The following is a 57,308-nucleotide window of genomic DNA, read 5'->3' as shown; positions in this document are numbered from 1 at the left end:
CTGCTGTTATGTGCTGGATTGTCTCTGGGGCATCTTTACACAGCCTGCACCTGGGGTCTTGCCTGGTGTGATAGACCCCAGCCTCTATGGATCTTGTGCTCAGAGCTTGTTCTTGTGCTGCCATGATTAGTGCCTCTGTGCTGTCTTTCAGTCCAGCTTTGTCCAGCCACTGGTAGGATTTCTGGATATCAGCCACCTCCTCTATCTGCCGGTGGTACATACCGTGCAGTGGCCTGTCCTTCCATGATGGTTCCTCGTCTCCCGCCTCTTTCTTGGGTTTCTGCTGCCTGAGGTATTCACTGACCACGCTGTCAATTGGGGCCATCTTCCCAATGTATTCTTGGATGTTCGTTGTCTCATCCTGGACTATGGTGCTGACACTCACCAGTCCCCGGCTCCCTTCCTTCCGCTTAGCGTACAGCCTCAGGGTGCTGGACTTGGGGTGAAACCCTCCATGCATGGTAAGGAGCTTTCTTGTCTTTATGTCAGTGGCTTCTATCTCCTCCTTTGGCCAGCCTATTACCCCAGCAGGGTACCTGATCACGGGCAGGGCGTAGGTGTTGATGGCCCGGATCTTGTTCTTACCATTCAGCTGACTCCTCAGGACTTGCCTGACCCTCTGCAGGTACTTGGTGGTTGCAGCTTTTCTAGCGGCCTCTTCATGGTTCCCATTCGCCTGCGGGATCCCCAGGTACTTGTAACTGTCCTCTATGTCTGCAATGTTGCCTTCTGGTAGTTCAATCCCCTCAGTTCTGACTACCTTCCCTCTCAAATTCAAATTCAAATTCAAATTTTATTTGTCATGTACACAGTCATACACAGTACGATATGCAGTGAAATGCTTGGACAACTGCTCGTGACCTAAAGAAAACAAAAAAAGGAAAAGGCTATGAATAAGATAGGAAATAAATATGAAAAATTAAAAAGGGTAAATTTTACTAGGAAGGAATAAAATATAAATTAAGGTTAAAAAGGAAATAACTGTACAACACAAATTAGAATGAAGGGTAAATTTAACTGGGAAAGAATAAGATAAAATATATAAATTAAAGTTGAAAATAAAATAACTGTACAACAAAATACACAATATAGAACTATATAAGAATGTATAAAGAAATATAAATAAATATATACACAATAACAGCAGCTGTACAAGTATTAACTGGAAATGAAGAATATAATGTCCAGTGTTGTGCAATCCACATTATGTCTTCTGCAGTGCAAATATGCTTAAAGTGATTTAAGTGATGAAGTGAAAACAATGTCCAGAATGTCCAGTGTGTGTGTAAGAACTATATGTGTGGGTCAGTACTGTGTGGTGGTGTGATTGAGAGACCGTATCGCCTGCGGGAAGAAGCTCCTCCTCAGTCTCTCTGTGTTGGTCTTCAGGGAGCGGAATCGCTTTCCTGACCTCAACAGAGAGAACAGGCTGTTGTTGGGATGGCTGAGGTCCTTCACGATCTTCCTGGCCTTGGTCCAGCACTGCCTGCTGTAGATTGAGTGCAGGTCAGGGAGCTCGGAGCGGATGGTGCGCTCAGCTGACCGCACAACCCTCTGTAGAGCTCGTCTGTCCTGCATGGTGCTGTTTCCGAACCAGGTTAAGATGTTTCCCGCCAGGATGCTCTCTATGGTGCAGGAGTAAAAGTTCCTGAGCACCTTGGAGGGCAGTTGGAAGTCTCTCAAGCGTCTGAGGTGGTAGAGACGCTGACGGGCCTTTTTCACCATGGTGTTGATGTGACAGGACCATGACAGGTCCTGCGTGATGTGAACTCCGAGGTATTTGAAGCTGTCCACTCTCTCCACTGGGCACTCGTTGATGACAGGGGTCTGGTAGTTCCTCTCCTGCTTAGTGCTGAAGTCCACTATCAGCTCCTTTGTCTTACTGACGTTTAGAAGGAGGTTGTTCCTCTCTTTGTTACCATCCGACTACACTTCTCCAGTCCGAACGACATTCCAATATCATTGCTGTATAGCCTGGTAGTGTGGATCAGTGAATCGATGTCTCGTTCACTCTTGGCATACAGCTTGATGTCATCCATGTACAGGAGGTGGCTGACAACTGCTCCGTTCTGTAGTCGGTATCCGTAGCCAGTCTTGTTAATGATCTCACTGAGGGGGTTCAGGCCTATGCAGAACAGCAGTGGGGACAGAGCATCTCCTTGGTAGATCCCGCACTTGATGGTGACTTGTGCTATGGGCTTGGAGTTGGCCTCTAGTGTTGTACGCCACATCCCCATTGAGTTCCTGATGAAGGCCCATTGATCTTGTACAATTCTAGGCATTCCAGTATCCAGCTGTGGGGCATTGAGTCATAGGCCTTCTTGTAATCAATCCAGGCCGTGCACAGGTTGGTCAGTCTGGTCTTGTAGTCTTGGCTGACTGTTCTGTCTACCAGTAGCTGGTGTTTTGCGCCTCTGGTATTCTTGCCAATTCCTTTCTGTGTCCCGCTCATGTATTGACCCATGTGCCTGTTCATCTTAGCCGATATGATGCCTGACAGGAGCTTCCATGTAGTACTGAGGCAGGTTATTGGTCGGTAGTTGGAGGGGACCGGTCCCTTCTTGGGGTCCTTGGGGATCAGGACCGTCTGGCCTTCGGTTAGCCATTCCGGGTGTCTCTCGTTAACTAGCAGCTGGTTCATTTGTGCTGCCAGACGCTCGTGGAGTGCAGTCAGCTTCTTCAGCCAGTAGGCGTGAACCATGTCGGGCCCTGGTGCTGTCCAACTCTTCATACTGGAGACCCTTTCTTGGATATCTGCCACTGTGATGGTTACTGGACCCTGTTCAGGGAGGTCACTGTGGTCTGCCCTCAGATCCCCTAGCCACTGAGCATTGCTGTTATGGGTTGCATCCTTCTCCCATATGCTCTTCCAGTATTGCTCCGTCTCCAGCCTTGGTGGTGCTGTTCTCTTATTGTTCCCTTGCCACTGAGAGTACACCTTTGCTGGTTCTGTGGAGAACAGCTGGTTTATTCTCCTGCCTTCTATCTCTCTGGTGTACCTCCTCAAGCGGCTGGCCAAGGCTGTGAGTCTTTGCTTGGCAGTTTCCAAGGCCTCAGGTATGGACAGCTTGCTGTATTTCTTAGGCACCTTATTTGTCGCACCTTTCTGCAACTCCGTTAGTTGGCTAACCTCCCTCCGTGCTACTTTGATCTTGCCCTCTAGCCTCCTTCTCCATGGAGGGTACTGCCCCTTGTCGCTGTTCAACTTGTAGCCAAGCATCTCACTGATCACTGCTGCCGTATTGTAGATCAGCTTGTTAGTGTCGGTAATCGTGGTTGTAGGTATCGTCCGTAGTGCTGCATTAACATCATCTAGCAGACCTTCTGAGGGTACTTCACGTAATCTTGGTAACCGGCTACGGGGGATCCAGGTTTCAAGCTTGGCCATGATCCTATTTTTCAGGTCAGTTCCTCTCGCACTCAACGATCCTTCTCCTATCGCACTTGGGGCTATGTACCCAATCTCGGGTGGGGGTGATGATATCTCCCCCCTGACCTGGCGTCCTGACTCCTCCTTGCCGTAGCATTTGTGTTGTACCTCGTCAATCTCTAGCTGTGAGAGCAGTCCCTTCTTTCGAATGTTGGAACACTGAGCTACTAGTTGTTTCACCGTCATTGTGGATGTTAGGTATCGAAGAATCTGGATAGCGTAGTGTTTAGGCTACACGCCTTTGGAACAGAGGATCGCAAGTTCGATTCCTGCCTGGGGCGTCTGTATCCAGTAAGGGTCCTAAGGCTAGACCCCCTATGCTAAGCAAGCCTACCGCAGACATGAGCGAGACAGATAAATATGAAGGCAGGTGTTGAGGAACCAGGGCACCCTGACGAAAAGTGGGCTACTGGAACAAGAAGGCATTGGTGGGCAAGAGACGAAAACAGGGCGTTGTTGGAATGCTAATACACAAGTAACCCCGGCGGAAGGTGCTACATGAATAGGATGAGGGGCCTATGGATTCTTCGACATATATATATATATATATATATATATATATATATATATATATATATATATATATATATATGTACATATACAGTGGGGCAAAAAAGCATTTAGTCAGCTACTGATTGTGCAAGTTCCCCCACTTAAAATAATGACAGAGGTCAGTAATTTGCACCAGAGGTACACTTCAACTGTGAGAGACAGAATGTGAAAAAAAAAATCCATGAATTCACATGGTAGGATTTGTAAAGAATTTATTCGTAAATCAGGGTGGAAAATAAGTATTTGGTCACCTCAAACAAGGAAAATCTCTGGCTCTCACAGACCTGTAATGTCTTCTGTAAGAAGCTTTTCTGTCCCCCACTCGTTACCTGTATGAATGGCACCTGTTTGAACTCATCATCTGTATAAAAGACACCTGTCCACAGCCTCAAACAGTCAGACTCCAAACTCCGCCATGGCCAAGACCAAAGAGCTTTCGAAGGACACCAGGAAAAGTATTGTAGACCTGCACCAGACTGGGAAGAGTGAATCTACAATAGGCAAGCAGCTTGGTGTGAAAAAATCAACTGTGGGAGCAATCATCAGAAAATGGAAGACATACAAGACCACTGATAATCTCCCTCGATCTGGGGCTCCACGCAAGATCTCATCCCGTGGGGTCAAAATGATCATGAGAACGGTGAGCAAAGATCCCAGAACCACACGGGGGGACCTGGTGAATGACCTGCAGAGAGCTGGGACCAAAGTAACAAAGGTCACCATCAGTAACACACTACAACGGCAGGGAATCAAATCCCGCAGTGCCAGACGTGTTCCGCTGCTGAAGCCAGTGCATGTCCAGGCCCGTCTGAAGTTTGCCAGAGAGCACATGGATGATACAGCAGAGGATTGGGAGAATGTCATGTGGTCAGATGAAACCAAAGTAGAACTTTTTGGTATAAACTCAAATCGTCGTGTTTGGAGGAAGAAGAATACCGAGTTGCATCCCAAGAACACCATACCTACTGTGAAGCATGGGGGTGGAAACATCATGCTATGGGGCTGTTTTTCTGCCAAGGGGACAGGACGACTGATCCGTGTTAAGGACAGAATGAATGGGGCCATGTATCGTGAGATTTTGAGCCAAAACCTCCTTCCATCAGTGAGAACTTTGAAGATGAAACGAGGCTGGGTCTTCCAACATGACAATGATCCAAAACACACCGCCCGGGCAACAAAGGAGTGGCTCCGTAAGAAGCATTTGAAAGTCCTGGAGTGGCCTAGCCAGTCTCCAGACCTCAACCCCATAGAAAATCTGTGGCGGGAGTTGAAAGTCCGTGTTGCTCGGCGACAGCCCCAAAACATCACTGCTCTCGAGAAGATCTGCATGGAGGAATGGGCCAAAATACCAGCTACTGTTTGTGCAAACCTGGTAAAGACCTATAGTAAACGTTTGACCTCTGTTATTGCCAACAAAGGTTATGTTACAAAGTATTGAGTTGTATTTTTGTTATTGACCAAATACTTATTTTCCACCCTGATTTACGAATAAATTCTTTACAAATCCTACCATGTGGATTCATGGATTTTTTTTTTTCACATTCTGTCTCTCACAGTTGAAGTGTACCTCTGGTGCAAATTACTGACCTCTGTCATCATTTTAGGTGGGGGAACTTGCACAATCGGTGGCTGACTAAATACTTTTTTGCCCCACTGAATATGTATGTATGTATGTATGTATGTATGTATAAATTCCAGAACGGGCAGGTGGGTCAAAAAACACGCCGAGTTGTTATCTGAGTGCACAGGACAGAATTAGCGCTAGTCAGACAGATGAGTTTTCACAATCGCTTTCCCGCAGGTGTACGTTACCGCTGTGAGACGACTACGGACTGGCGTGGAGCAGCAGGCTGGGCTGGATCAAATAGTCCACCTGATGATCGCCTGGGATGGGGTGCAGGTGTGGAGTTAACAGCCACGCCGAGTGGGCGTGGGCATCCCATCAGCACCTCGGACGCCGGGCCGCGGACCATGACAGATGTCAATTTGAGGTCACACTTTTGTCATAGTGTCATGTAAACATACAAGGATCCAAACTTCAAGTATTGGTGTTTATTCACACTCATCAAAACCAAGACAAAGTCAGAACACAAAATAGGAATTTCACGAAAAAAAGGAAAAAAAAAAGACAATCAGCCTACATCATGTCGTCTTTCTGCGTCCGGCCACAAAATTTCGTCCACATCGCATGCGATATCCTCCAGTCCAAGGCACCGGGGAAAATATTTCCTTGAATGCCGTATCCAGGCCTGACATAATGCCTGGTCAATATCTCCACATGCCTCCTCCATTGCCTGTAAAAGGGCTACCTGTTGATGAGGATGACGGTCGTACACTTTCCAGCGCCAGTCAGAGAAGAACTCCTCGATGGGATTTAAGAATGGAGAGTATGGAGGGAGGTTGAGTGCCATGAAGGATGGGTGGTCTGTAAACCAGTTGCGGACCAAAGCAGCCCTATGGAAACTAACATTGTCCCATATGATGACATATTGGGTCTGCTCTGGTCTCTGAACAGTGAGCATGTCATGCAAGGTGTCCAGGAATGCAATAAGGTGTGCAGTGTTGTATGGGCCTATGGTTGCATGATGGTGAACAACACCATTTTGGCTTATAGCTGCACACATGGTTATGTTACCACCACATTGTCCTGGGACATTGATGATGGCACGGTGTCCAATAATGTTCCTGGTTTTACTGAGGTTAAAACCGGCCTCATCTACAAAAAGTAGCTCATGTCCCATTGCATCTGCTTCTAGTTCCATCACTCTCTGGACAAGACAAAACAAATGCAACACATCAGGCCCATGCACAGCACTACAGTATGCACTTCCAAATTCAGAACCAATGACACTAGCTTACCTGCACATAGTCATATCGCAGTTGCTTTACACGTTCTGTGTTTCTCTCGAAAGGAACTCTGTAAATTTGCTTCATTCTTATTCTGTGGCGCGCAAGTACACGACTTAGTGCAGAAATGCTTGCACTGTGTATATTTTGAAAGATGGTGTCATTATCAATTATGCGCTGCTGTATTTCGCGCAGTCTTATTGCATTATTGGCAATCACCATGTTCATTATATGGGTCTCTTACTCTGGAGTGAACATTCTGCCTCTGCCCCCAACATCTGGATGTCTAGCAATTCTGTAAAGTAACAATTTCAGTATTTTTGCATGTATGGTACTGTTGTGTTTCTCATTAGAGTATGGCAGTGCTACAAAGTACTTACCGATTCTCATTTCGAAATGTCCTAATGATGCTTGCCACAGTGTAGCGGCTCAGTTTAGGCTGAACCCGTTGGCCAGCTTCCCTCAGGGTCATTCCATGGTTGATGACATGGTCCACTATTGTAGCTCTGATGTCATCAGTTATTCTGTTTCTTACTCTTCTTACCCTTCCTCTTTCCCCTCCTCGTCCTCTTCTTGCTCCTTCTTGTCCTCTTCCTCTAACTTCCTCTAACCCTCTTGCTTCTTCACCTCCACGTCCTCTTCCTCCAACTTCACCTCCACGTCCTCTCCCTCGGCCTCCTCTGATTCTCACTCTTCTCACTCTTACTAATTTTGCTAGGAGTGTGTTGGAAATTTGGTAATTGAGTGTAAGCAGTGAGTTGTGTTTAAAGTTGTGCAAAAAGAGTGTTGTGCAGTGAATTGTGCCTACAGTTTTGCAAAGTGTGTGTTACAAAATTGCAAACTGAGTGCAAAGCAGTGTTTGTGCTTTTAGTTTTGCAAACTCAGTGAGTGGTTTTGCTATAAGTATTAATAGTTTTAGGAATTGTGCTATAAGAATCACAGTTAGGGTTAAAGCTAGCTTATGTGGTTGCAAATCTACTGGGATTTAAAAATAGTTATGCAAAACAGAGCGTGCCAACTCTGACCGGCTTTAAAGGGTTAATGTTGTATTCAATATCACTTGAAATGAGTGACTGAGCCCACAAACTAATCAGGAAACTATTGAAACAATGTTATTAATATATACAAAGCAGAAGCCTTCTCAGCTAAACCCTACATGGCAAAGTCTCAAGTTTAAACAGATTATATCTTTGCAGAATTCAGCGGGCTTCCAGATGCGCCTCTTGGATATTGCTGGAGGCTTTCCTGGGACAGAAGACTTCATTTAAGTGAAATTTGAGGAGGTATTATTAATAAAAACACTGTACAATACAGAGGGAACGTGCTTAGGACATTCAAACATAACATTGGTTGGCAGAATTTTAACTTACATGAGTTGTTCCTTTTAATTGTGATAATATCTGGAATAAATAAGCATATGCACATTTAGTTATGTGTTAGAGCCCTGACTGCCCTGGTGAAGAAACAGACATCATTCTGTTCAGATGCTGGTCACGTTATTGCTTTCCTTCATCTTTTCTCTTGTTTGCGAAGGGGACCTTGTTGGTTTGGCCTAAAATTAATCATTTTAATGTAAAACTACGTGTTACTGTCTTAAGAAGAGAGGTGAGTTTCCAAGGAAAAGTAATTCATCAGCAGCATAAAGACGACATATTTTGTATATGCATTTGGGTTTTTTTTTGTTGTCTAGAATATCACACAAACTCTATCCTTAGTATTTTTCATTCTGAATGTTTATCTACCACAATTTAGAATCACCATTCTCTTGTACCTCATAGAAGCACAGGTAGAGACCTCAAAGGCAGAGGTACTGATCGCTACAGAACATCTTAAAGTGTCAAGAAAATGTCAGAAGTATTAATAGCTCAGCAATATCCATTAACCTAATGTGTTTTGCATTCTTAGTTTTAAGAAGTCATTAATAAAGCACTGGATGAATTATTCCCACCTGCCAATGGGTTGGAGATCATTGCAGAACCAGGCCGATTCTATTTCGACTCAGCCTTTACACTGGCAGTAAATGTCATTTCCAAAAGAGTTGAAGACACAGATGAACGCAGTGGTAAATATACAGATATGCAGTTTAAAGCAAGTTAAATACTCCATAATGATGTGCCTTTGTATTTGAAATTAAGTTCAATTTAAATACAAAGGTAAATGCTTATCAGATCGGAAGGACTACAGCTCTGAGAAGATGATGATGTACTACATTAGTGATGGAGTATACGGATCATTGAGCTGCCTCATCAATGATCCTTTCTACGCCAAGGTTGAACCATGGCCTCTTAGGGTAAATAATATAAAATCACCATACTTTTGAGTGTGTGTTTATATCCAGTTTCTTGTGGTCAAGTTGGTAAGATTGTGGTTATAGCATACCATGTACATTGAAGTCATGGTTACAGTTAGGCAATTAATATATGTTTATGTTACTGACATTTAAGATGTGCTGTTGATCAATACTGATGAACAGCACAACTTACTATGAGACCTCCATAAGCTTCCTTTTTAATCTTAAGTCACAAAGGCCTTAAAAACTGGTTGGTGGTTGCCTGGCAACCACGATCACTAGGAAAGATTGAGTGTACCTCAACAGGTTTCAAATAGCTACTGGAGTTTGCTGGGAAATTGATTACTTAAGCTCTAGTCATGCCTAGGCCAAGAGATGCTTAGTGTCCCACTTTTAGCCACCAACTGCAATGGAAAAAGTTGTATTCCCTGATGGTTGGGAAGTGGTTGTGGGAGGTTGCTGTCCCAGGGACAGGTCAGTAGCAGTTGCCATAGCGGCCCTTCGTTTATACAGAAGACACAAATTTTTCTGCAAACCATACAGTTGATGTTAAACTGTGAACAATGTGATGCAAACTAAAAATGGAAGACTGTTTGCATTCAAAGTAAGTGTTGCACTGTATCACTGTAACCAACAAGTTGTGAAAGGCAAACTGTTTGTATTTACATCTTTACAACATTTCACTACCACTCACTGTTGAGTGTGTGTTTGCAGACAAGTTTGCATCATCATTGTAATCCTCGACTGACTGCAGCATCCAACACAATCACAGGGAATTTTTTGGTGCATCATCAGCTCTGCAAATGAATTGACTTGGTTATACTGAACAACAACTTGTGAATCAGTCAGATATCACGCATTTTTCTTTTGTTACTCAATGGGACTAAGGTCTTACTACATCTTGAATTGTTAAATTTAAATCTCATTGCTTGGAAAAAAAGATAAACCTAGACTTTTCACTTATAGCTTTCTGTTATCTGGGGTCACCGAAAGCTGCTGGATTCCTGAGTTGCACGTGGGGGACTGGCTTCTTATTGATAACATGGGGGCTTATTCTCTCAGTACATCCACTGACTTCAACGGCTTTGAAAGGGCACACATTTACCCTGTTGTGACAGCTAAGACCTGGCTCGCCATACATCAGTCTTGCTTAAAAAACACTATCAATTAATGATCAGATAATAACTGAGAAAAGAATAAGAAAATGTAACTTAAAGGGGAGTTTTTCCTTCCCACTGTCGCCAAAGTGCTTGCTCATAGGGGGTCATATGATTGTTGGGTTTTTCTCTTATGAAGCGCCTTGAGGCGACTTTTGTTGTGATTTGGCGCTATATAAATAAAACTGAATTGAATTGAAAGTTTAGAGTTAAAAAAACCGTTCATTTCAAAGTTAAAAGTTAATTTAAGCTAGCAAACACATAAAATCAAAACTGGAGTCTTATCCAATTGCTAAAAATGTTCCCACACTGAAAATGCCACATCGAGATGAACAGAATATACTTTTTGGGACATGATCATTATTGTTACTTTGTGGTTCCAAATAGGCATTGTGTCACACAAATATAGCTATTCAAAGCTCGTTTTCAATAGGCAAACCAATGGCACAACAACATCTTGAAATGACACACTGATCAACAGGACACTGGCTCTTCTGTGAAAGTAAAACAAACTCCAACAAAGAAGACAGCCTACTTGAGTAGTGGGAGCAGAAGATTTTTTGCATGATGTGGCCTCTAGTTGTTAGCCTGAGCTAAAGGGGATGTAGCATCGCAGAAGGAAAACATCTGTGTGACTCGGCCCGGTTTCAGTAAATCATATAATGTTGATGACACCATTAATAGATCAGACTTTATGTCCTACACAGGATTAAGAGATCAGTGTGGCTTGCAGTGAACTCATACACGGAGTATGCACCTTAACTTTTAAAATTCTGCAAAAACATCAGTAAACTATAATTAGTTGTAATATAATTCGCCTCTTAGGTATTTTGTCCTGCACACACTTTGCTTTTGACAGTTTATTGTTTTGTTTTGTACTACTGACTTCCGTTTTGTATGTCCTGAAGTAAAATTGATTTAATTACCAAAATAATTATACTTTTATTTTTTTTAACACTGGCAGACTTACTATGCATCTTTATAAAATTAGACTTGGATGTACTAAAGCAGCACAGTAAGAACAAATTGTATTATGACTGACAAAGTAACTTTTAAATATTACTAATTTTACTTATTTGTGTGTTAAAACTTCAAGCAACTAGTGAAGTTAGATAATAAATGCCTTTCTCACCTAAACAAATGACACCAGTGTCTTCACTATGTCCACAGTCATGTGTCCCAAATCCATTGTGCTGACACTCAGTGAGATAATGCTCACTTCCTGAACAGCCCACATTATCAAGCCAGATTTGTCCACTGCCTTGACCAAAGTGAGCAGATGAAGTGACCTCCACTGCTGCCCCACAGCCCAGCTGTCTGCAGGCCACCTGAGCATCATTAATGTCCCAGTCATCATCACAGACTGTTCCCCATGAGCCACTGTGATAGATTTCAACTCTTCCAGAGCATGACTTAGATGATCCAGTTAATCTGATCTGACCATCTGGTAGAGATATATCACACACCCTCACACCCTCTAGCAGATCATTACATGAAGGAACCTTTTAAAAAAACAAGCGCGTCCATGCTCACAGGTGTACACACGGGTGATCACACCCACAAACTACACCCTTTTTGGCTCCTACCTCAAAGCACACTGTGTTCTGTTGATCTTATGTGCTGCACAATAATGTTTAATATTTAGTATTTACTGTCATATTCCCATATATCATTGTGATGTTGTTTATTCTATTACTCTTGTTCTCTTCTGCTTGTTTTCTTTTTTCTTTCTCAGCAGGTGATCCAGGTGATTGATATATGCATTTTTTTTTTCTCTGCCCGTTCTGTTGGTTTTTGTCTTTTGCCCTTCTCCCCCGTCCCTCTTCTCAGCTGTTTCTCTTTCCCTCTTTCTTTCTCCCCTTCTTTCCCCCAGTCAAGTCTGTCCCATATTCAGTAAGTGAAAATAAAATAAACAATAAAAGGTGAATCAAATGGACCATTACGGCAAGGCTGGGATGGTCAGTTTGGTAAAGTAAATCCGTTGGGCATCTTTCTTTGCCTTTAGACAACAATTCTGAGGGCAAAAGAGCCAAACGGGACAGGCAAAAAAAAAAAAAAAAAAAAAGAGAGATATCACACAGTATCCAAAATTTGAATATTTCACAAGGATTAAGTACAGAAATAGTGCTTGTTAGGTAGGAGAATAAACCAACCTGCAGCAGGTGAAGATGACATCAAGAAAAAAGAGACTAGAGGACAGAACAAAGAAATGTCATTGCATACATGTCAAATGTATTGAAACTGAAAAGAATTACATACTGTATTCTGCACCTATACAATGCTGTAGTATTTATATTAATTGCAAAATTATTTTACGCTTTGAATTGAAAGAACAGAAAATAGAGATACAATAGATATCTTGATTTATTTTTTTTATTACATAAATGGCTGTGCTCGCAGCTGAACTGTTTGGACTTCAGCACCAATACTGGAAACATAAGCAGAACTCTAACAGACTGATAACAGACTTACTTTTAAATTATGATATGTGGATATGAGAATGAACACAGAGTTGCAGCATTTTGACCCTTTTACACACAAACACACATGTCTAACTCACCTAAAAGCAGCTTCTCTACATCACTGCACATCCTGGTGAAAATGCCCAGAAGAGTCAGACACAGACACTGTAAGACAGCAACAGGTGTACTGCTTTTCTGTTAATGACAAAATCTTTCACATAAACCCATTTTTGATACATTTACAGTAAGTACTGCCGGAAGTGGGTTATCATCACACAAGTTAACATTTACTTCTGACAGTTTTTCTGAAGCTATATGCGCAGTGATGCACATATAAGAAAAAAGGAAGTGACTATCTGAATGTGTTTGTAGATTATAACAATTACAGCATATTAACGGGTTTGTATCTCATACTGAGATGCAGAGTTTTACTAACTCGTTCTCTAAGGACATTATGTAGGCTGTATCATCAGCTGATGCTGTACCATCATGTAAATCAAGCTAATAGAAAAAAGACACTTTAAGATAAGATAAGATAAGATAACCTTTATTAGTCCCACACGTGGGAAATTTGTTTTGTCACAGCAGGAAGTGGACAGTGCAAAAGTTATGATGCAAAAATTAGAATACAATAAGAATAAATACAGTACACAGCTGTACAGAATAGAATAAAATAATATACTATATACAGTAGAATAAAATAGAATAAAAATATACAATAAGATAAAAATAGAATACGAATGCTATATACAACTGAGTAAAAATACAACGATGCCAGAAAAGATTATTGCACTTAGTGTTATTGCACATGTGTGGATGTGTGTGTTTGTTCAGTTAAAGTCTTTGTTGTGGAGTCTGACAGCAGTGGGGAGGAAAGACCTGCGAAATCTCTCCGTCCCACACCGTGGGTGCCGCAGTCTCCCACTGAAGGAGCTGCTCAGTGCTGTCACAGTCTGCTGCATGGGGTGGGAGACGTTGTCCATCAGGGATGACAGCTTAGCCGCCATTCTCCTGTCACTCACCACCTCCACTGGGTCCAGAGGGCATCCTAGAACAGAGCTGGCCCTTCGGATCACCCTGTTCAGTCTCTTCCTGTCCCCAGCAGAGATGCTGCCGCCCCAGCAGACCACACCATAAAAGATAGCAGAAGCCACCACAGAGTCATAGAAGGTCTTCAGGAGTGGGCCCTCCACCCCAAACGACCTGAGTCTCCGCAGCAGGTACAACCTGCTCTGCCCTTTCCTGTAGAGGGCGTCTGAGTTATGAGTCCAGTCCAGTCTATTGTTCAGATGAACACCAAGGTACCTGTAGCTGTCCACAGCCTCAATGTCCATACCCTGGATGTTCAGTGGTTGCAGTGGAGAATGCTTGTGCCTGCGGAAGTCTACCACCAGTTCCTTGGTTTTACTGGCGTTGATCTGGAGGTAGTTCAGCTGGCACCAGTCCACAAAGTCTTGAGTCAGTCCTCTGTACTCCTTGTCGTCCCCATCAGTGATGAGGCCGACTATTGCAGAGTCATCAGAGAACTTCTGCAGGAAGCACTGGGTGGAATTGTGGGAGAAGTCTGCAGTGTAGATGGTGAAGAGGAACCTGAAACATGGGAGATTTTTTCTTAGTGTGAAACTGTGGAAATGTGGGATTAGTTTCTGTATTTAGTTGTGTGCTGCAAACACCCACATGGAAAAGATATATATAAATCTTATAAAGTTTGTATCTGTCTTGTGTGAAACTTGTATGAAAAGCATACAAGAGTGAAAACAGATATAAGATCCCTTGAGAAATTATATAAATGAAACTTGTATGTTTTGGATACTTACTAAAACAATATATGAAAGTAATGAGAAGTGGCCACTTTCATGAGTAAATCATATAAGTTTTTACTATTTCTTTTCCATATGGGCAGGAACTGACAATAGCTATGGTTCCGATTTGTCACAATCGGCACAACACAGAAGAGCCACCTCCACAGGACAAGACTCAGCAGTCCATCTGCATCTTAAGGATAAAGGACACTCTTTCGAGGATGCCAATGTTCACATTTTGGACAGAGAGGACAGATGGTTTGAAAGAGGAGTGAAAGAAGCCATTTACGTCCACTGTGAGCGACCATCTTTGAACAGAGGCGGTGGCTTACGACACCAACTCTCTGCCATCTATAATCCAGTTCTGAGATCCCTTCCCAGACGCCTTAACGCCCACTCACATCCTGGGCCATCTGACCTCAGGAATTCGCATGATAAGGTGGGGCCAGGTTTCACAATGAACTAGAGATGGACCGATCCGATATTACGTATCGGTATCGGTCCGATACTGACCTAAATGACTGGATCGGATATCGGAGAAAAATAAAAAATGTAATCCGATCCATTAAATATCACGAAAGCACCTCACAAAACTTGCAACACGCCGTAACTCGCCTCAGAACGTTAGCATGTCGGAGCAGTATGCATCACGTGATAGAGCGGCTGTGGCATGCGGGACCTGTGGTCTGGATAGCATTTGGAGCTTCGCTAGCAACCTGGCATTTCATCTCCGACAAAGTTATCCCCGAGAGAAGTAAAGCAAGTGTGTAAGTCCATCTCTGAATGTTTGTAAAGCATTCCTGCGTTAAGCTTAACGAGCGACTGCCTCTCGCTCTCCGGCTGCTACTTCAATCGTGAAACTGCTTAAATGATCAGCTGATCGGCTTTTCTGTCGCGAGTCCGTCTTTGTTTTTGGCCCACTTTGCACCAGAAAGAGGAAACCAGCGGCTGAACAACAGCAGCACGTTTAAGCTTGATCAGCTGTTGTTAGAATTTATTTAATATTACTTTCTACTCGAGGATCTTTTTCTACGTAGCTGACGCTGGTAACTGTGCAGGGGCGGATCTAGCAAAGTTTAGCCAGGGGGGCCGATAGGGCATTAACAGGGAAAAGGGGGCACAAAGACATACTTTTCTTTCTTATTCTCATTTAAAATGTCTAGCTTTTAATAAATAATTATCCGAATCTTACACCCAAAGTTTTAATTTGATGTAAAATGAATAGAAGTCAATTACTGTATATAGTAACTATTAAGTCTAATATACCCTAGTAAGCTATAGTACTTTTTCCTTTGGGAAGGTACCATCTGTGCAGTCTGCAATTTTGTTGAAGAAAGATGTTGAATCTATTTAATATTTCTTGAAAAATAATTGATTTCTGTGCATTTTTTTCACACTGCATCAAATTAAGGTTGATTACGTCGATTAAGCATCATGAGGTGGAGCGTGAGGGGTGGTTCCCTATTTTTTATTTATTTATTTTTGTTGTTGCTGGGAGTTGGAACCCTATTAGTTAGGTTGCTTAATATTTACGCTAAGTACTCTTTAAAATACCAGAATAGGGAGGATGGTGTAGGTCTAAGTTTATTAGATTGATCAGTATTGCTGAACTATGAAATATTTTTTTTGTATACAGGTATAACAGAATAGCTTTAGTGTAGTTGTTGTTTTAAACTTGAGTATGAACTTGCAGACTTGCAAAATGCAGCAAGATATTTTAAAAAACAGTTTTGTTGATTAAAAAACACTATATCGGATTCATATCGGTATCGGCAGATATCCAAATTTATGATATCGGTATCGGACATAAAAAAGTGGTATCGTGCCATCTCTACAATGAACACACCCGAAACTCTGGCTGATTGTGATCCACACCCATTTTCACAACTTGGCTCATGTGATTAGTGTGATGGCATCAGCCACACAGGGGTAAATTAGTCCATTTTTCACTTTATTAGTTTGCTTTGCAGTTTTCTTCATTAATCATTTGGTTAAACCTAACACTGGTATTATGAGGCGCGCACATAGTAGCATTGTATGGTTTTTCTAAAATGTTTTGTTATATTAATTATGTTTCTCTTTCTTTGAGTTACCTGGGTTTGGGCGGTGGCTGTTTCCTGTCTGGGCAAAAGGCGTGGCTGAGGACTCTGGGGACAAAATGCCTGCTCAGCAGGACCAACCATGGGCTTACCAGGAGCAGGGGTGTTTTAGGTTTAGTTGGGTTATTCTGTGCTTAGTTAATATTAGTGTGTGTTTTTGTTTTCCCCCCTATTGTGTTCAAATGGTTTGGCCAAATCATTATAAAAGCTACCCTCATGTGTCTTTGTAATTAGGTCAGTTTGTGAGTTAAGTTGTGTCTCACTTTGTTGTTTAAGTTTTTGGAAATTACTTTTTGTAGAGTTATATTTAGTTGACCTGTTTTATGGGCCTGTTAAGTATGGTTTTGAATTTTGTTAATTTTGGACTTTTTGAGGGTTAAAATAAAGAAAACCCTTTTTGAAGATATTTTTTGCTTGTGTCCTCTTTGCTTTGGCTGCTTGGTCCCTCACAATTGGTGGCAGCAGTGGGATCTGCCAGTTGAGGACACAGTATTTTTTTCTTTGAGGCTTTTTCACCCCCAGAAAAAAAAAAGAAAAATGCATCGTGGAGGAAAGGTGGAAAAGAAGAAAGGAGTAACTGTTCAGAAGGAAGCTGATGCTGAGGAGGAAATTGGAGTCTCTGAAATGGTGGAGAGCACTGAGGTTGAAGAAAGGGAGCCATCTCTGTCAGATCTGATGTCAATATTGCAAGCTCATATGGGTCAACAGGAGGCTCGGGAAGCAAGGCAAGAAGAGGTAACTGCACGACAAGAACAAAAATTCAAAGCATTGCAACATCAGTTTCAGCTTTTACAGTTAGAGGTGCAGTCCCGGACATCACCAGTACCAGAGCTACCATTACCTACCACAGAGTCACCAGAGTCAAGGGAGCTACCTCACATTCCTAGTTCTCCTCAAGCTCAAGCTCAAGCTGAATCCAGTCAGTCATTATCAGGTCAGTTTTCATTGCATGAACCCAGACTGGAAAAGTTGACTGATAGTGATGATATTGAGCATTTTTTGACTACATTTGAACGCATTGCCTTAGCATATCGTTGGGAAAAAACAGACTGGGTTTTTCGATTAATACCACTGCTAACGGGCAAGGCAAGAGGGGCATACGTTCATATGGATATTGATGACTCTCTCAGCTATGACAAAGTTAAAGCTGCAATTTTGTCCAAGTATGATGTTAACCCGGAGACCTACAGGCAGCGATTCCGTTCACTGGAAGTCAGGCTTGATGAGAACCCTAAGGAGTTGTATGCTCGACTTAAAGATCTGTACGGGAAATGGATTCAGCCAAAAGGTAAAACGAACCAAGAAATTGGTGAAATAATCATCCTTGAACAATATTTGAGAATGTTGTCCCCTGAGCTACAGGTTTGGATTCGAGAGCACAATCCGTCTTCTGCAGCGAAGGCAGCTGAGCTGGCAGAAGTGTTTGTAGCTGCCAGGAGGAAAGGGCAACCTTGGACCTGTAATGCAAATAAAATGCCAAAGGAAGGCCCCAAATCAGCCCAGATGTATCATCAAAGGCCATTGTCAGCAGAAAAAACTCCTGTGGGTGAGAACCAGTTTGCTGGCAGACCATTAAAAAATTCAAAAAAGATTGTTTGTTACCTCTGTGGGTTAGAGGGCCACACAAAGCCAATGTGCCCAAAAACCTCAGCTAAGATGGTTCAAATGTGTTTCATGCCACGTTCACATGCTGAACATGGGCTCCAGTGTGACCAGACTGTTAAAATGATAAAAATTGAAGCTAATGGAACAACTTTAAGAGCTTTGCTTGATTCTGGCAGTTCTCGTACACTGATACACAGAGATTTTGTGCCCCCCAATATTGTCCGTGTCAGTGATACCATCCCCATTTGTTGTGTGCACGGAGATGAGAAGATGTACTCAACAGCTGACATGTACATTAAAGTGAATGGACAGACTTACCTTTTAAATGTTGGGGTGGTTGATAACCTGCCTTATTCAGCTATTCTGGGACGAGATTTTCCAGTGCTTTTTGATTTGTTGGAGTCAGACCAGAATCATCAATGCAATGTGGCTGTTACTAGAGCCCAAGCTCAAAAATCTAGTGAAACCTCAGAAGTTTTCAGTGCCTTGCCATTTTTTGATGAGGAATGGGAAGTTGCACTTGTGAAGCCTCGGAAAAGTCGCAGACAGAGGAGACAGGAGAAGTTCCAGCATACTATAGTACACCCAGAAATGCATACTGACCCAGACTTGCCTTTGGGACTTCAAATTCCTGGCAATATAATAGAGTTGCAAAAAACTGATCCTAGTTTAGCTTCCTGTTTTCAGCGAGCAATAGACAAGGACCAAGTAGAGGAGGCAGGCATTAACAAAAGTGACTATGTCTTGCAAAATGGCATACTTTACCATCAGATGGGCTCACTTCTGAAGCTAGTGGTCCCCCAAGAGGTTAGAGAAACTGTGCTTAATTTGGGACACTCTATTCCCTGGTCTGGTCACCTTGGTAAGCACAAAACCACAGCTCGTATTAAACAACATTTTTTCTGGCCTGGCCTCCATGGAGATGTAGCCTACTTCTGTAAGAGCTGTCCTCAGTGCCAGATGACATCCTCCAAAGTCCCTTCCAAAGCTCCACTCCAACCACTGCCTATTATTGGTACCCCATTTGAGCGCCTCGGAATGGATATTGTTGGACCTGTTGAGAAGAGTAAGTCAGGGAATCGCTATATGCTTGTAATCACTGATTACGCAACTAAATATCCAGAGGTCTTCCCACTGAAATCCATCAAGGCAAAATCAGTAGCTTTCTGCCTTGTACAGCTCTTCGCAAGAGTAGGGTTCCCACAGGAAATACTGACTGATCAGGGGAGTAACTTTATGTCCAACTTACTAAAACAGGTGTACAAGCTGCTGGGCATTAGAAGCCTGAGGACCACCCCATACCATCCTCAGACTGATGGGCTAACAGAACGGTTCAATCAGACTCTGAAGCAGATGCTCCGGAAGGTGGTAGATAAGAATGGTGCTGATTGGGATCAGTGGCTTCCTTATCTTCTCTTTGCCTACAGGGAAGTGCCACAAGCCTCCACTGGTTTCTCTCCGTTCGAACTTTTGTATGGGTATGAGGTACAAGGACCTCTAGCCCTCCTAAGAAACATCTGGGAGGGAGGCAAGGAAAAGATGGACTCTGTTAACATTGTTTCCTATGTTGTGCAGATGAGGGAGCGACTGCAGAAAATGAGTGAGCTTGCTCAGTCAAATATGACCAAAATCCAGCAGAAGTTTTGGTATGACCGAGCAGCTCATCAGAGGTCTTTTAGTCCTGGACAAAAGGTGTTGGTGCTCCTCCCCACTGACAACAACAAGCTATTGGCTAAGTGGCAAGGGCCCTTTGAGGTTCAGAAGAAATTGGGGTCCACTACTTACCAAGTGTTCATCCCTGGAAAGCCACGCTCCAGCAGGGTTCTGCACATAAATCTATTGAAGGAATGGGCGCAGCGCCCTGAAAAGACAGCAGAGGTGATGCTCATAAGGGGTGTGCCAGAGGAAGAAGAGGTTGGTGAGCAATACTTGCCTTCTGCTGATGTGGTAGATTTTGACCTTAGTCATCTGCCAGATGATAAACAGCTTCAGGTGAGAGCTGCATGCAACTCTGAGGTGCTTCAAGTGAATCCTGGCCGAACAGATATTGTTGAGCATGACATTGTCATTAAAGAGGGCGTCGCAGTAAAGCGTTTGAGCTACAGGATCCCTGAACGTCTGCTAATATCCCTGAAGAAGGAAGTCGACCTCATGTTGTCCTTGGGGATCATTGAGCCATCAAAGAGTGAGTGGTGTAATCCAGTGGTCCTGGTGCCAAAGAAGGATGAAAGCATGAGGTTCTGTATAGACTTCAGGTACCTAAACTCAATATCACTGTTTGATTCATACCCCACACCACGCATTGATGATTTGCTGGAACGGCTGGGGAAGGCAAAGTACTTGACCACACTTGACCTGTGCAAGGGATATTGGCAGGTGCCACTCACGGCGCGATCAAAGAAGTTGACTGCCTTTCGAACACCTTGGGGTCTCTTCCAATTTACAGTGATGCCATTCGGGCTGCATGGGGCTCCAGCAACCTTTCAGAGATTAATGGACCAAGTACTATGTGGTTTCTCAGATTTTGCATCTGCATATCTTGATGATATTGTCATCTACAGCACCACATGGGAGGAACACTTGGAACATCTGCATGCTGTCTTCGACCGTCTTGGCACTGCTGGGTTGACGGTGAACCCCTCTAAGTGTGTTTTTGCCTCTGCTGAGACTGCGTACCTGGGCCATGTGATCGGGAATGGGGTGATCAAGCCTCAGGTCAGTAAGATCCAAGCCATTGAGTCTTGTCCTCTCCCACAGACAAGGAAGCAACTAAGATCCTTTTTGGGCATGGCAGGCTTTTATCGTCGGTTCATACCACGATTCTCCACCAGGGCAGCTCTACTAACGGACTTGATAGGCATCAAGTGTCCTAATCAGATTAACTGGACAGAGGAGGCTATAGCAGCTTTCAAGGACATCAGTCAATCACTGAGTAGCGAACCAGTTTTGTACAGTCCAGACTTTAATGAGCACTTTTTCCTTCAAACGGATGCATCTCATAGGGGTCTGGGAGCAGTGCTACTTCAAGGTTTGGAAGGAGAACGTCATCCTGTTGCTTATATCAGCCGAAAGCTGTTCCCGAGAGAGGTTCGATATTCAACAGTGGAAAAGGAGGCCCTTGCAATCAAGTGGGCCCTTGATTCCTTCAGGTACTACCTTCTTGGAAGAGAATTCACCCTGGAGACGGATCACAGTGCACTTCAGTGGATGGAAAAGATGAAGGATAAGAACGGAAGGATCACAAGATGGTACCTTGCTCTGCAACCTTTCCGGTTTGTCATCAAGCACATTCCTGGGAAGAACAACGTTACCGCCGACTTCCTCTCTCGCTGTACCAGCGAGAGTCCTGAAGAGGGGGGGTGTGTGATGGCATCAGCCACACAGGGGTAAATTAGTCCATTTTTCACTTTATTAGTTTGCTTTGCAGTTTTCTTCATTAATCATTTGGTTAAACCTAACACTGGTATTATGAGGCGCGCACATAGTAGCATTGTATGGTTTTTCTAAAATGTTTTGTTATATTAATTATGTTTCTCTTTCTTTGAGTTACCTGGGTTTGGGCGGTGGCTGTTTCCTGTCTGGGCAAAAGGCGTGGCTGAGGACTCTGGGGACAAAATGCCTGCTCAGCAGGACCAACCATGGGCTTACCAGGAGCAGGGGTGTTTTAGGTTTAGTTGGGTTATTCTGTGCTTAGTTAATATTAGTGTGTGTTTTTGTTTTCCCCCCTATTGTGTTCAAATGGTTTGGCCAAATCATTATAAAAGCTACCCTCATGTGTCTTTGTAATTAGGTCAGTTTGTGAGTTAAGTTGTGTCTCACTTTGTTGTTTAAGTTTTTGGAAATTACTTTTTGTAGAGTTATATTTAGTTGACCTGTTTTATGGGCCTGTTAAGTATGGTTTTGAATTTTGTTAATTTTGGACTTTTTGAGGGTTAAAATAAAGAAAACCCTTTTTGAAGATATTTTTTGCTTGTGTCCTCTTTGCTTTGGCTGCTTGGTCCCTCACAATTAGGTAGAGGATCATTTTGTCCCTCTTTGCGGGGAAAACTCCCACTGGATTTAAATCTGGGACTCTCCACCATTTGACCTTAGAACTGAAGAAGCTTCTCGGATGAGAGGTGAAACGTCTTCAAGCAACTTAAAGAAGTCCAGACGCTTTTCTTTACAAGCTCCTTTGACTACGATGACCTGGATGACTGAGAACCTTCACAGACAGCCTTGCCACAATGTGAAAAGAGCTTGAAACTGAGCTTAAAACAGAATATTAGTATCTACTAGTAACAGCCTTAGATGAGTTTTCATGTGGTCTTGCTGTCCTGATGGATTACTTTTTCTATCCTTTGATTTGCATTCACCTATGTCTGTTTGCTGATGTTGACATATCTATATTAAAAATGTAGGTATTTTTTCATGCATCCCGTTGTGGAGAATCTAACAATAACCTGCAACACACCCAGTGAGCTTGAGTTGAAGTGGGTTTAATAAACACATTGCAATGTGGAGAGCTGACTGTAGCTGACTCAGCCAGTGTTGTTCTTTATACATCAATATTACCAAAGTTTACCATAAGGCAGCACTTACACTACACTGTGCAGTCTAGCTAATTTCTCTCATTACTTATCCTATCTGCCAGCTCCATGCTATGAACAGAGTGTAAATCACCCCATGAAACGGCTGTGCCATGTTCAATGCAGGGATGTGCAGTTCTGGTTCTCAAGGCTCCTGTCCTCCCAGTTTCAGATGTTTCCATACTTCAACACAGCTGATTTAAAGAATCATTCACAGACTTTTTTGTGCGTGCATTAGCAGTTGCATGCACACAGTACACCCGAGCAGCTTATAGTTCCACATAACATTCACTACAAATTGGACAATAATAACTACAATCCTACAGAGATCTGGCACCTGCACAAGAGAGAAGGTTTCATCATCCCCTTACTGAGATTAGGAGGAGGTCACAAGTAAAGCTAGAAGCTAAGCAGGCCATCGCAAGTTTTATCTTCACCAAAACCTGGTTATCAACATGAATGAGCTACAAATGTGAACGACTCGCAACATTACGAAAAACAGTAGCATAAGAGTCCAAAACAAAAAACTAGCAGTTCAGGGGGCTGCTGTGTGGCCAGCAGTCTAGATGGAGGAGTTCAGACGAAGACTCTGACAGGACTGGAGGCTGACACCAGTGGAAATGGGGACCCTTGAACAGAACAGGACCAGGCGGTGCAGAAACCTGGTGCTGGTGGAACAGGACTAGGAGGTGCAGAGATCTGTGGCGGAGAAGGAGCAGGACCAGGCTGTGCAGGGCTCACACAGAATACATATATAAACAGAGGGATAACAACTATAAACCAAAACTAGGAACAAAATCCTGACCTCAGAATTTCAAACAAACTAGAATCAAAAGTCCAAACTAGGGCTGTAAACATTAATGCGATTAACACAATTAAAATTCTTAGTACATTTAACCCATCTGGAGCGCAGAATGAACAAACTGCCCGATATGCTTTGACAGAGACATTTCAGTGATTTTGAGTCATTCTGCACTCCAGATGGGTTAACTGCGTTTAAAATTTAAATCATGTAAATCGTGATGACGGATTAATCCACGTCAATGAGTTAACATTGACAGCCCTAGTCCAAACACAAATGCTGGGTTAAACACCCAGGACCGTGACACTGTGCCAGAATAATAACATTGTGGATGTGGCTGTTGAGCTAGCTCCTCAGAGAGGATAGGACTGTTCACAAGAAAAGAGGAGGGGGACTCTGTATTTAAACAACAGCTATTGCACACTAGATAAGATAAGATGACCTTTATTAGTCCCACAGGTGGGAAATTTGTTTTGTTACAGCAAAAGTGCAAAGTTATGTAGAAGAAATTAGAAAACACTGGAATGCAATAAAATAAAATAAAATAAAATACTATATACAATAGAATAAAATAGAAATACAAATGCTATATACAACTGAGTAAGAAAATACAAAAGTACAACTTCGTCAGAAGAAGAGTTGTACAAGAATTGCACATATAGCAGTCTTATTGCACGTGTGAGGGTTTGATCAGCTGCAAAGTCTTTATTATGGAGTCTGACAGCAGTGGGGAGAAAAGACCTGTGAAATCTCTCCGTCCCACACCGTGGGTGCCGCAGTCTCCCACTGAAGGAGCTGCTCAGTGCTGTCAGAGTCTCCTGCATGAGGCAGGAGATGTTGTCCAACAGGGATGACAGCTTAGCCGCCATTCTCCTGTCACTCACCACCTCCACTGGGTCCAGAGGGCATCCTAGATGACCAGATATACATATTAATGTCTGCTAACTTCTCCTTTCTTAAAAATGAAAACATGACACGTCCCCACACACAGACACATACAAACATATGCACGCACACACGACCTGTTGTGTGTTACTCGAATGTGTAATTATGTGTAATTAAAATGATTAGTAAGGTTAGAATCTTCGGGTTGCTTTCTAGCCGGTTTGGGTAAAGTGACCCTTTAAATGCAGTTTACACTTATTTAGAGCAAAAAAAGTCCAACGTGAAAATAATACCCCCCACCCCGTCTTTAAAAAAGCTATCAGCCAAAAAGAAATCTAAACACAATTGTTTCATTAGTTTATTAATAATTTCCTAAATAGTTGAAATTCTTTATGTGTGTAATGAGATTTAAGCATTTCGATATTTTGGCAGCAGCCTTTATTTGAATTTGGAGTAAAGCTGAACAACATCCATGTGCACAGTAATGACACAATGATTAAAACCACAAATGATGAGGTTACATTTAAATTTAGCAACAACGATGATGATGATGATGAAAATGATTATTATTTGCTATAATAAGTGCATCAACTTACACATCACTTGTTATTAGAATACAGTATAAAATAGATCATAGCTACGTGGAGCTCAGCACTCTTCAACCTGAGGATAGCTACCGAGTGTAAGTAATGTAACTGTGTGTGACCACTCACCTCACTTAGTTATATAAAAGTAAAGTGTGATTTGCTGGAACTATCCTCTGTGTTTTGACTGGAATAACTGAATAATTAATAAATTTAGCGTTACTGTGTTACATACCAAAATGTACACAGCTCTTTGATTATTTGTAAGTTTATTTTTATAGTTGTTCACTTTTTGCCTAAAATTCAGAATTTGTATTTTTGATAATTCTATCAATATTCGGTACACATGTCTCATTAGCATTTTCCTTTAGAAAGAATAATCAAATATCATTACATTTAAACACTGAGTCCTATGATAGAACAGTGGCCTATGACCTTGACCTGCGATAATGATTAATAATGCAAATACTGAGACTTTAAGTCTCAGTATTTGCTGAGTGTTTCATAATTATTTATAAACTAAGAAATCTTTTTCTAAGCAACACAGAGAGCACATTTGGGCTGATAATGACTGAATTATTAAAAGTATTATCGTGCTGTGGTATTTATTCTGTTTTTGAACAGGTCAGGTTTCACTTCTACTCCAACTGAAAATAAAAAGTTGGCTGCCCTTTCATTTTCTTTTTCACTCATGATCATGATCCTCTTCACACACAACTGTCTTCATACACTGTCCTTGATCCACCTTCTTCGTTGTGTCGTTCTGCTTAAAACTGATATAATGCGGCTCTTCCTCACCATCAATGGTGTAATTGTTTGAAATAACTGCAACACAAACATTAGAATATCATACGTCAGCAAATTGAAATACTTTCTCAGTTCATCTGTTATTGTAATGTACTGTAACTCTGTGCGCACACACTTTGAAAATGGACAAGGTCTTCAGACTTCTCAGCTTGTTTCCTTCTCCTGCAGACCAGGAAGACCACAGTCAGGACCAGCAGAAGCAGCAATAGGGGCGCTGAGACTGAGATGATCGTGATCATACTCACTACAACAGAAAAACATGAGAAAAACATGAAATTTGTGTTATTTAACATACAGTAGAAATGTTTTTCTCAGATATTAAATGTTTTATATTGCCACTGTCTGAGTGGAGTGTATCCTAACTTCTCTTGTCTTCCCCGACAGCAGTTGCCTCTCACAGTCTCTACACTGATTTCTATGTGAAGGATTGGTCAGGCCACAGGATATGATTTAAAACACTTCCTCCCATTTGCCTTGCCTAAGTGACTCTCTTGTAGTTTCAGGGTCAACAATGAGTAACCATAGTACACAGAACACAAACAACTGGCTGTTAGCACAAAACAAATGACAAAGCAAAAAAAAGCAAAAAACACAATTATTGACTGAGACAGGTTTTTTTCGCTAGTGACCAAAAAAAAGTAAATAACAACATTAAGGTAAGTAAACCAAGGCCATGAACAGATAAGTCAGTACTAGCCAGAAGAAAGACGGTCCAACAAAGATTGGTCTGGTAACTTAACTGGCCATTTTCAATTCATTTTAGCAGATGGAGTAACAACTAAGCAGATTTTTGTGGTGCTGATGAGTTGGCCAGCTAATCACATTTTTGCTAACTTTATCATCACCAAAAGGTTAGCTTAGCTACCTCAATTTTACTGAGATATGCAGCATGTATATAGCATTAGCTGGTTCGTAACATCCAAGTTAACTTTTCTTTTTATTACCCTATGTTTAACTGTTACTAACCAATACAGTCAATCCCACCGGTTCGTATAACATCAAGTACATGTCACCAAGCAATATAATAGTGAGGAATGCCTTGTGTATGTCTCATCCCTGTTTTGGGAGTTCTCATAAAAATGCATGTTAGGTGGCACTTCACCGAACAGCCACCAGTGTCATTAATAATAATGGTTTTCTGAGGATGCCCTGAGCTCAACGGACACCCAGAGAATATATTTGTTTTTTAGGGTAATTTTCAAATCAATTATAGGTCTTACTTAAGTACAGCTTCAATCCAGCCTTCTTAATGGTGACACTCATTGCTGTGAAGGTTGAGGTGAATTTCCTCGAGACAACTACGACCTCATACACACAGCTGTAGTTGCCCTGGTGTTCATAGTCAGCTTCAGGAAAAGTAAAGGAGGCTGAGTTATTGACAGCTGGCTTGGTCTCTGTGATGTTGGAGCCCGAGAAGATGAGGGAGAAAACCCCTCCAGGAAAGTGGGAGGAAATGGAGCAGGTGAAGACAAAGTCATCACCTCTGATGACCTCTACACCTTCAGGACCCCAGACCAGCCCAGTGTTAGGAGATGTCAGGCAGATGCTGGGCTGCTGCAGTGTCACTGGGTAAAAGTGAGACAGAGTAAACACAATTTAGGGTCGATTAAGGATTCTGAAGATGCATTGAAACTATTAAACAAGCTGAAGTGAAGCTGATATTTCTGGGTTATATTCTGTAGGAAAAACTAATTGAAAAGTTCCACTGCCATTTGTAATCGATATGCTGTTGGATTAGAGTGCTGTAACAAAATGTACAGACTTTGCAAGGTGAGATTGTCCAGCAGGGAACAGGGGTTATTGTAGCTGGAGCTATAAAAACATAAAAGTCCACTTTTAAGCACTGCTCTCAAAATAGTCTACCATGGAATTCTGCTTGAGTATTTAATTTTCTGGCAACTTTTTACTTTTCATCCTTACATTTTCAAAACACATATTATATTCAACAGTGTCTTTTATAGTGTTTATACTTGGGGGTTAAAGTGGGCTGGAATGAGTGCAGGTGCCTGTAAATTACACAAGTTAAGTCACGGTACTTCAGCAGCTAGTCCTGAAGAAGAGGAGCAAGCACTTTGGAAGTAATGTTTTTTAATTGGCAGGTAATTCCAAATGTAACATTTCTATCAGCTCAAGATCAACAGAGACACAAAAGGTAAGGACTGTGACACTAAATTAACTGCAAATTTAAGATTACATTTAATATCATAAGTCGAATTACATATGGGATTTGTACATGATGTGTTTTGATTAAAAAAAACGTTTTATTGTGAAACATCCTGCAAAATAAATTAAGCTCTACTAACTTTGTGTTATTTCAATGTTGCATAAAAATATTGGGTAGTTTTGTCCGGGATAAACAGGTCAGCTTGTTGTACTGTCTTGGGCTTGTGCACAGTGGCTGTGGTGCTCATGGTTAGTGTTAGGTTACATGAAGTAAAGGAAATTAATCTGCATTAAAGCTGATGATGCATAGATCAATTCACTAAATTCGACCTTTGCACCAATTGTATACAGTATACGGTTAGTTTAGGAAAGAGATTGTATTCAATTTCAATTTTCATTTTCAATTTATTTATACAGCACCAAATCACAACAACAAGGCGCTTTATATTGTAAGGTAGATGTGAAAGATCTGCTCAAATCTTTTTGAATGCAGTTGTGCAAATCCACAAAGAGCTGCCTCCACATTAAGAAAATCTACTGGACCTCACGTTAATTATTATTCAGTTATTATGAGTTATGATTCTTTTCCTCACGCTGAGCCACTACAACTGATCTTAGGGTTTCGCCACCATTTGCACTGGCGAATCCTGCTTTAACCCTTCACTCTACTGATTTTCCTGTTTAGTTGTGGAGGAAAAGTTACCCTCTACATTATAGACAACAGAAAATAGAGCTTTTTAAAAATGCTTTTATTATCATATTAGTATAGCACTACCATATTTTTTATGCAAACGTACTGGAGGATTTTTAACCCTAACCCTGTTTTGTCAGGAGAGATGACATCCATCCCACTTCGAATGGAGCAGCTCTCTCATCTCATGGAAATTTGGCCGATTTGTTTGGCCAAACCCCACAAAATGTGACTATCCAGAGAAGCAGAGTTGCAGTTAAATATGCCTCTGCAACTTCTCTCCTCCTGTTGTCTCCCTAAAATCATCCCGGCGGCCATCCCCTTAGAGACTGTGTCTTAAAACAAACTAAAAATCGGGAAAAAAATCACTTAAACATGAAAAATCACAAAGAAAGAATAATGCAATATCCACTTTCACACCAAAGAGTAGAATAGTGAAATGCAGATTATTAAAAATTAGGTCTCTCTCATCCAAGTCCTTGTTGGTAAAGGAATGAATAATTGATCAACAAATCACTTTAGACTGCTTACAGAAACCTGGTTGCAGCAGATTGATTACGTTAGCTTAAATGAATCAATGCCTCCTTCAGAATCCTCGAAGCACAGGCTGAGGGGCGGTATGGCAGCAATTTTCCACACCAGCTTATCAATCAACCAAAGACCCAGAGAGTATTTGAATTCATTTGAAAGCGTGATGCTTAGCCTTGTCCACCCTAATTGGAAAACTCAAAAACCAGTCTTATTTGTTATCATCTATCGTCCACCTGGACCTTACACAGACGTCAGACGTTTTATCTGATTTATTGCTCAATTCAGATAAAAAAAGGATTGTGGCTGATTTTAACATCCATGTACAGGCTAAAAATGACAGCCTCAACATGGCATTTATTCTTTTATTAGGCTTTGCTCAAAATCTAAAAGAACCCACTCACCGCTTTAGTAACACTTTAGATCTTGTTCTAACATATAGCATAGAAACTGTGATGATTAGACGTCATCACAGTAGACGTCTTTCTGAAAGTGCTGTAACTGACTTTAACCCTCTGCACAGCAAATTCAAAAGTGTTAAATGTTTTGGTGTTAATAGTCTTCTTGCAAAAGTAGAGTTAATTTTACTCTAAGCAGAGTCACATTCTTTTAATGTAACTCTGAGGTGTAAAATGATAGTAGTTAAAATCGAATGTTAAAAATGAGTATTTCTATGTCAAATCTGGAGGTGTTACAATGGAAACATTAACTCTTGACCTCTTAACTCTGAACTCCTAGAGGGGCTATGACACCAATAGAGTGAATTCACAGACTCCGCCCCCAGCACGGCTCCAATCGAAGCTGAAGTGAAGCCGTTTCAGAACATTTTGCTCTACATATTTGAGTTGTTTGCCATGCTTGGCAAGTCATTTTTTCAAAGATTGTTTCAATTATTATTATGAGCTTTTACTTCTGTGGCTCTTTGGAGTTGAGACAAAGCTGTGTGAAAGGCATTAGCCATGTTGCTCGCTGATAGCATAATATTCTGTTTTAGCTAGCTGAAAGGTATTGTTTGCGGGCAAATACCACAGCCTTGAAAAAAAGCTTGCATGTGAATTTTCAGTCAAACTTTTGGTCAAATACACCTAAAACAATGTCTAGAGTGTGAAATGTTGGTATAATGGTGCTACTTGAAGCCTGAAAACGATCGCCCATAAAAATAAAAAAAAAAAACGAGCAAACAGCAGTAGCAGACGTCCTGACTGGATTCTACGGTAGCATTTAGATCCCTCCAGAGTTTTGTGCACACGGTTTAGGTAAAAATGAAAAAGGTTGAGGTTTTACATTTAGTTCAGTATTACCTGTTGCCTGTGTCCTTGTCTTTTGGGAAAATACTTTACACAAGTAATGGCTCAAAGAGGATTCCTTTTTTTTTTTTTTACTGTGCTGCAATTGTTTACTGGATTATTTGTGCCATTAATTAGTGTCAACTAATTTTTATTCAATTTCCGCACAGGATATGCTTGTGAAGATGGAATATGGGGGAGAGCAGAAGTGCGTTGAAGTTCCACAAAGGGATGAATGAAGGACATGCATATTGTATTGAAGAAATAAGTGATGAGAATGCTGTTATTTGCATTTACCATGTCAGACCTTTTGATAAACAAAATTCTAATGAAAGTGAGAACATGTACACTGTTACATCTTTCAGAAAATGTTTTGAAATTGTGGTGCACAGTTCAGAATAAATGTTTTTCAAAAACCATTGCATCTTTTTAGTAAATGTTTATTTCCAAAAGAAATTTCTAGTTCAGAACAGTAAAATTCCCGCTATTTAGAATGAATTAGAAGATAACTCTTACGTAGTTAAACTAAAATACTCTTTGAGAGTTAATATATAAACTCTTAACACCAAGTGTTAAATTATCAACTCCAGACAGATTTGGTGTTTAACACTAAATCAGAGTTAACGTACCAACTCTCCAAAAAGAGTTAAATTAACACTCTCTGGTGTGGACCCATATAGACACTTTAATAGTGTTGAAATCAAATCTGACAGTGTTAATTTGGACATGCTGGATTTGCTGTGTGGGGTCACCGGACGCGCCGGCGCGTCAAAATCATACGACCGATTTAAGACGACACAGCTACAAGATGCAGCGAGTCAGAGTCTCCATTTCAACTTGGGTCGAAAGTGCGGACTTCAAACTACATACCAGTTTTTGGAATTGTGTCGATGGGCCACGTAAAACCAGAGTTATGATAAAAAATACACACAATGTTTTTTTCAGAACAAAACTTACTCAAGTAAATGTAACGGAGTAAATGTAGCTCGTTACTACTCACCTCTGGTTTCGAGGTAACATCCTGCTCCTGAAATTCCGATATATAATCTCCAATACAATGCTTAGAGCATGCTATACGAAATAAAGGTACTGCAATGCAGTAGTTTGCATTATATCTGATTAATAGATTCCAGTTTGTTCATGTAAATGGACAGTCTTCTTCAAACACTAAGTTTAATTATGGAGTTCCAGATTGTTCCTTGTGTAACGATGTAAAAGAATGAATATGGTTTTGTTGTTGTTAAATTCCTGTTAAACTTGGGATCGCAACCATGGGTTTATTTTGAAACTTTTATTTTGAAAATCCGCAGCGGAAGTCTGCTACTGGTAAACGGGCTTTCCCTAAGCTAGTTAGTAGCAATGAAGCTTTTGCTGTGGTAAGTTCTTCCTCAGTCCGCCCTGACTGAACATGAGTTTAAAACATATTTGAAAATCCTCATTGAAGTTAACATGACAGTGCATTAACAGCATGAACTGCCCATACAGTAGCATCTGAGTAGATTTCAGTTTTATGACCTTGTTTTGCAATTATGGGTTAGACGGTAGGAAAAATGGACACGCTGAGCTAGCAGCTAACAGCTAGAGGAGACTGTCGTGTCTAATAATTTTGAAACTTCTCTTGATAGTTTGGGCGGAATCCTGTTGCTGGAAACCCATGGTTATTCATGTCCCATGTTATTGCAGGTATGTGTATTTGAAACATGTATTTGGTTGAGCTGCAGGCTAATTCTGTTCAAGAAATACTGCTTATTAAGTTTTGCCCAGTAGATGGCAGCATTGTTCCATTTACTATTGTACATGAAAGGAAATTTTGGCTTTGGTCTGGAAGTTTATTTATATTTACATGAATGTGCATTTAAGTGAATTAATTTCTCTTTTGTTACCTAAACCACAATGCAGTAATGTTTCTATTTTATTTTCCGTGATAAGTTTTGTTGCCATTTTATTTTTCAATCAATATTTGTTTTTTATTTATTTTAAGAAAACTGAGAGTTCCACTATACGATCATTAGCTTATCCGTTAGTAGCAATGAAGCTTTTGCTGTGTTTGGGCGGAATCCTGTTGCTGGAAACCCATTGTTATTCATGTCCCATGTAGGGCTGCTCGATTATGGCAAAAATGATAATCACGATTATTTTCACTGAAATTGAGATCACGATTATTTGACGATATTTATTTAACCCTTTAAGACCTACTATAGAACCAAGTCCACCAGAGCTTATATTATTTTTTTTACATGCTGTAGTGCCATTTGTGGGAGCATTTCAAGTTGCTATACATCAATACAACTGTTATAGCCCATATTTTAATAATATGTATGCATTAAGTCCATAGTAATTACATAAATTGCAAAAAAGTGCAATAAACTACAAAAAAAATTGAAAATCGCTTTTGTTTTGTTTACATATATTTCTACTTGGAGAAATTTAAGAGGCTTATCCCTCAAAACTTTAAATACAATAAAGTTGCAAAAAATAGTTTCCCATCACAGGAAATTTATTTTGAGTGTCTTCATAGTTTTATTTTGGAGATACAGCAATTTTTATATACTGCAGGAAAAACAAAAAACAATCCTATGATGCAAATTTGCAAAGAAAACAGCATGTGCATCATTTCACTGTGGGAAGTGTTACGAACAGCTGATAGGAACGGCAAAGCGTGTTTCTGGAATATTATGTTTTTGTTCCTGCAAGCGCTTTTTATGCAATTTTTGCAAAGCTATATGTGGAACGAAACCGTGACCGAGGACAAGCTGATGGCATAAGATGTAAGTACAACTCCTCCGGTTTCATATGCAAAACAAATTATTGCGCTAGCTTACACGGTTCAGGTTCTACAGGGATTTAACAATAGTTACACAAAACGGAGCGTGCTGCTCTGACCGGCTTTAAAGGGTTAACAATGACTTTAAAAAAATAATATAAAATAGTGTGCAACACCACTGAAGTTTGTTTTTTTAACTCTCTTTTCAACCAACGGCAGTCACTCTCCAAATAACTTCTGCTTAGCTTTCCGAGCTTCCCTCGGGTCCTCTTAATCAGCGGTCTCCAACCTTTTTTGCGCCACGGACCGGTTTATGCCCGACAATATTTTCACGGACCGGCCTTTAAGGTGTCGCGGATAAATGAGGGAGGGGCTAATAATCGGCTCAGTCATTTTTAATGATCGTTGAAAGCCCAGATCGTAATCGTGATTAAAATTCGATTAATTGAGCAGCCCTAGTCCCATGTTATTGCAGAGACCCACAAAAAGGGGAATAAACCACGCCTGAGCCCTACCCATCTCGAGTCCAGAGAGTTTTACTCATACAGCACCGGAAATAGAGACTGAGGGGGGTTACACTTGCTAGGACAAATTCTGTTTGCATTATACATGCTTCACTTACGTGGTATCATTACAAGACATAGCATACATTGTCAATGCTATGCACATAATACCCAGCTTTATCTAGCCATTCAATTAGGCTTTATTTATACTGTGCCTCAAGGCGCTTTACCGGTATATTGTAAGGTAGACACTCAATAATACAACTGAGAAAACCCCAGCAATTTAACTAAAGTTCTTTCTCAGAGTCTGGAAACTCAAGTATTTTGCTCTATCTCATCAGCATAATCTACTGATGATGTTGTTTTTGTATTTTTAACTTGCCATCTTTGCTAAAGTCACCGTTAAGGTTGCTAATCAGATTTCTTCTGTAACAGTAAAGAAAAGGTTTATGGAATTACGTATCTTACTTAACATCTCAACTTTCATTTTGAGTTAAAGAAAATAGGTTTCTCTTACCAGCAACAGACAATCCGACAGGGTCACTTTTTGGAGAGCTGAAGTCTTGACTTGATACTCTTGTCTGATACTGACACTGGTACGATCCCTCATTACTGAAGTTCACTTCAGTGATGTTGAAGGACGCAGAGTTTGTACTCGATGTTTGGCTTTTCCTGAATGAGCCTGAGCTCTGCTGCAGAGTGAATGTTCCACCTAAATGCTGAGTAGAGATTGAACAAGTGATGCTAACGCGATGTCCCCAAGTCACCTTCCCCACAGGCATCACGAAGACACTGGGCTTTGGGAGGATCACTGAAGAAATATAACACATTATTAGTTTATTTTCTTTTTGGTGAGGAATAACTCACTAAATTGAATTTCAGTATTCATCCACATAAATGATAAATCATAATAGGCAAATCTTTTTTCTTACATGTAACAGATATTCTGACAGAACTGCTTTGAGGGGAGCTGAATTCTCGCCCTGAAACCCTTGTCTGATACTGGCACTGATACAATCCCTCATTATTGAAATTCACTTCAGGGATTCTGAAGACAGCAGAGTTTGTGCTTGATGTTTGGGTTTTCCTGAATGAGCCTGAGCTCTGCTGCAGAGTGAATGTTCCACCTAAATGCTGAGTTGAGATTGAACAGGTGATGCTAACATCTTGACCCCAGGTTACTGCACCACCAGTGTTTGATGTGATGGTGGGATTTGGGAGGATCACTGAAAAATAAATAAATAACATAGTGGGTGTTTCATCTTAGAAAAGGTATGAGTTTCATTTCACTTTAGCTTCCTGTCAACTCAATTCCATTTCAATTAAGGTGACAGTGGCACAGAGGCTGAAAGGATAACTTTCGGTTGAGAAATGGAGACTTACAGTTCTTTAACATTTCATCAGCAATCAGCCGAAAATTTTACATTTCAATTTTTACCAGTAACAGAAACTCCGACGGAATCACTTTGTAGGGATCTGAAGTCTCGACTTGATACTCTTGTCTGATACTGACACTGGTACGATCCCTCATTACTGAAGGTCACTTGAGGGTAGGGCTGCCACGATTACGTCGACTATCAAAATCGTCGACGACTGATTTAATAGTCGACGCGTCGTTTGAAGCTTTGTAAGATCACAAAAGACGCAGGAATAAGTGGCAGGATTTAAGAGTTTAATAACGGACTGAAACAGAAGATGGCAGCATTGCATGTACAAGGATGTCAGCTACCGTTAAACCCCGAAGAAGAAGAAGAAGCAGTTGTGTCCCAGCGCAGTTTCCAACAATGGCGGCAGCTAGTTAGTTTTAATATTACTCTTATTATTCTTTCTGGGTCACAAAATAAACGTTTAACATATTTTCAGGTGAGAATGTAGCTGTGTAAACCTCAAATATCTGCTCAGTTTATCAGGACACCACATATTTTCAAAAGCGCTCCGACGTTTTCGGAGACATCTGTTACCCACTAGCTCGTTAGCGAGCCGGGGGCTAGGCTCACTAGCGCCGTGAGAACACCGGACTCCCCGCAAATCGTTTTCAAACCCACCGCCGTCTTTCGCTACTCAGGTTAAATATATATGAGTCACTTAGATAACTTAAAATGTTATTGTTTGGCTTTTTTTTTTTTTTTGTATTTTATTTGTTCCTGAGTAAATCAGTTCGTCTGAGATTAAAGTTATAGTTTTTACACAGCTGAATAAACGTCAAGCAGACAACTGATTATCAGAAGTGTGAGATGCTCCAGAATATACTCCAGTGTCCTGTTATATTTTAGATAGCAAGGAGTTTATTAAACTTCACCGAAACAATCTGCAAATTTCATTAAAATTTAATAAACTATCATCTTGTCTTTATTTTTAGTTAGCACAGACCTTAAACACTTAAAGCTGTAAGCTAATGATAGTTATATAAGAGCAGATGCTGCTGGTGCAATAAGCTGTAGTTTTACGTCCAATGGATGATGATCTGATTAGTCGACTAATCGCAAAAATAATCGGTGACTAGTCGACTATCAAAATAATCGTTTGTGGCAGCCCTACTTGAGGGATATTAAAGGTAACAGAGTTTGTACTCGATGTTTGGCTCTTCCTGAATGAGCCTGAGGTCTGCTGCAGAGTGAATGTTCCACCTAAATGCTGAGTGGAGATTGAACAAGTGATGCTAACGTCTTGGCCCCAGGTCACATTCCCCACAGGAATCATGGAGATGCTGGGCTTGGGGAGGATCACTGAGAAATAACCGAATAGTGGTCTGTGAGAAAAGTGATATCTTCCTAGCTTCTTTCATTGCCTTTGTGAACTACATGAATACACATTGAAACAATGATTGGAAAATATATTTTCCCTTTCGACTGTCCAGCCAATGTTACTAAATGTAAATTTACCCTGTATTTAGCCAAATTCCATGCTATTGTTTTCTTTCAGAAAATCCAACTAATTGAAACCTTGCAAATCATTCTGACAAATGAGTGGATCAAGTGAGCAGAGTGAAGCTGACCCCCCACCCACTTGAAACGTAAAGGCAAATAGGCGGAGCGGTTAGTGCTACGTTTGTGCAGATTTGTGCAGGTAAAATTAGCGTTTGTGCTGCTACGGTTTCCGAGATATTAAACTTTATTTTATAGGTCATTCAAAGGTCACCATCCCCCCAGACTGCTCCAAAACGGGCCAAAATGGTCTACTTTTTTAGTGCTACGTTTGTGCTGGTTTGTGCAGGTAAAATTTGCGTTTGTGCTGCTTCTGTTTTAAAGATATTAATGAAAATGTAAAGGTCAACCAGCCCCCCCACATTACCCAAATCCAACAAAAGTGGTATCAAACGTTTGTGCTGGTTTGTGCTGCAAAGATTTTCGTTTGTGCTGCTATCATTTTAAAGATATTAATAACAATTTCTAGAGGTCATCAGAGGTCAACCAGCCCCCCCACATTAATTAAATCAAACAAAATGGGTATCAATCAACTGTGCTACGTTTGTGCTGGTTTGTGCTGCTAAAATTTTCGTTTGTGCTGCTTCTGTTTTAAAGATATTAATGAAAATGTAAAGGTCAAAAGGTCAACCAGCCCCCCCACATTACCCAAATCCAACAAAAGTGGTATCAAACGTTTGTGCTACGTTTGTGCTGGTTTGTGCTGCAGAAATTTTTGTTTGTGCCATTATTTTAAAGATATTAACAAAAATTTCTAGAGGTCAACCAGCCCCCCCATATTAATGGGATCAAACAAAATGGATGTCAAACGTTTGTGCTGGTTTGTGCTGCAAAAATGTTTGTTTGTGCTGCTAACATTTTAAAATGTTTAATAAAATAATGTCTTGATGCGTGCTTAATCATCCAGGTAAGTAAATCCCAAAAGGTTGATTCTGTTCATCTGGACATTTTCAGTTGGAGAAATGTTTCGTCACTCATCCAAGTGACTTCTTCAGTCTCAGCTGACTGCAGGTTTCCCCAACCTTATAAACACCCGTGAGTGAAGTTGCCCCCCCTACCTTCTTCAAATCGAACAAAATTGATGTCAAACATTTGTCCTGCAAATTATTTTGTTTGTGCAGGTTATGTTTCCCTAATTTTATAAACAGTACATGTACAGTGAGAGAGAGATGTTACATCTGTCTTCACTTGCATCCCAGTCATAGAAGCGTTGGAGGTCGTTCATAAGAGATTACAGGATCATCCCAACCTCAGCAACAGGACCACTCTCAGCACTGATCAGTTGTGTTTGCTTTTGGAACTGTCTTAATTCCACCTATTTTGCATAAGGGTCAGTACAGGCAGAAATCTAGGTGTGCCATGGGTTCCCACAGGCCCCTGGTCAAAGTCACCAAACCAGTTCGTAAGCAGGTACAGGTGTGGCCAGAAGGGTCCTCAGAGGCACTGCTTTTCCACCACAGGCCGCCACACACGACAACACCACAGACTTTCAGGAATATACAGAAACTGTCACTGCCTACATCCCAAAATGCATCGATGATGTCACAGAGACCAGGACTATCACTGTCTGGGCCAATCAGAAACCATGGCTCACAGGTCAGGTTTAAATGCTCCTAAAGTTGAAAAATGCAAGCCTTCAGAGCCGGGAATTAGGTGAGTCTAAGAACAGCAAGGGCAAACCTGTCACGTGGCATCAGCTACAGCAAAGCTTCAGCGACAGCAGAGATACTTGGAGGCAGTGGCAAGGAATACAAACCATCACAGACTACAAGCCCACTCTACAGACCGTGGTGACACAATCCCCAGACAGTGTGTGGAGATCCCTCCACCATCATTACTGAACCCAAGAAGTCATCTATCTCCTGCTTTAAGGACTACCGTCCTGTCAAACTCACCTCCATCATTATTAAGTTAAGTGCTTTGAACGGTTAGTCATGCATCAAATCAAATTATTGCTTTCCCCCAACCTGGATCCATTTCAGTTCGCATACCGGTCAAAACGCTCAACCGATGATGGAATTTCAACTGCCCCTCACTCAGCCCTCACACATCTGAACACTAGAGACTCATATGTCAGAGTGCTGTTCATAGACTTCAGTTCAGCATTCAACACCATCATTCCCCAGCAACTCATTCACAAACTGGATCTGCTGGGGATCAGCACCTTGCTGTATAACGGGCTGCTAGATTTCTTGACAGGAAGACAGCAGACAGTACGGGTCAACAGCAACACCTCCAGCCCAAGAACACGGAATACGGGGGCTACCCAAGGATGTGTGTTGAGCTCCCTTCTCTTCATTCTGCTGACCCACGACGAGATCTACTACAGGGGTGAAGTTAACCATCTGGCAGAGTGGTACAGCAACAACAACCTGTCCCTGAATGTGGAGAAGACCAACAGTGACTCTACTTCCTCTGCAAACTGAGAAGCACAAGAGATTCAACCCCCATTATGAGCACCTTTTACAGAGGCACAGTTGAGAGTATCCTCACCAGCTGCATCACTGTGTGGTATGACTCCTGCATTGGGTTCTGCAGGAAAAAATGACAACGGGTAGTGAGAGCAGCCGAGAGCATTGTGGGGACCTCTCTTGCCTCCCTCCCCAGGAGATCTACTGCACCTGCCTCATCTGGAAGGTCGTCTCCATTACAGGTGACTCCACTCATCCCTTCAACAGCGTCTTCAGTTTGCTGCCATCAGGAAGGATACTGAAGAGCCTCCGGGGCAGAACCAGCAGACTGAGAGACAGCTTCGTCCATCGGGCTGTCAGGATGCTGACCATCTCTGGATCGAGAAGGGGGGCCCAAGGGTACATCTTTCGCCATCCTACAATGCTGTGATTGTAGCCATTCCCCACTTTCTGTGAATGGTACTCATGGCCATTGATCAATAGGCTTTGATTAGTTGTCATTGATCAATGGTCATAAGAATTTGCATACTAACAATCATGGAATTAACCCCCCGGCACATTGTTCATTCAGTGGCGCTAGTTTTCTTCACTATGCAAATGTACTGTTTATATGGTTGGGGAAACCTACAGTCAGCTGAGACTGAAGAAGTCACTTGGATGAGTGACGAAACATTTCTCCAACTGAAAATGTCCAGATGAACAGAATCAACCTTTTGGGATTTACTTACCTGGATGATTAAGCACGCATCAAGATGTTATTTTATTAAACATTTTAAAATGTTAGCAGCACAAACAAACATTTTTGCAGCACAAACCAGCACAAACGTTTGACATCCATTTTGTTTGATTCCATTAATATGGGGGGGCTGGTTGACCTCTAGAAATTTTTGTTAATATCTTTAAAATAATGGCACAAACAAAAATTTCTGCAGCACAAACCAGCACAAACGTAGCACAAACGTTTGATACCACTTTTGTTGGATTTGGGTAATGTGGGGGGGCTGGTTGACCTTTTGACCTTTACATTTTCATTAATATCTTTAAAACAGAAGCAGCACAAACGAAAATTTTAGCAGCACAAACCAGCACAAACATAGCACAGTTGATTGACACCCATTTTGTTTGATTTAATTAATGTGGGGGGGCTGGTTGACCTCTGATGACCTCTAGAAATTGTTATTAATATCTTTAAAATGATAGCAGCACAAACGAAAATCTTTGCAGCACAAACCAGCACAAACATAGCACAAACGTTTGATACCACTTTTGTTGGATTTGGGTAATGTGGGGGGGCTGGTTGACCTTTACATTTTCATTAATATCTTTAAAACAGAAGCAGCACAAACGCAAATTTTACCTGCACAAACCAGCACAAACGTAGCACTAAAAAAGTAGACCATTTTGGCCCGTTTTGGAGCAGTCTGGGGGGATGGTGACCTTTGAATGACCTATAAAATAAAGTTTAATATCTCGGAAACCGTAGCAGCACAAACGCTAATTTTACCTGCACAAATCTGCACAAACGTAGCACTAACCGCTCCGCCTATTTGCCTTTACGTTTCAAGTGGGTGGGGGGTCAGCTTCACTCTGCTGATCAAGTGCACTTATAGTCTTGTAGGCTGATAGAAGCTGACTTACAACTTCTTTAACATTTCATCAGCAGTCTGCCCAAATAGAAAATTTCACATTTCAGTTCTTACCAGTAGCAGAGATTCTAACAGAATCACTTTGAGGGGAGCTGAAGTCTCTGCTTGAAATCCTTGTCTGATACTGACACTGGTACGATCCCTCATTACTGAAGGTCACTTGAGGGATATTAAAGGTAGCAGAGTTTGTACTCGATGTTTGGCTTTTCCTGAATGAGCCTGAGCTCTGCTGCAGAGTGAATGTTCCACCTAAATGCTGAGTTGAGATTGAACAAGTGATGCTAACATCTTGACCCCAGGTCAACACTCCAACTGGACTCTTGGAGATGGTGGGCTTTGGGAGGATCACTGAAGAATAAATAAATAAATTAGTGAGTGTTTCCTTTCAGGAAAGGTATGAGTTTATGTTTTAGCTTGCTTTCAATTGAACGTTTATTTAAAGGTAACAAAAAAGGAAATATCTTTGTCTCTTACCAGTAACAGAAACTCTGACAGGGTCACTCTGTGGGGATCTGAAGTCTCGACTTGAAACTCTTGTCTGATACTGACACTGGTACGATCCCTCATTACTGAAGGTCACTTGAGCAATGTTGAAGGTAACAGAGTTTGTACTCGATGTTTGGCTTTTCCTGAATGAGCCTGAGGTCTGCTGCAGAGTGAATGTTCCACCTAAATGCTGAGTGGAGATTGAACAAGTGATGCTAACGTCTTGGCCCCAGGTCACATTCCCCACAGGAATCATGGAGATGCTGGGCTTGGGGAGGATCACTGAAATACAAAACACAAAAACACATATTTGGCTTTCTGAGGTTTAGCTCTATATTTCAAATTGTTGTTGTTTTAATTAATCTATTTGAGATGATGAAAAGAAAAAGACCAACTAAAGTTCCTCCTTACCTGTAACAGAGAGTCTGATTGAATCACTTTGAGGGGATCTGAATTCTCGACCTGAAACTCTTGTCTGATACTGACACTGGTACGATCCCTCATTACTGAAGGTCACTTGAGGGATATTAAAGGTAGCAGAGTTTGTACTCGATGTTTGGCTTTTCCTGAATGAGCCTGAGGTCTGCTGCAGAGTGAATGTTCCACCTAAATGCTGAGTTGAGATTGAACAAGTGATGCTAACGTCTTGACCCCAGGTCAACTCTCCAGCTGGCCTCTTAGAGATGCTGGGCTTTGGGAGGATCACTGAAGAATAAATAAATAACATAGTGAGTGTTTCCTTTCAGGAAAGGTATGACTTTACATTCCAACTTGGTTTCAACTGAACTTTTATTTAAAGTTAACAGAAAACAAAAAAAGGAAATATCTTTGTCTCTTACCAGTAACAGAAACTCTGACAGGGTCACTCTGTGGGGATCTGAAGTCTCGACCTGAAACTCTTGTCTGATACTGACACTGGTACGATCCGTCATTACTGAAGGTCACTTGAGGGATATTGAAGGTAGCAGAGTTTGTACTCGATGTTTGGCTTTTCCTGAATGAGCCTGAGCTCTGCTGCAGAGTGAATGTTCCACCTAAATGCTGAGTGGAGATTGAACAAGTGATGCTAACGTCTTGGCCCCAGGTCACATTCCCCACAGGAATCATGGAGATGCTGGGCTTGGGGAGGATCACTGAGAAATAACCGAATAGTGGTCTGTGAGAAAAGTGATATCTTCCTAGCTTCTTTCATTGCCTTTGTGAACTACATGAATACACATTGAAACAATGATTGGAAAATATATTTTCCCTTTCGACTGTCCAGCCAATGTTACTAAATGTAAATTTACCCTGTATTTAGCCAAATTCCATGCTATTGTTTTCTTTCAGAAAATCCAACTAATTGAAACCTTGCAAATCATTCTGACAAATGAGTGGATCAAGTGCACTTATAGTCTTGTAGGCTGATAGAAGCTGACTTACAACTTCTTTAACATTTCATCAGCAGTGTGCCCAAATAGAAAATTTCACATTTCAGTTCTTACCAGTAGCAGAGATTCTAACAGAATCACTTTGAGGGGAGCTGAAGTCTTGACCTGAAACTCTTGTCTGATACTGACACTGATACGATCCCTCATTACTGAAGGTCACTTGAGGGATGTTGAAGGTAACAGAGTTTGTACTCGATGTTTGGCTTTTCCTGAATGAGCCTGAGGTCTGCTGCAGAGTGAATGTTCCACCTAAATGCTGAGTGGAGATTGAACAAGTGATGCTAACAGTTTGGCCCCAGGTCACATTCCCCACAGGAATCATGGAGATGCTGGGCTTGGGGAGGATCACTGAAACACAAAACACAAAATCATATATTTGGCTTTCTGAGGTTTAGCTCTATATTTCAAATTGTTGTTGTTTTAATTAATCTATTTGAGATGATGAAAAGAAAAAGACCAACTAAAGTTCCTCCTTACCTGTAACAGAGAGTCTGATTGAATCACTTTGAGGGGATCTGAATTCTCGACCTGAAACTCTTGTCTGATACTGACACTGATACGATCCCTCATTACTGAAGGTCACTTGAGGGATGTTGAAGGTAACAGAGTTTGTACTCGATGTTTGGCTTTTCCTGAATGAGCCTGAGCTCTGCTGCAGAGTGAATGTTCCACCTAAATGCTGAGTGGAGATTGAACAAGTGATGCTAACAGTTTGGCCCCAGGTCACATTCCCCACAGGAATCATGGAGATGCTGGGCTTGGGGAGGATCACTGAAATACAAAACACAAAAACACATATTTGGCTTTCTGAGGTTTAGCTCTATATTTCAAATTGTTGTTGTTTTAATTAATCTATTTGAGATGATGAAAAGAAAAAGACCAACTAAAGTTCCTCCTTACCTGTAACAGAGAGTCTGATTGAATCACTTTGAGGGGATCTGAATTCTCGACCTGAAACTCTTGTCTGATACTGACACTGGTACGATCCCTCATTACTGAAGGTCACTTGAGGGATATTAAAGGTAGCAGAGTTTGTACTCGATGTTTGGCTTTTCCTGAATGAGCCTGAGGTCTGCTGCAGAGTGAATGTTCCACCTAAATGCTGAGTTGAGATTGAACAAGTGATGCTAACGTCTTGACCCCAGGTCAACTCTCCAGCTGGCCTCTTAGAGATGCTGGGCTTTGGGAGGATCACTGAAGAATAAATAAATAACATAGTGAGTGTTTCCTTTCAGGAAAGGTATGACTTTACATTCCAACTTGGTTTCAACTGAACTTTTATTTAAAGTTAACAGAAAACAAAAAAAGGAAATATCTTTGTCTCTTACCAGTAACAGAAACTCTGACAGGGTCACTCTGTGGGGATCTGAAGTCTCGACCTGAAACTCTTGTCTGATACTGACACTGGTACGATCCGTCATTACTGAAGGTCACTTGAGGGATATTGAAGGTAGCAGAGTTTGTACTCGATGTTTGGCTTTTCCTGAATGAGCCTGAGCTCTGCTGCAGAGTGAATGTTCCACCTAAATGCTGAGTGGAGATTGAACAAGTGATGCTAACGTCTTGGCCCCAGGTCACATTCCCCACAGGAATCATGGAGATGCTGGGCTTGGGGAGGATCACTGAGAAATAACCGAATAGTGGTCTGTGAGAAAAGTGATATCTTCCTAGCTTCTTTCATTGCCTTTGTGAACTACATGAATACACATTGAAACAATGATTGGAAAATATATTTTCCCTTTCGACTGTCCAGCCAATGTTACTAAATGTAAATTTACCCTGTATTTAGCCAAATTCCATGCTATTGTTTTCTTTCAGAAAATCCAACTAATTGAAACCTTGCAAATCATTCTGACAAATGAGTGGATCAAGTGCACTTATAGTCTTGTAGGCTGATAGAAGCTGACTTACAACTTCTTTAACATTTCATCAGCAGTCTGCCCAAATAGAAAATTTCACATTTCAGTTCTTACCAGTAGCAGAGATTCTAACAGAATCACTTTGAGGGGAGCTGAAGTCTCTGCTTGAAATCCTTGTCTGATACTGACACTGGTACGATCCCTCATTACTGAAGGTCACTTGAGGGATATTAAAGGTAGCAGAGTTTGTACTCGATGTTTGGCTTTTCCTGAATGAGCCTGAGCTCTGCTGCAGAGTGAATGTTCCACCTAAATGCTGAGTTGAGATTGAACAAGTGATGCTAACGTCTTGACCCCAGGTCAACTCTCCAGCTGGCCTCTTAGAGATGCTGGGCTTTGGGAGGATTACTGAAGAATAAATAAATAAATTAGTGAGTGTTTCCTTTGAGGAAAGGTATGAGTTTATGTTTTATCTTGCTTTCAATTTAACGTTTATTTAAAGGTAACAAAAAAGGAAATATCTTTGTCTCTTACCAGTAACAGAAACTCTGACAGGGTCACTCTGTGGGGATCTGAAGTCTCGACCTGAAACTCTTGTCTGATACTGACACTGGTACGATCCCTCATTACTGAAGGTCACTTGAGCAATGTTGAAGGTAACAGAGTTTGTACTCGATGTTTGGCTTTTCCTGAATGAGCCTGAGCTCTGCTGCAGAGTGAATGTTCCACCTAAATGCTGAGTGGAGATTGAACAAGTGATGCTAACAGTTTGGCCCCAGGTCACATTCCCCACAGGAATCATGGAGATGCTGGGCTTGGGGAGGATCACTGAAACACAAAACACAAAATCATATATTTGGCTTTCTGAGGTTTAGCTCTATATTTCAAATTGTTGTTGTTTTAATTAATCTATTTGAGATGATGAAAAGAAAAAGACCAACTAAAGTTCCTCCTTACCTGTAACAGAGAGTCTGATTGAATCACTTTGAGGGGATCTGAATTCTCGACCTGAAACTCTTGTCTGATACTGACACTGGTACGATCCCTCATTACTGAAGGTCACTTGAGGGATATTAAAGGTAGCAGAGTTTGTACTCGATGTTTGGCTTTTCCTGAATGAGCCTGAGGTCTGCTGCAGAGTGAATGTTCCACCTAAATGCTGAGTTGAGATTGAACAAGTGATGCTAACGTCTTGGCCCCAGGTCAACTCTCCAGCTGGCCTCTTAGAGATGCTGGGCTTTGGGAGGATCACTGAAGAATAAATAAATAACATAGTGAGTGTTTCCTTTCAGGAAAGGTATGACTTTACATTCCAACTTGGTTTCAACTGAACTTTTATTTAAAGTTAACAGAAAACAAAAAAAGGAAATATCTTTGTCTCTTACCAGTAACAGAAACTCTGACAGGGTCACTCTGTGGGGATCTGAAGTCTCGACCTGAAACTCTTGTCTGATACTGACACTGGTACGATCCCTCATTACTGAAGGTCACTTGAGGGATGTTGAAGGTAACAGAGTTTGTACTCGATGTTTGGCTTTTCCTGAATGAGCCTGAGGTCTGCTGCAGAGTGAATGTTCCACCTAAATGCTGAGTGGAGATTGAACAAGTGATGCTCACAGTTTGGCCCCAGGTCAACTCTCCAGCTGGCCTCTTAGAGATGCTGGGCTTTGGGAGGATCACTGAAACACAAAACACAAAAACACAAAATCATATATTTGCCTTTCTGAGGTTTAGCTCTATATTTCAAATTGTTGTTGTTTTAATTAATCTATTTGAGATGATGAAAAGAAAAAGACCAACTAAAGTTCCTCCTTACCTGTAACAGAGAGTCTGATTGAATCACTTTGAGGGGATCTGAATTCTCGACCTGAAACTCTTGTCTGATACTGACACTGATACGATCCCTCATTACTGAAGGTCACTTGAGGGATGTTGAAGGTAACAGAGTTTGTACTCGATGTTTGGCTTTTCCTGAATGAGCCTGAGCTCTGCTGCAGAGTGAATGTTCCACCTAAATGCTGAGTGGAGATTGAACAAGTGATGCTCACAGTTTGGCCCCAGGTGACTGCACCAATAATATTCTTGGTGATTCTGGGCTTTGGGAGGTTGACTGAAAAATAATATATGTGAAAAGTTCATATTTCCTTTAACTAAAGAAGGAACTTGTCATTAGGAATTACATTAAAATTATATTAAATTAAATTGTATAAATTTTATCAAAAGTTACCTGTCACTGAGAGTCTCACAGAATCACTTAGAGGGGCGTTGGAGTCTGGAATCAAATCCCTCTGAAACTGACACTGGTAGGATCCCTCATTGTCAAGGTTTACATTAGAGATACTGAGGGTAGCAGAGTTTCTGCTTGATGTTATTCTCCTGCTGAATGAGCCTGAGGTCTTTGTGAAGATAAATGCTCCACTTAACTGATCAGCTGTGATCGAACACGTGATGGCGACATTCTGACCCCAGGTAACTTGACCAGAAGGACTAATGGAGATCCTGGGTTTTGGTTTGTCTGTTGAAAAGCAAAACAACATAGAGTTGAATGTATAACATCTTCATTTTCATTTTTAAAATTAAAAGAGGCAAATAGTGAGCATGTAGTCACAATAAGCAGAAAAATGCATTTTTTTAAAATAATGTAAGAAATGAAAGTTTTTGAACATTTAGACTCTCACGCACACCTTTGGCTTGGATTTTCTTCTAGAAAGATTGAATGATTACAACATTTAATATCTAATATCTTTAGTTCATGGTTAATTCAAGCAGTGATTAGTTGTTACTTCAGTATTTTGTGTGACATCTAAAGTGATGACCATCTATACCTTATTAAGTATTTATAAATGAATCTTTTTTCTCACCTAAACAGGCAACGCCAGCATCCTCACCATGTCCACAGTCATGTTTCCCCAAACCACTGTGCTGACATGCGGTTAGAAAGCTTTCAGTTCCTGAACAGGCCACTTCGTCAAGCCAAATCTGTCCTGTACCTTGACCAAAGTGAGCTGATTGATAGGTATTTACTGCTGCCCCACAGCCCAGCTGTCTGCAGACCACTTTTGCATCATTTAAGTCCCAGCTGTCATCACACACTGTTCCCCAGGAGCCTCTGTGATAGATTTCAACTCTTCCAGAGCACTGAGTTGATCCAACTAATCTTATCTGTCCAACTATGAAAAAATTAGAGAAGATTAACAGAGTTTCAATGTTTTACACACAAAACACATGGAAATTATCAAATCTATATGTACAGGAGAGGCCTGCAGAATTTGCTCAACTAAAACAAATGCAAAACGAACAGGTGGTCCTTTGTTGCACATTAAGAGAGAAATTCCGAGTTAGCAGGTGTAACAGTCAGAGCCATGGAACAACATACGGACAGTAACACAAACTGAATATACAGTAAATGTTGCTACAACCTGTCTCAACTAAGAATAAAAACATTCAAACTCGAATGTAACATATGCAGGTAAAACATCCATCGATTTTCTTTCATTTCTGAGTTGCAGTGGGGCTCTATCCTATACAAGCTGTCATAGAAAAGGAGCCAGGCAGCAACCTCGACAGGTCACCAGTCTGCCGCGAGGCCAACTCATCCAACCATTCACACATTTACACACATGGTCAGTTTAGAATCACCAATTAATCTAACCACATGGATGTCTTAACCTTGGACTGGGGAAGCTAGAATACTTGGGGAGAACATGCAAACTCCACACAGAGAAGACCCAGACTAGGATCTTCACGCTGTGAAGCAACAGTCTTAACCACTGCATGCATGGCTTCAGACACTCTACCAGTAAAAACAAAATCTTTGGGACTCAGCAATGAAAAAGAGTCTAGCTGAGTTGTTTACTTGTATCATTTGGAGATGAGCTCTGCTTTTTTGTCTATTTTGTTTTTAAGCCAAAAATAATTAGAATCATAATATCAGATTGTCAGAAAATGTGATTTGGATTTACCAAAACAGAAGAGTTAGGACATTTTGTAGCATCAATGACTAAAGTAGCTTCAAAGAAATGTCCAAAGATACATATTCATGTGTTAAGCTTGAACCAACCACAAAATTTTCGTCTCACCTGAACATGTGACACCAGCATCTTCACCATGTCCACAGTTATGTTTCCCAAATCCTCTGTGTTGACATGTGGTTAGAGAACTTTCAGTTCCTGAACAGGCCACATTATCAAGCCAGATTTGTCCTGTACCTTCACCAAAGTGAGCTGATCGATAGAAATTTACTGCTGCCCCACAGCCCAGCTGTCTGCAGACCACTTCAGCATCATTTAAGTCCCAGTCATCATCACAGACTGTTCCCCAGGAGCCACTGTGATAGATTTCAACTCTTCCAGAGCACTGAGTGGACCCAGACCCAGCTAGTCTGATCTGACCATCTGTCAGAGAGATATAACAAAGATTCAAAATCCAAATATTTCCCACAGAACAAAAACAGGAATTTGTTACATGGGAGAATGGACCAACCTGCAACAGGTGAAGATGTCATGAAGAGAAAAGAGACTAGAGGGAAGAATCAAAACGATGCATCAGTGTGTCCATGTAAAATTCTACATCATAAATGGTAAAACTGTTGTTCATTCAACTTGAGAACACAAGAATTTCAGTGAAGAACTGAATTTTTCCAATTTCTCTGTAATTATTTTTCTCTATAAAGAATATGGCCGGTGCTACCCATGTGTTGAATATTTTAAAAACATAAATTTCACAGCTCAGCCTTCTCAACCCAACAGGAGTTAAATTGATGTCTGATGTATTTTTGCTTTTTCAGTGTTTCACGGTGAACAAAGAAAAAGAAATACATCAGGCTACTTACAGCTTTGTTCTTAAATCAATGACTACATGCAAAACATTCATATCTAAAGCTTGAAGATGATGTTGGCCATTTAAGGATTTTCAACAATGTAAACTGCTCCCGAATCGTCACTCTAACACTAACACAGCCATTTTGACATTGAATTATTTTTTGTTCATTTTTATATCTTAATTATATAAATCATCATGTTTTATTCTGTGTTCAACGCTGTTACCCTTCATTGATAAAAGACATAACAGCAGTGGGATTTTCTTTTCCACCCGTGACTCTACATGTTTGTAGTTTACAAAACTTTATTTTATAGTTTTTTAATGTATTATTTTATGCTTTGGTAATGATTCAAAAACTAAATTTGTTGGGATAAAGCACTAATAATTTTCCTTTGATCTTGAAAGGAGACACAAATTCCTTTGGGGCTGTGCAAAGAGGGGATCCAGTGCATAAATACACCAAACTACCTGCTGTGGTGACCTTTTGTGAATAAGCTGAAAGTAGCTGCAGCTTCTTTAGACATGACCAGTCACACAGACCTCTTTCACCCCCCCCTTTAACTCACCTAAAACCAGTCTCTCTACATGACCGCACATCCTGGTCAATGAAGGTTTTCCAGCTCAGCAGTTAGACAGAAACTGTAAGATAGCACAGCAGTGAGGTTTGCTGCTTCTCCACCAGTAACAGCATCAGAGTGTTAATGTTTTAAAACTCAACATTTATCTGAAGCTTCATGTGCAGTGATGGAGAAGTAGTACAGCTGCCATGATGTACAAATATTATACCAATATTAGAGTGAGACAGAGGGTCATATTGACTCACTCAAAGCATAATGTTATCTCTTATGAATGATCAGTCCAAAATAAACTTAAATTAGCTTAATGTAAAACAGATACTTACCTGAATGGCCTATTTCATGAGGGTTTACAAATTCTTGCTAGCTTCAGAAGATGCTCAGTTTGAATGCTGGAGCCGCAGTGGCCTGGGGAGATTTGGTGAATTTAACAGATTACTCTCCATGTGATACAGTCGAATCATGTTGCCACATATGTTGAAGAGTTAAACACTTCAGCTGATATAAACATTTTCTTCTTTGATCTCAAAAATCAACACAGTCTCTCTGTGGTTTTTGGGACATGATTACTTCTGTTCTCTTCCTGAAAGGTTATGTCTAAGCAATAATCATATTACTTTTATGTTCTGATTTTATCTGTTTTGATTTTATATACTGTTGTTTGTTTTTTTGTTAATTAGTTAGTTAGTTTATTTGCTTGTTTTATTCAATTTTAAATCATGCTTTTTATTTGTTCTTGTTTCTAATGTCTCTGTAAAGCACTTTGAATCACCTTGTTGTTGAATTGTGCTATACAAATAAACTTGCCTTGCCTTACTTGGATAGCTTTGTGTGTGTAATGGTAGTGCAGGCTTTACCTCTGTTATTCTACATGTTGGTCTTAGTTCTGGCCAGCTGGGACATTTCCCCCCCTCAAAAGCAACATTATGTAACATGTAATCCATTATTGTGTAAACAGACCTCACAATGATTGTAGCTAAACTTATAACTTCAGTTTCTGAGGTCAGCATCATCACCCGTACCCTAATGATATTAATAATATTACTGTGTTAAATTGGGCATCAGTAGAAGGGTCATCAGCTTTTGTTTTGAGAACGTTGTATTCTCAAGAATGAAAGAACTGCTGAATTTTGAGGAGGTAAATTTGCAAAATAAGCTGTTTGTAGAGATCGACTTCTTCTTTCTTTGAAATAGAAAGTTTTTCATGTATACTGCCCCAGTCTGAACCCTGATCTGAGTTCAGGGCTCACAGGATATCCTAGGATTTATTGCTGAGTACAGTTGGCTTTAACACTGTATCAGTGCTTTTATTAATGTAACGCAGTCATGTTTGCACACTTTGCAAGTCTCACTGACCAATCAAAGCAGTTTAGACAAAAAGTCCTATTTTAGCCAAAGGTTCCTGTCAAACTTTATAGGATAGGATACTGGAGGAAACCAACACAGGGACTTGGAGAACATTCTCCCTGTTTCTCTTGAATGTGCTGTAATCACACAACTAATCACAAAAAATAACTTGGACTCATTGGTGTTTAATAATTATAGACTTATTTCTAATCTTTTATTCCTCATCAAAAATTGAAAACATTTTATTACAAGTAACTAAATGAATATCTTACATGTCGCAGTCTTTACTTTTCCATGGAGGTTTCAGATCCAATCACAGCACAGAAACAGCAGACTGAGTGCTGCTCAGTCTCAGTGCTGCCTTTGACACTATGGAGCGGGACATTTTAATTCAAAGGCTTCATGGCTCTGTTGGTTTAACAGGTGGGTTGATGGTTGGCTCTCATCATACTGGAGACTTGAGGGGCTTTTGTGTGTCTATTAGCGGTTTAATATTTGCACAAATAAAAATTCAATCTGGTGTTCCTCAAGGCTCGATCCTTTGGGTCCATTACTCTTTAACATTTACATGCTCCCACTTGGTAAGAATCATAACATATCCTACTCTTCTTGTGCACATAATACTTATCAGTTTTCCTCTGATGATCTGACCTCTATTCAGAAAGTAATGAGCTGCACTGATGGCATTAATCACTGAATGATTCACAACCTTTTAGAACTAAACAGATTGAAGACAGAAACATTTGCTGTTGGTCCAAAAAAGTCAGAGACAGAATATTTATCATTGCCTTTTCTAAAATGAAGTGGGTTCAGTGAAGAAGGGCAGAGATAGCTCAGTAGGTAGAGTGTTCGCCCCATGATCAAAAAGTTGGAGGTTCAAATCCATCGAACAGCTTGCCTAAGATACCTACACACTGCTCCCCGGGCGTTGAATTGTTAGCTGCCCACTGGGGTTAAATGCAGAGGACTAAACAATTTCTTACAGGATTAATAAAGTACACGTTATTAACTTTAAACAGTTTGCTTGATATCAAAGCATAGACTATGCTTTGATATCAAGCAGGTTAGATCATTATATGCTCTATTTTCTGTACACTCCAAATCATCAGTAAGACGACTCCAGCACATTCAAAATGTACCAGTCGGAGTGCTTATGCAGAGATCTGACTCTATTACCCCAGTATCAGGATCACTTCATTGGCTTCCAGTGCAATATAAAATGATTGTATTAGTTCCCAAAGCACTCTATGGTTTGACCTCCTACTACATCTTTGACTTGCTCACTGTTCAAATACCAGTCAGATCACTCAAGTCATCAGCTGCAGATCTTTCAACTGATCGTAGATTGAGACCCAAGTGTGCCTCAGTTTCTGTGGTCCTGTTATTTGGAACACCTCTCCTACTGATCTGGGCACATCTTGTGCACATCTTTAGTCATTTTGGCCAATTTTTAACATAACCAAAATAAACGGACTTCCTCGCATATGTTTACTAAGACTGAAATGTCTTTGTCCGTGTCTGCTTTTTAAAAGTTGTAATATCTGTTTGGTATGGAGCCCCGCAGGAGACATGGGAGAAAAAAAATGAAGACGGACTTTTGCGAGATCTCGCAAAAGTCCGTCTTAATCTCGCAAAAGTTTTAGCCGCATTCTTCGTAGGCCGCCAGCTCGAAGCCGACCGGGAGGTCGAGGCACGATGTGCCGGGAAAGCGGTGTTCCTCCCGGATGTAGTAGATCTCGACCTCCCATTAGCTTCGAGATGGTGGGTGTCAGATCTCCGAAAACGTCGGAGCACTTTTGCAAATATGTGATGTCTTGTAAACCGAGCAGGTATCTGACATTTACACAACTACATTCACGCCTCAAAATATCTTAAAAGTGTATTTTGTGACCCAGAAAGAGTAATATTACAACTAAGTAGCTGCCGCCATTGTTGGAATTCAACTTTTGCGAGATCTCGCAAAACTTTTGCGAGATCCCGAGTTTGTTTTGCGAGATCCCGAGTTTGTTTTGCGAGATCCCGAGTTTGTTATATTATAATATAATATTCTAAAACTAAAACCTAACAACTAAGAACTAAAATGAAAAAAGCGAGCTCACTCTAATAACTGACACTGACCCGAAAATCAAATTAAGGACGTCTAAATTATGCTTTTAATGTAAGATTAAATGCTATAATAACCATAGTAGGCATTAACAGGGTTATTACTAGTATTATTATTGCTTACCACCAGTTTTACTCCCCAGATTAAGTTCCCTTGATGTGAGGTTTTCCTCTTCTTCTTTCTGCAGTGAAGTGAAATTTAAGTTGAAGATTCAGCTTTTTATTGCTGTGTTCAAGACCCATCCCACACTGAAAATGTGCAAGTGGTCAGAAGTGGACTTCCAGGGAGAGGTCATAGTTGACCAACGTACAAAAGGGCACTACATGTCTTGGATGAAGTGAGGTTAAAGCTGTACTAGTACCTCTCCGAGAAGAGATGAGGCTGAATGCACCAAATTTAACTCAGTTAAAGTTTTTGAGTTTTTAGCTTCCCATACTTGTGATCATACTTTGTATTTAAAGGTCAAATAAATGTACTTCAACTTCAACAGGTCATCATATTCTAAGAAGCTTGGAAAGAACAGTGTCTTGACTTCTTCAAGTTTCTTGAAGATGTTTCACATCTCATCCGAGAAGCTTCTTCAGTTCAGTTCGATGAACTGAAGAAAATTTTCGTACTTCAACTTCTCCTGTTGCTGTGGTTAGAGTTGACCCTGTTTGTCCAAAGAGTAAACAAGGGGTACCCCACCTCTCACACTATGACAGCCGGGATAGATTCCAACCACCTACCCTGAACTGGATAAATGGAAGAAACTGGTTGGAGAGATGGAAAAGGCTGATGCTCCATACAAACTAAGCTCACACAGCATACTGCTGAATGACAGAGGTGATGGGTGCTAAAAACTGGTCTCTTTACACCTATCAGTAATTACTGCAAATCAGTAATCTGGTAGTCCTTCCATAAATCCAAAACATGCCTTATATGAATTTGGTTTATTTCCACTTAAAGATTTTCTCCTACACCTTTGACCACCACCCAGTACTGATTTTGAAAGTCCTGTACTGGTATCAGCCTAAAGATATTTATAAAATCACTGTGAAAAGCAGAATTTACCAAAGACAAAAACACATATTTTCATAATTTATAAGAGAGTGACGCTTCTTTATTGAATGCTCTGTATGTGAGACTTTCCAGTGTTGCCTCACCAGACAGTAAAGGGGACAACACTGAAATAGAGATGAATTGTACCTGACAGCAGGGAAGTTGTAGTGAGGCAGTAACACTGTGTAAACAGACGGTGACATCAAGAGGTGCACACAATAAAAAAACAACTGAGCAGAAAAGAGCACTGATAGGCAAAAACATGTTTCTACTTACTGCAGTGCCCTCTAGAGGACAAATGATATCATTTTCTTTAGAACAGTCCCACAAAGTGATGCTGAATCTGTGGAACATTTGCTTCCTGTTTGGCAGCTTTTTGTATAGCATATTTCCACGTGCTGCCATAGACTCCAGCTGCAGATAGGGGGAATTCTGCAGTAGCAAACATGGTGTTTGTAGAATGACCACTCGGTAGCTTTCTTGTGATGCTGCTTTATTGAACATGTATCCAGCATGGGTTATAACAGCACAGCAACGGGTGTGGCAGCTAAGGGAAGAACTGCACATAGACAGCCCTGCCGCAAAGCATGTCATGGTGGCATAAAGCTGCAACGCCCACCCGCTCGACACAGGCGACCCAGTATATGACATCTCCCCCCCTTTTCATGTTATTTCCAATAACAAACCCCAAATAGAACAGCAACGACACAATGATAACATGTGACACTATAATAGCCTCTGGGCGGTTCTCTTAAGGACCGGGCACAACTGGCCTACTGTCGGCCTGAAGGGCAGTGTCCACAAAACAGGACTTATTAAACATGGTAAACCTTTAAGGTAATTAAGTCAACCAGGTAACAGCAGTATTGGTTGCAGGTCAAAACATAAGTGCAAAACCGCAACATTACAACATTCCCACTCCACCGTCCTTCTTTCTCTCCCATTACCCCAGTGTCTACAGATCCAGCCTCTTGACTGGCTTGCGTACCCGGCCGCACCTCATGCGTAACTGATCCGGTATGTCGGCGCGAATGGGTGCAAGCGTTGGGGCCAGACTAGGGGCCAAAGCTGGGGTCTCTGGAGTGGACGCACCAGCGCACTGAGATGGCAGCTCCTCAGTGTCCACAGTGGGTGTTGGAAGGGGTTTTGGCATAGCCCGTGGAGATGGTTCGAGGTGGAGATGACGGCGGTTCCGTCGCAGCACTGCACCTTGGGGTGTGGCAACGAGATAGGACCTCGGAGTGACGCTCTCCTTGGAGATGATGGCCGGTGTTGCCCAAGCCTTCTCCCTGTCCAGCGTAGTTAGGACAGCATCCCCTGGATGGAGTGGAGGTAGGGGCTTAGTACCATGGCGGCGGTCGTAGTAGAATGCCTGCTTGGCCTTCTGACCAGCATCCCTTTGTTTAACCTCTCTTTTGTTTGGCCATTTAGGTTGAAGATTCTTCTCCAAGGTAGGCAGGGTTGTCCTGATCTTCCTCCCCATAATAAGTTCCGCTGGGCTGAAGCCTGTAGTGGTACAGGGAGTAGACCTAAAGCACATTAGTGCTATCAGTGGGTCGTTGTGCCGGAGGATTTTCTTTGCAGTCTGTACTGCCCTCTCCGCTTGACCATTTCCCTGTGGATGGTGGGGACTAGACGTTATGTGGGCAAAATCCATCTCTCTCGCGAAGGCCTGGAACTCAGAGCTGGAGAACTGAGGGCCATTGTCACTCACCACTTCGTCAGGGATCCCAAACCTAGCAAAGGTCGACTTCAGTTTCTGAACAACTTGGCCACTGGTCGTGGATGGTAGGTGCAGTATTTCCAGAAAATGTGAGTAGTAGTCCGACACAACAAGATAATTATTCCGGTTGTGTTCACAGAGATCCAGGGCTATCCTTTGCCATGGACGATCCGGCAAAGGTGTGGAGATGAGCGGCTCCCTTGTCTGTGTTGGCCTCTGTGCCAGACATGTGTGGCACTGCAGCACTCTTTAGCTCAGTGGAGCTAAAGAATGAATTAGCCCTATCCCTGCACTTGGTGAGGCCTTGGTGCCCTTCATGTATGTACGTGATGACAGTCTGTAGTTCAACATCCGTTGCAGTGGCTGCTTTAATGCTTTCCATTCGGCTTGGGGACGCTGGAATGCCCTGTAACACGGTGGCTATGTAGCAGTCCACTTCAGTGTAAGTGCTAGTGTCATCCTCAGCCCAAGTCTGTGGACTCCGTGACAACGTATCGGCGATGACAAGCGTTTTGCCAGGGACATAGACGGCCTCCAGCTTGTACCTCATGAGCCTCATCAGGAGGCGTTGACACCTCAATGGAACATTGTCAAGGTCCCGGCTGTTGACCAGGGGCACCAAAGGTCTATGGTCGGTCTCAAGCCTGAAGCGATCTAAGCCACATAGATACTTATCAAACTTCTCACAGGCCCAAACACTTGCCAAACACTCCTTTTCGATTTGTGCGTAGCGTGTTTCAGCCTCCGTGAGGCGTCTAGAGCAGTAGGCAACAGGTTTCCACTCTGCGCCATGAAGCTGAAGCAGCACAGCCCCAAGTCCGTAGCTATTGGCGTCGGCAGATACGGCTGTGAGTCTGTTGACGTCATAGAAGGCAAGAACAGGTGCTGATGTAAGCGCTCTCTTAATGTTCTCGAAGGCTGCCTGCTGTGGGTGACCCCAGGTCCAACTGTTTTTGCTTTTAAGCAACTCGTACAGTGGCTGGCATACTGTGGCAAGAGCAGGAATATATCTGCCCAGGTAATTAACCATTCCTAGGATCCCTTTAAGCTCTTGCACATTTTCTGGTGACGGCAGCTGAAGAATGGCGTTCACTTTCTCAGGGTCTGGCCTGACCC

The 57,308-nt window shown here is 41.4% G+C and overlaps 1 protein-coding gene across 1 annotated transcript; it reads right to left on the bottom strand.

The window, feature by feature from the left end:
* Positions 1-24,623: 24,623 nt before the first annotated feature.
* LOC309704720 (uncharacterized protein) lies at positions 24,624-53,603 on the bottom strand. The gene is made up of 23 exons (XM_082530132.1): positions 53,552-53,603; positions 50,304-50,385; positions 49,969-50,041; positions 49,064-49,099; positions 48,661-48,975; positions 47,443-47,751; positions 46,809-47,096; positions 46,398-46,691; positions 45,967-46,260; positions 45,539-45,832; positions 45,116-45,409; positions 44,696-44,989; positions 44,051-44,344; positions 43,623-43,916; positions 43,200-43,493; positions 42,777-43,070; positions 42,132-42,425; positions 41,704-41,997; positions 41,281-41,574; positions 40,861-41,154; positions 27,111-27,455; positions 26,006-26,134; positions 24,624-25,908 (listed from the first exon to the last, which is right to left on the bottom strand). Exons 3-23 carry the CDS (start codon positions 49,997-49,999, stop codon positions 25,769-25,771), a joined length of 5,415 nt encoding a protein of 1,804 aa, XP_082386258.1. The 5' UTR covers positions 50,000-50,041; positions 50,304-50,385; positions 53,552-53,603; the 3' UTR covers positions 24,624-25,768.
* Between the last annotated feature and the right edge of the window lie 3,705 nt (positions 53,604-57,308).

Source organism: Aulonocara stuartgranti (assembly GCF_965226115.1).
Source record: "Aulonocara stuartgranti genome assembly, chromosome: 4".
Taxonomy (NCBI): Eukaryota; Metazoa; Chordata; class Actinopteri; order Cichliformes; family Cichlidae; genus Aulonocara; species Aulonocara stuartgranti.
This window is presented reverse-complemented; position numbering and strand designations above follow the sequence as displayed.

Coding starts and splice junctions, on each gene's coding strand:
- LOC309704720 (XM_082530132.1), bottom strand. CDS start 49,999: ATGTGCGGTCATGTAGAGAGACTGGTTTTAG. Junction 45,833..45,966: donor TGTCAGAGTTTCTGTTACTG/GTAAGAGACAAA, acceptor TTTATTCTTCAG/TGATCCTCCCAAAGCCCAGC. Junction 41,998..42,131: donor TGTCAGAGTTTCTGTTACTG/GTAAGAGACAAA, acceptor TTTATTCTTCAG/TGATCCTCCCAAAGCCCAGC.